This window comes from Lytechinus variegatus, chromosome 3, assembly GCF_018143015.1.
Source record: "Lytechinus variegatus isolate NC3 chromosome 3, Lvar_3.0, whole genome shotgun sequence".
Classification (NCBI taxonomy): Eukaryota; Metazoa; Echinodermata; class Echinoidea; order Temnopleuroida; family Toxopneustidae; genus Lytechinus; species Lytechinus variegatus.
Genome location: NC_054742.1, coordinates 33,168,426 through 33,240,514, shown reverse-complemented (window position 1 = coordinate 33,240,514; position 72,089 = coordinate 33,168,426). Strand labels below are relative to the sequence as shown.

General features: G+C 35.9%; 4 protein-coding genes across 5 annotated transcripts in view; 1 reads left to right on the top strand and 3 right to left on the bottom strand.

Moving 5' to 3' along the window:
- Positions 1–4,719: 4,719 nt before the first annotated feature.
- On the bottom strand, positions 4,720–22,586 carry LOC121410817. Its single transcript, XM_041603129.1, has 7 exons — positions 21,122–22,586; positions 15,223–15,347; positions 13,063–13,309; positions 11,964–12,130; positions 10,758–10,899; positions 10,165–10,238; positions 4,720–8,375 (listed from the first exon to the last, which is right to left on the bottom strand). The coding sequence occupies exons 1-7, from the start codon at positions 21,262–21,264 to the stop codon at positions 6,814–6,816; spliced, it is 2,460 nt and encodes an 819-aa protein (XP_041459063.1). The 5' UTR covers positions 21,265–22,586; the 3' UTR covers positions 4,720–6,813.
- A 14,826-nt stretch (positions 22,587–37,412) lies between these two features.
- Positions 37,413–47,745, bottom strand: LOC121410816. Its single transcript, XM_041603128.1, has 9 exons — positions 45,823–47,745; positions 44,520–44,620; positions 43,957–44,146; positions 41,743–41,816; positions 41,184–41,424; positions 40,708–40,751; positions 40,181–40,331; positions 39,325–39,374; positions 37,413–38,996 (listed from the first exon to the last, which is right to left on the bottom strand). The coding sequence occupies exons 1-9, from the start codon at positions 45,942–45,944 to the stop codon at positions 37,765–37,767; spliced, it is 2,205 nt and encodes a 734-aa protein (XP_041459062.1). The 5' UTR covers positions 45,945–47,745; the 3' UTR covers positions 37,413–37,764.
- A 5,955-nt stretch (positions 47,746–53,700) lies between these two features.
- On the top strand, positions 53,701–65,935 carry LOC121410815. The gene is made up of 6 exons (XM_041603127.1): positions 53,701–54,649; positions 56,468–56,514; positions 57,148–57,351; positions 58,264–58,411; positions 58,929–59,002; positions 64,203–65,935. Exons 1-6 carry the CDS (start codon positions 54,573–54,575, stop codon positions 65,000–65,002), a joined length of 1,350 nt encoding a protein of 449 aa, XP_041459061.1. The 5' UTR covers positions 53,701–54,572; the 3' UTR covers positions 65,003–65,935.
- A 4,548-nt stretch (positions 65,936–70,483) lies between these two features.
- Positions 70,484–72,089, bottom strand: part of LOC121410813 — a 22,173-nt gene continuing 20,567 nt past the window's right edge. For both annotated transcript variants that reach the window (XM_041603125.1, XM_041603126.1), the window contains exon 4: positions 70,484–72,089. This exon is cut by the window's right edge and continues 1,524 nt beyond it. The gene's annotated coding sequence lies outside the window, so the exon portion shown is untranslated.

Below are 72,089 nucleotides of genomic sequence, written 5' to 3'. Positions count from 1 at the left end.
ACACACTGGGGTAACACTGTTTGTTACCCAACTATGTGGACAATTATGTGATTAACTATGTTATCTGAAGTCTCACACTGACATCACTGTGACCACATAGTTTACACATAGTCAACTATGTGAACACACTGTGGTAACACTGTGTTTGTTCTTTAAGGGGTCTGTTGCTATTCGTTGAGTTGATTTGCATTCAGGTTCGGATTATAATATTCACTTGTTTGTAAGTACAGTTACATCATTATTTTCCTTCTTCATAGTCACAGAGGTATTAAAGAGACCTGTTGGACAGTGTGGTCATTCATTTTCATGAATTCAATTTGGCCCGCGCGGTGTAGCTAGCACTTTTAGCAGCTGCATGAGTTCGGCGTGTGAGCGTGTTGCAAGTTGAATTGTCCGACTCATCATCATCGGTGTAATTCCCCCAATTTACCTCCAACTACGTCACTTTGTTGTTCACTTCATTATCATTCTCTTCATCTTCAAAATCATCAATTTGGAAATCCAAATCTAGATAAAATTATGGGTTTTCATTTCGGGATCGAAGTATTCAGTGACAGTAAGGAGAAAACGTACACTCGCAACAGGTTTTGCATGCAAGTAGAGCTTCACGTGGGAGAGCCAATCACGCCTCTCGTACAGACAGTGACGTCAGAAAAAAATCCCCAATTTCGCTGACGTAGTTCTGCGTGTTTGAAGCATTCAGAGAGAGAACTTTATGTTATCAATTAACCCTATCTAGGCCGGGGTGGGGGGGCCTCGGAGGCCCCCCCCCTCAACGAATCGCGCAATATTTTTGCCGCGCGAAATTTTTTGATCGCGCCGCTCTCTGACTTTTTACTTTCAAGTCTTGCGCAACTTTTGAGACCAACTTTGTGTCACCCGGGTACATGGTTCCAAAATTACGCAACATTAGGTAAGTGCATATCAGACCGAAAATTGCTCAAAAACGTGATTTCGTGTACAAAGTCAATGCAAATTGTGTTTTCAACCAAAATTCATAAATGTATGATTATTTTTAGTTTTGCCCATGTGACTCTTGCCTGCAATAAGCTACTCCTTATACTGGCATTGTTTTACTTTATACCACTGAAATGTCACATACATTTTTATTTTATATTCATGAAATTTACATGTGTAAACACTGTACATAAAGAATACATTTTTTTGAACTTCATAAACATGAACAAAGATTAAGTTTAATCGAGGTTAATTGACCAGAACTGACATTCAACCTCAATTTTGTGAATTAGGGTGCATTCTGAACATTGTCTTTTCTTGATATTTCATATTTTCTCAGAGATCAGTATTCAAGTGGATGTCATACCTTTTGTCATTAAAAAAGTGTCGTGTTTTTCTCTTCTCTATTCTCTCAACCCAATGGTAAACAAACCAAGATACACACCCAGCATATGAATATACTGTTGATTGCTATGATTGTTATTCTCCATGTGTTGTATAATGTCTCATTCATATCTTTAGCTATTTTCTGAAGTTAACACATGTGTTTTTACTCAGAACCTGAGTATCAGTTTTGGTGTGTACACATAAATTGTCATTTATGTAGAGTAATGGATACAGCCGGTCTGTATAGTTGCAAATTTGTTTAATAGTATGAAATAAAAATCGATTCACTACATTATGATTTGCACTTTTGTTTGTTTTCTTTTGGCTTCTTAGCACTTCCAGCCTGTAGGGCCAGATGAGATTTTCACAAAAGTGTTTCTTCTTTGTCGGCCGATTCTGATTTTTTCCCCCAATCTGACAGAGATGCAATTCACCAAACTCGTACACAAAGTTTTGAAAGTTAATACTAGAACAATATCTTTTCTAATTCATACAAATGGTATTTAGAATCGACCCCCCCCCAATATCTCTTCTTTATCTGTTGATTGAATTTGAATTGTGTATTTTACATTCTGTAAAACTACATGAAAGTCATCAAACCTCTACACAAACTTTTGAATAGAAAATGATAATTACTTAATGAGCTGTGTGTTCAAGATGGCTTGCTTCCTTCTTTGGGGAACTCTTTAGTTTGTGGAGGAAATATTTTGTGAGAAAAAGAAAGGGACAAAAATGTAAAAGGCGGGCCACGAAAGGTAAAGTAAATGAGAAGGAATGAAATATAATACTCCCTTGACTCTTCATCATTCTGTCTGCTTTTTGTCTCGCCCACCAGAGGTGAATGCGAGACTTGTACCTCGGGCACATTTACTTTACGGCGGCCGTACGGCGAGTCGAAGCGGCCATTTCTATTTATTTTTATTTTTATTTTTTTTTGTACCAGCTACATAAAGGTGGTTTGAATAAAAATGAATAAAAACATAGTGGACGAGACAGAAAATCGCTTATGCCTTGTGTTACTTGCATCAACCATCCCTTCCCCCTTTTACATTCTTAAAAGGGTACTCCAGGTTGAAACTAATGTGATATGAATAGATAAAGTAGAATCAGCCAAACCAAAATTTCAACAGAAGCGGACAAGGAATAATAAAAATGTAGTTTAAAGTTTTGCACTACAGTTCAATGCATGTTTTCATGAATATACAATGGGCATTGCAAGATGATGTCATTTTCTATTTTATTACATTAAATAAAATCCTCCATGAATGACAAATAAAAATAATTGTTATCTGATTCGATGCCTAGAGTAATCATGGGTGCACACATGAAGAGGGAAAATGGGGACATGAATTCATCAGCCCACCTATATTGCACATTCATGAGTCCAAACTTCATGTCTTCTGTTTGCCAAAGTTCAGTACCACTACACTTTTTTTAGAGAACTTGACTGGTTGCCAGGGCGTCAAAGAATTTCATTCGAAATTGCATATAAATGACTTAATCAGTCAAGTCACATACCACATAAAACAATTACTCAAACTTAACACCCAGTTACACAGTCAAAGCCTGCGAAGTTTCACAGATGAATTTATGTTCCAGACCCCCTGTCACAAAACAAGTCACACTGGGTCAACGCGCATTTGCACTTGATACTCCCCCCCCCCCAAAAAAAAAAAGAATATGGAATAGCCTGCCAATTGACAGAGGTTCTCATTCACTTACTCTCTTCAAATCAAAATTTAAAACATGTCTCTTTACTTATACACCATTTTAAATCGGCGAGCAAAGCGCCGTCATTTTTGTTACGCATATATAAAGTCTGATACGCTCTAATACGAATTGGTTGCCGCTTTGGGGGACAAATAATTTCTAGATTCGTTAATACGGTTCCTCACGCTTTGATCCCGTTTTAATGAGGCTTTGTTACGCTTGAAAACAGGTTTTGATAAGCTTTATTACGCTTTGAAACGATTATGACGCCTTAAATGAGGCTCTGATACGATTATCAAGCTCTTCTGTGCATTGTTACGCTCAATTATTACGCACTGAAAAATGTCGAGATCGCCGATTTCATGCCACTTTTGATCCAGAGCCTATATCAAGATGCAGCAGATCCACAAAATCATTGCATCGTTTACTTCAGAACTCGATAGCCGAACAACAAGATCCAGAAGTCTCTCCATGGCTCTTCTTTGCTGCACCTCTATCTCTCTTGGGTACCATCTTTGTATATTTAGTAGTTTTCAGGTTCAGGATACTTCTTCGTTTGGAAACGAAGCAATGAGTGGTACAAGTCGCTGCGCTATATAGGGATAGAGACAGTGCGTGTATCGTAGGGGCGCGTGAAAGAGCGTGAAGAAGCTTGACAAGCGTAACAAAGCGTGTCAATCCTTGATCAAAGTGTATCAATTCGTGGGAAAGCCTGAGAGTCCTTCATGAAAGCGTAACAAAGCCTAGCGTGTCAGATCTTAATGAAGAAGAAAAAAAGAACATGATGATGATGATGTTGGAGAAGATATAGAAAGAGGAAGGAAGGAAAGAAGGAAGAAATAAAGATGTTCATGGATGTTTTTTTAATTCTCATTATGATAATTGGATTTGTTATACATTCCCCACAAAGACCCTGCCCTTCTAAATTATTTCCCCCACCCTCTCCCTTTCTTCCTCTCTTACCTTGTCTTTCTGAATGTTCACACCTCACACTTGACATTCGAATTAAAAAACACACTTTTTTCTTATTTTCCACGGATTTATTAAAAATGCAGACTTAAATAAAATTAGAAGGTAAGTGTGGCAGTCGATGCTATATTTGAATTATAACAAGTTTTCTCATGTTTGATAAAGGTTTTCTACGCAGATTAATATACGTTTTCATGTACAAACAACTGAGTACTGAGTAGCCATAAAGTGCACTTTGAGAAAAAATTATAATTCTGCAAAAAAAAGTAATTTCTTGCTATTTCCTGAATAAATGAAATAAAAAAGAATCAAATGTAGAAAGAAAGAATTCTCCAATACATATATGTTTACTTATTTTATAAAGTATAAATTTCCCTCAATATCCACTGTCAATGTATATCAATAAAATATCAATAAATAGCTTTTTGAAACAATCATCCATTGCACAACAACGCGTTCTGTATTCAACTACCAATATTTTCATTCCCAATGGCCGAATGATCATTAAACTGTAATATTGTGATACGATATGAATGTATTGCAATCCTGTCTCTAGCTGTATATCATACACAATAAAGACATTATGTTATGTAAACCAATATTCATCTTGTACTTGTTACGATATGCATGATACGTAACACTTATGATACACTTCTTACGATACAGGTATGAAGATGTCATTTTTTGTGCTTCCACGGGGTCAGAGCGGAACTCGGGTATACACAAATGGCGTCCGTCCGTCACAAATGTTTAAGTTCACTTTCCAAACTCTCTTATGACGAATAACTTAACAACTGCTGGGGTCCGTTGCAGAAAGATTTGCCTTTAAACGCAGGTAAAAAAATCAATCTCAAGTCTTTCATGCGCGCTGTTGAATTGTTAAAAATCAAGTTGCGCATGATTTTTAGAGTTGCAATTGATTGCAAATCTTTCTGCAATGGGACCCTGGTCAAATTGTAGCCAAACATGGGGGTACCATTCTGTTGCGGTGCTGTCGTGGGTGGGGGGTGGGGGTCACATGGTGAGGTCAATGTCATTATTTTGAAGTCATATATAGAGTCCCTGCATGACTTTCTTGTCATACGTTTTGCTGTGCTTCCAAGACTCGATATGTAACACATAACTTGGTAACTTTTGTTAAAATGTGAACCAAACAGGGGTGATACACTTGGGGTAACATAATGTTGTTATGCTGCCAGAGGTCATTGGAGGTCAAATAATAAAGTTAGTTCTCAATACTCTGTTAGGGAGAATATATTTTCAACAGTTGCTCTCTTTTTTTCAACTAAACTTGGTTGATAGGTGCCGTTGGGATATCTCCTGTCATATAGTTGCATCGGATGTTACATGGTCACATTCCCTTTTATACATCACCTTTGTCCTTCCGTTAGTTTATCTATCCACAAAATGAATAAAAGATTGTTTTGTAAGTTTATGTACATTACATTCCTATTTTTGTACATCGGATATTTCCCATAAAACTCTGCTTTAAACCATCTAACTCCACTAGCTTATTAACCATCTACACATATTTCAACTTTTATTGGAAATTTCCATTTAAGATTTTTATTGTAAGAAAGTGTTAACCGTAGTCACCTCTGCCACATTTTCTGTTGCAAGTAGCAAACAAACAATCAGTCGATATTCATGGTTAATCTTGGGATCTAATATTGACTTGCAATTGATTGAAATTTTCTTGAAACGGTCCATTTGTAAATTAAAGCCAGTGAAAGTGTATTAAATACTAGCATGTTACAATTACAACTGTGCATTGATCATGGTCTGCTTGAACATTGTTTTAATGCAACATTGGAATACCATCCATGAATTAACGTTTTGTTGTCGCATTTAATCCAAATAAATGTTATCATCCACCAGTTCTTATACACAGGATCCTTCTTAACAAAAGGGAGATAGGGTGTGGTAAATATACATTCCATTTTTTTCAAATTAGAAAAATGACGTAAGAAATATGATTAGACACAATGCAAGTGCAGATCCTACAATAAATAAACATGACATATTAATATGCAGGAAAACATTATTTTTTTGTGAAATAACATTTTTTTAAGCATGTTATATATTTTTTTTAATCTAAGATGTACATATAGTTGGTAGTTATTTAGGAAACAACAACAAAGGATGACAAGAACCGATATTTCGAAGACAATATAGCAAGAAGAACCAGCATGATTGTCATATGTCCATGAAAGCACAAGTCAAACTCATAATATTGTTGATGAGTGGCTTCCCCTTATGTTGATGTTAATCTTGTCAACATCTATTCAACAATTTCTCACTTTTACACTTAACGACGATGTGTTAACGAGTTATACCATATTCACAACAAATGAGAACTTCCCATCCAGCTAGCTGCGGCTCCAAATTATTTTGATAGGGAGCAAGATCACATTAAGGTGAGTCAGGTGACGTCATTTTCTCTTGATTCAGCAACTGAGGTTATATTGAGCTTCGCGCCGTATCTATTTTTTTATTTCAAATTTTTCCTCCTTTTTTTTCTTATCTTTTTTTCACTACCCCACCTCTGGAGCTCCATTGTGTAAAATCTAATCTTTCCATTTTCTATGTGCTTTTTTTGCTTTAAAAGGAAAACACGAATGTTAAAAGCCTGGTAAGTAATAACCCAGTTGCTCGGCGACCGTATAAATGTCGACCGAATTGGGGACTTTACCAATAGTCTATATTTCGCTTCAACCGATGAAGGCAAGACAGGGCAAATATATAATTTTTAAATCGCGATAGAGTTTAGTTCGTGTCTTCATTGATTGTTCATTTTTTCTTCACGCTCTTATTTTTGGAAAGTCTCGGAATTTGGTTGTATTCTTCACTTACAGAGATACATGAGTAAGGACCATCGGGTGGTGTAGAGCTACCGGTATTAATCATACTTCTTCGGTTGCTTGAACGACTACTCCTAGCGCTTCGATTGAGTTTGTCATATGCCTGTTCTTCCAAACTGTACGTAGAAGCCCTCTTTCTCCCTCCAGGATAGAATGTCAATGTCCCTTCTGCTCTGGTGTTCCGGTCTTTACCGAATTCATTTTCCGATGAGCTCATGTACTCCTGTGCCATAGATCCAAGGCTTGATCTCTCTCGTGGGGTATCCAACTGAAAATACATTGGTGCCTTCGCATTAACACCATTTAACTGGCACGTATTGGAGTCATTGTCAACGCATAGATCAAAGTGGTTATGTCGAAAACCCGAGCCACTCACTGCACATTTATCATTTTGATAGAGTGTAGCCGTTTTATCATATTGATCATAGAATGCTTTCTGCTCATCACCCTTCTTTTTCTTTTTGGATTCTAACGGCAAACTACTGGGTTTCTCAAGTACGAAGTATTGCTGGTTGGAGGTTTCTTCGTTAAGATTTTCCAGTTCAAAGTAATGTGTCCTTGATGCATTAGGATCTTCCAGTTCAAAATATGGATTAGCAGGGGCGAAAACACTTACGTCATTTCGATCATCTTTGTTTTTTGCTTGATGACCCATTGGTTTGATTTCTTCATAGGTTCGATACCCGGAAAGTGTTGAAACCATCGGTTGACTGTGGCTGCGCTGGCGAGACACTCTTGGCGATTCGTTTGAAAAGAAGGCTTCACTAACCTCTGCATAAGGATTCTCACCTTCGATGTCAAGTGGAGTAGATTCGGACTTCGATACAGGTTTTTTCTTCCTACTAAGCGTTGCTACCAATTCTTGAAATAAAGCTCCATCTTTGGGGGTGTCCGGTGAACTTGGACTTTGTCTGCTGCTTGTTTCCTTGCAAGATGCCGATGTTTCAATCTTCTTCTGTTTGCCTTTCAGCTTCCCCTGCCACATTGGTGAAGTTGTTGCGTTTTCGTCACCCCTTTGCTTAAAGTGTTTCTGTGCCCCTTGATCTGGGGACACCACGCCACTGCCGCCACTTATTTCAGATTCTTTATCTTTATTTTCAGCTTTAGATTTATTTGGTCCATTAAGGTCCACTGGGTCAATATATTCACCTGGTAGTTTAAACGAGCCAAATGAAGAAGATGTACTCATTCTTTTGTCCTCGAACATGCACATGTTAACAGATTTAGGCAAGACAAGATCGGGTTCTTGGTATTCTGCAAATATGTTGAATGGACCTTTTGCAAGTGCGGATTCACTTCCTACTGATTGCAAGCCAGCATAGCTTGGCAATGATCGGTCAGCGTAATATTCTGTATATGGACCTGTCGCTAGGGGTTCGAGCTTCATATCACTTGATGCAATCAATGGCTTCTTGCTCTTTTTCTTCTTCATTTTCCTCTTTGTTCTGGGACTTCCCGAGTCAACCGACGATTGAGGAGATATTGTAAACACTGTTTGAGATATAAGTAAAACAATATTATTAACTTATTACAAGACAGACATTACAAAACAACGGAGGTTATTTTTACATGAGTTTGATAAGGTTTAAGGATGTACCACTATCATGACTATAATGATTCAAACACAAATCCGTAAATCTAAGGTAAGACTTCGGGTCAATGAATATTTTCGTTAATATCGGGTACTGGCAATTAATAATTTGAAAACGAAATCCTCTTTAAAGGATAAGTTCACCCCAACAAAAAGTTGATTTGAATAAAAAGAGAAAAATCCAACAAGCACAAATTTCATAAAAATCCGAAATAAGAAAGTTACATTTTAAAGTTTCGCTTAATTTCACTGGTATAAAAATGAGGAGACTATGACGTCGTACACTGATTATTTTTTTTGTATTGTATTATACGAAATGAAATATGAAATGTTCTAATTTTCTCATCATGCATTGTCAAGTGAAACCGATTAATTCCTCCCTGAGCATGTGGAATTAGCAGTTTTTTAATGTTTTATGGTTTAGTCAAGTTGGTCACTATTGTCAAATCTATAAAAAAATGAAATATTGTTATTGTATGATTCAAGCAATAAAAACAAAAGAAATAGTGAGTGATGGACATCACTGTTTTGTGAAAAATTAGTGAAACTCATAATTTTCCTATTTTACATCCGATTTTGATTATTTTTTTTTAGCTCTATGCTAGTTTGATTTTTTTATTTTTTTTTATTTAAGTCAGCATTTTCCTCGGATGGTCTTGACCTTTAATTAGCCAAAATAATCATTGAATAATTTCATCAAGAACTTGTTTTCTTCATTTAGGTCAATCAAATCCCACCATTTTTTTTGCTCGACATTGCAGTACATCTCTGTTAGCTCAATGCATGGACCAAAACTACCCCATCACCAAGTCACAACGTACTTTGTTTAATTATTATTAAACTGTGGGGGGTCAGTTTCGTCGCTACGCCACTGCGCAAATGTTTTTGACCTCGCCGGGGGTCGAAAATTACGCAATATTTTGTTGGTGCATGTCAGTCCAAAAATTGATCAAAAACGTGATTCCGTGTACAAAGTCAATGCAAACTTTGTTTTTCAACCAAAATCATAGATTAATAAATGTATTATTTTTACTTTTGTTGTTTTAGATGGATTTATTTTACGTAATTCATGATCGCAAAATGGTCCCCGACAGCGTTCATCCAAAAAACAAAGGTTTGAAAAACCAAAGACATACATAAGAATTAAAAAGCAATAAAATACATAGGAAATTAATTATTTTTAAAGCATTTTTTGTAGATTTTTGTAAGAAATGTAGAAATTGATGTTCACCCAAAATTAGCAGTCTTCTATCTATATAAAGTGGGTTGAAGGTAAAAACATACACAAAAAATAAAAATAGCGCAAATTTCATACGCTTATTGGCGTAATTAAATAAAACAAAATATAAGTGATCATTTTTTAAATGTTACTATACAGTCTTGGATTTTACATCTGGCTCTATGCGCGTGCAAATTTTCGCGGCAATCGCGCAGTCAACGGCAGAAATCTCAGAGGGGGGGGGTTAAATTGACCCCCCCCCCCTGTATAAGTTCGTCGGAAATAGCCCAGTTAAGATAGGGCTAATGTCAGTGTGAATCTTTTTATTTTCTGTGCATATACAGTGAGAAAAGATATAAACATGTCTGACCCAAATTCAAATATCACTGATTGCTCAACGTTCAAGAGATAATCATTTAGTGTTTATATTACTAGAAAATATTCTATATGGCGATCGCGTTTGAACTTACTAGCTCTTCCGTTGCCATTGTGGAGAGGTCGCTCAATTGTACTATAATGGTTACTATCCACTTGGTAGCTGGTCCTGAATTTTAAAATTGAAAATAAGAAAAATAAATAGTAAGCATTTCGAGTCACTCCTAAATTTTATTGGTAACCTATATTGCGAACACAACTTTTGAACAAGATTGGGAACCTTGTCTACTATTTACTACAATTACATATATCTTTGTTTTCTTTAAGTAATAATAATATCAAGGTCTTGATATGCTACTCAATGCGCGAGGTTTTAATAGATACTTTGTTCGGCACATTTCTTAACAGAGATGAATTCTAAACAACAACTTGTTGGTTTTCAAATTAGTGGTATGTTATCAGTCGACTATTTAGTTTCACCATAGAGCTATCTCTGTTAGCTCCATGGTTTCACCGTTGTCGCATACACTTACACTTTTAACGGCAATCTCCTGCAACTATTTTATTGCAGGAGTTCATGAAATACTTCAACTATGATCATGTCTAATCATTGTACCTTACTCATTTCCATGGAGCTGAAAAAAATCGAAGCTATATGACAGTTAAAGTGCAAAAGGTCATTTTATACCTGCTTGTTTGTTGATCTTGGTCCCTATTCCTGTTCATCTTCCTGCGGATGTAGATGACTAAGCAGCAAATCAAGATAAAAGATAAAACTGCAACACCGACACCAACTCCAACGCCAATTATAAAAGCTATTCTCAGCTGGTCTGTTGATAAGTACGATAAAAAGTTCTTAATACAATATTACACCAATGAAAAGGAAAGATGAGACAAATAATATGAAATTAAAAAAATAACTGTAAACTGATCTTATAGTTTTCGTGATTCAATTCAGGCATGGAATATGTTGAATCTACATCAGAAATGTAATTTGAATTGCGACCCAGTCATCGTGCCCTCCCAAATTACGAATACAAATACCATTTGGGTCTAATAACAAGATGGGCTATTCCCATACCTTCAACATGTTCAAATATATACTATTCTGCACCATATTGCAAGATTTGTTCCATTGTATATAATGGGGTTAATTGGTGTGGTTTAGATAATAAAATAAAAGACAATAAAATGGCATTGAAATAGGCCACATAAAAATAATAAGCATCAGCACAGGAAGACCGTATTAATCATCAGTTATTTTTGTAACATGACAGCGAGTCTTTAATAGTCAAGTCCACTCCAGAAAAAAATGTTGCTTTTAATCAATAGAGAAAATGAAAGCACAAAGCTGAAAAATTTATTAAAATCGAATTTAAAATAAAGTTATGGCATTTTAAATTTTAGCTTATTTTTCACAAAACAGTTATATGCACATCTCAGTGACGAGCAAATGAGAGAGACAGAGAGTCGACGATGTCCTTCACTCACTATATTTCTTTTGTTTTTTATTGTTTGAATTATACAATATTTTAACTTTTACAGATTTGACATTAAGGAACAATTTGAATGAATTCAAACAATGGTAATACTATGTTCATCCTGATGAAAAAAAAAAACGCATTTATGTGGCGGCTGACCAGAAGGATTATTTTACCTGTTCTTCATTATATTTCAATAAAGGAAAATTATCAATACATGTAAATATGAATAAGTGATAAATATTATAATATTTCTAACTCTCACAAAATTAAAGTTACCCTGTGAATGTGATAAGATGAGCCATTTGTGCGTGATCGGTGTGAAATTCGAATAAAACAATCTTTGGAAGACGAATGTTTCTTCAAAATGTTTTCGATATAATTTATTCATTAAGCAGAACGTAAGCTGCTACCTGGAATTTGTCCGTCTTGCGTATTATGACTTGAGTTCCCCGTGTTTCTAGACTCCGTCTGATCTGGTGTAAGTCCGCTAGGCATGGGTTGATCAGATGTAATCGTGGTCAGAGTTCCTTCGCCCGGCAAGCGAGGCGTAGGGGCATCCGTTACCGAGGTCGTATCCCTGTGTGGAAATTATCATTAAATAAGCATTTAAATTCTTGTTAGCATTGGGTCGGTATTGGTTTATCTACTCCACATTCAGTTTGTCCACTGTTATTCAGTATAATTCAAGATCATTATGAATTAAATTTCATTCCAATTGACAAACTAAAAATCAGCAGAAGACTTTCGACATGCTAACCTAGTTATGCCATGAATGGTCCCCTGGTACTGACCAGTGTAATGCTATAGTTCATGGCAACAAAAATGTTTGGGCAAAGCAACGATTTTTATCCATGAGAAAACGAAGTGGAATATTTATTTCGGAATAACCCTTATTTGCCTTTCCCGTGAGGATACAAAGGTAGAAAAGCCGCGCGCGACCTTCGACAGTGTTAGCAGCACTCCAATGCCCCGTTCTGCTACGAGTCGAGCTACGGACTAGCTACGATATTTGCGATTAAATTATTAGTAGCCTTCAAAAGATTTCTTCTGATAGACTGCAGAGGTTCAAAAGTAACGTCAAACAGAGGCACTACGGAGAAAGTACGATATCCCTGCTCTGATCGTAGGATGTGTAATTTCGATATCCCATGCTCTTTCGCAGATGCCCATTTATTTTACAGCACCCCAGCGCTGATGATCTTATGATGTATATAAGGGCTGCTACGATTCTATTTTCGTTTTAATGTTTAACTCAGGGCTTAAAAACATAAAAGACTCTTCGATGATCGTAAATCCTTACGACATTTGAACGATCGTACAACACCCTAGTAGTAGATCGTGCTGTTAGCAGAATACCTGCATCCTCCAGAGGTCGTATACTAAATTCAATCGAGGCATAATTAGTGATACTGGAATGATAATACAATATACAATGCAGTAACAGTTCAAGGAGCCCCGCGTTTCTGGTTCAAAGACGTGAAACATGGTCAAAGATTACCCCATAGTTACCTGGTGCAAATACTGCAACTATCTTGTGCGGGTAGATCTGAGCATAGATCCGTGACATTTAGGCAATGACTTGCAGTGAGACACACATTCCAGTAAAGACCATTGTCTCCGGTTGTTTTTCGCTCCAGTAGTGCACCCGCCATCGCAATAGGTTGACAACTTCTTCCATCACTGCTTGGGCTTCGACCCGTTGGCCACCACCTAAAATAAGCTTGGTCCATTTGAAGGGCGTCGCAATCAATGTATCCTATATCAGTGTGAGAAATTCGTCGTCATGAACATAGTGAACAAATTAATTGGGGTCAAAGATACATTTACACGTACATAAATGATAATCATAGAGCACACTGTTTTTTTCGGAAGATGGTGCTTCTTATGCAAATAGACTAATGCGTCAGTCACATTCGTCGGCCAGTGGCAGGATGTCGGGGCTAGCCGATGGCGTTAACGATTTTATTAACATCGGTTCGATAATCTTTAACACATCGCTAATACAAATTCTATCGGGCAGAGGCCGTCCATACACCCACCGATGATCATAGGGCTTCTGTTTCCAAAGATATTTTTAGGGGGCAGGAAGGCAGCGATTAACGGCCGGACATGTACTATTCTCCGATTTATCTTCCGGTGCTCGTGCGATAGCCGGACGATAAACTGGACATCGTATGATAATTGGTGTCCAATTATTGGAAATCGTACGATGTATGGGCGATTGTCGGCCGGTATACTGGCCGATGGCAATTTCTTCAGTCAAGAGGTAAATAATGGCCACCCTACCTGGCACGGTCAATTCATTACGATGGCTTTGTCCTGGTCTCTTTTCTCTATTGGCTTCTTTTTGGTTGCGTTTTGTTATTGTGTTATGTAGTGTACAAAATGCGCTGAAAGATGTACGTGCGAAATGACGCCGTTTATAAAGGGCCCCAATGCATCTGTTATCACCGACCGATGTCCGGCCGATGTCAGTCACAATGACCATACATCGATGTATACCAGTAGGGAATCGGTGGTCAGTGACAACCTCAGTTAGGACTGACGTCTGGACAAACGTCGGTCGATAATGGACCGATTGTCCGCTAGTTACTCTCAATGACTTGATCCCCGATGCTAGGGACATCGGACGATACATAAACGATGTGTCAAGGATGGGTGGACGTTTAGAAAGGTCGATGGACTGTGGACACATGGTTGAGACATCGGAAAAGTTGACTCCAAGCTATCTTTGTCCGATGCACCCCCAATGATACCTTAGAACCCCGGCCATGAGAATATGACCACTGGTGTCCGATCGGCAACTAGTTTAAAATGACCCCCAAAATACATTAACCTAATCGGAATGGAATGTAACTGAGGTATTAAATGGAAACTCCGGGCTTATGATATTTGTATCTCAATAAATAGAGTAAAATGCTGAAAATATCATCAAATCGAAAGACAAATAACGAAGTTATTAATTTTAAAGAATTGCATTAAATAGTTATAGGCATGTCTTCATAAATATGCATTAGATGGGCTGATTATGTCACATCCCCACTTTCCTTTGTCTTATGTTATTACATGAAATCATAATTGTTTCATTTTTTTCATGCAGATGTAGATGATGTTTATCCATTATAAGTTGCAGCAAGAAATAACTATAATGTACTTGATCATTCGTCAATCCAATTGTTTCAGTTCTTGGTTGAAACAAATTAAATCAACTTAATTTCATATAATAAAATACAAAACAACTAGTGGGATATGACATCAAGGACATCATTAGCCCAGCTAATGAATATTAATGAAGACAAGCCTAGAATTGTTTCACTGGAATAATGCAAATATTTAAAATTCAATAATGCTATTTGTTACCCGATTTTGATGAAATTTTCAGCATTTTGCTCTGTAAATTTTACTTTATTTATTGAAATATAAATATCGTCAGCCCGGAGCATCCCTATAACCATGTTAACTGTCAAATACCTTATACAAAAAAGGACATACAAACACACGATAGTTAATAACAAATGCTGACTAGTGCCGTTTTCATAAATTTATCTGTGTGTGTATATATATGTGTGTAAGTGTATGTTGGGTGCGTTTATGCATGTATGTGTTTATATGGTTATCTAAAAAGAATTTCGGATGAATTCGGAAACGATTTGTATTTGTAATTCTTACTCTTTAATTTGCCATCCGCTGAAAAACTGGAATTACAGCACATGGGAGATACTTCGATAGTCGAATTGCCGAAAACAAAATTAGATTCCATCTCGCTGCAATCACACCATTCTTCACATGTAAATCTAGATAAGAAACGCAAGAGAAAAAAAAAGAAAAAAAGAGTAAGGGGATGAAAAAAAAATAATGAAAAGAGAACCGGAATAAAAGAAATGGGAGAAGAAACGGCAAAGAAGCGAAGGATTAAACAAAAGATATATCTAATTTATAGCCAATACCTGTATAGTACACATTGAATGGTCTACAATACGTTTCCTTCTTGTTGTGTTATATAAGTTTTATATTGTTTGTTTTAGTGCCTTATTTTGAAAAGGGCTTTTTAATAACAGTGATGAATGTCATGGCTATATCATTTCCCAAATCTGATCCCCCTCTCACCTTTTTTCTATGAGCTTGAGCAAGTTTTGCACTTTCTCTTTCACTTTTATCAGCATTATGATTATTCTCGTCTTTTTTTCATTATTGTCCTATATACTTTCCTTCGTTATTTTCATTTTTGCAATAAAAAAGGGTCCCGTCTATTGCCTTGTAGTTTGCTTTTTTTCTCACTTTTCCTTTCCAGGCCTCCATCAATTTCAAGCTCGTAGCTCAAGATTTTTTATATGCCATTTGGACAAGAATTACGACAAACTTTGTATATACTATAATTATCTTGTTTATATTCATGTATACATCATATTGGTAATAACATCATTATGTGAGAATTGAGATTTTATAGATAGAGCCATTGGCGATAAAAGTCAAATATGACTAATCGCCACTCAAACCAACATAAGAAGAGGAAGGTCTCCTACAATTTTATTGATGATATATTTTACTTAGGATATTGACAACGAAGTAATTATGGTGGAAAATGTTTGCTTATTATTATGTTTTTTTTTACTTGTATACTATTCTTGATGAAATGTGGAAACTGAATCAAATCAAACTATAGACCAACATGTACGTAATATAATATGTGGTTACCATCATCAGTGTTAGTTCATGTGTTTTTATTGCACAAAATATGAATTACAAAATCAATGCTTTTATTAAAAAGTAAAGGGAAGTTGGTTAGCCTGTCGATTAGATACCTACCGATTAAGCAGCTTCACTCAAACGCCGAAATTTAATCAATTTCATCCCTGTTTTCTTTTTTTTTTTCATAATAGGTATAAATGTGCTTGGGATGACTGTTCATTCTTCTTTGGTGTACCTAATCTTCATTATTGCTATGGATAAAGTAAGTTTCATTCACCTAAAAGATTTAAACGTGTTATTAGTATCGGGGGAATCAGTTTTCTTTGTAATTCTGTTAATTCGAATGTGGCTTCAGGTGCAATTGTACATTTAATATGGCATCTGATTTGCTGGAAATGTTTCAGGAAGTAAAATATGAAAGTCGCATTGAAAAACTACCTGCGTATACATAGGACCAATGAATATTCATCTCTTTTAGCATTTTGCACAGTGATCAGCACTTAACTGTAAGCCTAATTATTAGCCACCACATAGTCATGCGTATAGTTATCTTCGGTCAATCGCACACCTAAAATCAGGATGTGCTAGCATAGCAGAAGATAGTGTATGGGGTTTGGAGCTGGATGAAGTACGATGGAACAGATTTTAATTGTAGGGTATTCATTTTCAATGTTTCTTAAACCTAGGAAATTGCATCTTGCCTCCGTTTGGGCAAAACATAAGTCTTGGGAGAATATAGTTCACACCACATATCTCAAGGTCAGGAGGAAATGATGTGAAATATGTAAAATAAAAGGGAAAGTCTGAAAATTTGTGGACAAAAAACATATGAAGGTTGTTCACAAAATCAGCAATTTGTAGCATGTTTGCCAATTTGAGGATACCCAAAGAAAGTGCAACAAAACTTTTTAAACATCCATAAATTGCTTATTTTACAACCGATTTTGATGAAACTTGTTTAAAATTTTTCCTCTTGATTTACTCTTTTTTTGATAAGATTGCTTCTCTTCTTGGGTTTTGGCATCCATGTAGCGTTAGCCTATACTATTACATGTAGGCTAAAGTCAACTGTTAAAGCTCGAGGATAAGTTTTGGTGAAGGATCATAAAATCCAGTAGTCAACTGTGGGATTTACGTTCGAACACATATGTGTTAATGGTTTGAAAAGATATGTAGGCCTATATGTTTAGCATTGAAAAAAAAATATGCAGGTACTCAATATCTAAGCATTTACAAACTTTCATACGAATTTCGATTGAATTAAAAAATAAAAAAAAAATCACGAATGTTTACATGCGTATAGAATCGGGCTTGGGTCATGCCCATTCCCCTCCCTCGAAAACAAAATCAAGACTAAGAAAAAAAAAACTGAAAAATAAAGAAAAAGGAAATGGGAAAATTGAATACTATACTATATTCTGGATATGTCGAAATCTATTTAAATTGGTCAAAACTGTTCAAAACTTTGCTCCATCTGCCATATCCGGTTACGTCAAATGTTTGGTTCATTATGCCATTAACTGTGCAAGTATTTTTCTTTGTATTGATTTCTGTAATAATAAACAACAGGAGCTAACTGGTTGTACACGCCATCCTTTCATAGATGGAAATTCATGTTGTTCCTGGCATATTTGTAATATATTTCATTTGAAATATCTTGTCTAAGAACACACACACAACTAATTATTGCGCCTTGAAAAGAAACGAACAAAGATGAATAAAACAACAAATTCAACACAATTATCAATTTACATGTTTCAACAGTATTCAAAACCAGATCATAAAAAAATGTGGTGATCATATATTAATTTTGTTCACGGAAAGTCTTATAATTCAAATATTTCTTGTGAGTAATCTTATAGCCAAGAAATTGCCATAAATGACGTATGACAGATGCCTCCAATTTTGAATTTGGACTGCAGATGAACTAAACGCTTGAAATGACGAACTCTTCGATGTTTTCAGATCTATTCGTGTGATTGAAAGTGATTTTCCCTGACAAGTGTTATGAACTACTGAAACCCTGCCATGTAATTGGCTAAGGGGGTTTTCATGTGAAAATGACTGACAGACCACTTCAAAGAAAGCTTTCCTCTGAACTATAGACAGTTAACGTCATATTCTCTTTCTCATATGTCCGCAATGTATCACTCTTATAATTATGAGCAGTATATTGCTATAGGTTGGACTATTTGATGACGTACAAAAGACGTGGAAAATGACGCTATTTTGTGCTAATTTTTGGTGCAACCTTTTTGAGAACGTTATCGTGTTATTTTGCGCTCGTCGATCGGTAGACTCTGACAACGACACCGGATGTATTGGTTCACTTAGGAAGTACTTTGTTTGTAGGCATATCGATGTCATATTGGTTCCCATGCCTCAAAGGTCATTTACCAAATTTTAAACAATGATGAGAGGAAGTGGAGGTGATAGGTTTCAAATGAGTAGACTACATGCAGGAACCTAATAATCAATACATACAGTGTATTTTATTCAGCGCTATTTGCTGTAGACACTTTTTATATCTGGGAGTGATGTACAAAATATTTATTGTCATCATTTAAGGTTTATTGTGGTCCCGGGGGGGGGGGGGGGCACATACATTGATGAGTGGATACCATGCGCGACCAAAAAACACGTAAAAGGGATGTCCTTTTCACGATAGGGCACGTTACGTACGTAACGTGATAAGGGTGTCAAAAACACAAAAATAAGGAAAAAGGGTATCTATTTCGCTAGGAAAATTACGTGTTTAGGGTCGAATTTGTGGGGATGATAAAACAAAATTAAAATGTTTTTATAAAGGATGTCCTTTTTGTCCCAAATACTTCGTGTTTAGAGTCCGATTTGCACGAGGTGTAGAAGATGGGGTCGTACTAAACCAAATAAGGTAAAGCCGACGACCGAAGGACCCGTAACAATAAAACATTCCTGTACTTGTTTAGGGGTTCATTTCAGGGAATATTTGCCAAGAGTATCGTTTTGTTTCAAATACTTGTTACGGGTAGGGTTTCAAACGCCAATATTTGTTAAGGGGTGCATTTTCAGAATATGGAAATTACGTGTTTTGGGTGCTTTTCGAGACCCAATGGTCGCGCATGGTATCCACTCGTGAATGGAAGTGCCCCCCCCCCCCGGGATTGTGGTAAATCAATGCAAAAAAAATCTTTTTATATTTTTTTGTACCATAACAAACACCATAACAAAATAGGTCATTAATAAATATTGGAAAACTTGTCGACTTCACTCCTCTCCGTGTTTCCCTCTGTTTTCAATGGATTGATCATGTTTTAAACCAAAGTTGGTCACACCGGCATTGGTATAATCGATACAAGTAATTTGATGAGAACGTATTTAGGCTCTATGTATTTATTAAAATCATCAAATTATAAGGGTCCAACAAAGACACCGAATCCAAGTAGTGTGAAGCCGAAATGATGTGGGTTAATAAGGTGGTTTTGGTTTTAACTTGTGGTTGATTTCGCTGGAAAGCCAACCGAGATGACTATCATACGGGGCTATTCCATAAATATTATAGTGTGTAAAATTACGCAAAATTTTAGAGCGACTGGAACATCGCCGACAAGTCATGTAGCTCCTACGACAAAGTTTCCCCAGTGACAAGTACGTCGGATCTGAATTCTCACTAACCCTAATCGATTTTCGACAAATTGTAATTTTCTATTTAAAAAATGCATTAATACAAAGTCTTAAATTTTATCCACCAATCAAATTTCATTTGTAGCAGAGAAGTATAATGCAAAAACGCATGATCCAAGAACGTGTTCCTCTCATTCGTAAAGTCAGGCGTAGATTTTCGAATATCTCTGTGAAACAGTTGCCAGGACATGAATCACACTAGTGAGGCATATCATAACTGATCAACGAACTCAAACCATATCATCCACAGGATCCGACATTTTCTGTGGTCGCCATGTTACCGGATTTGTTTGGCGAAGGTGAAATAAGGCAATAATCCACCTTTACCTTGACTTTGTTTGTACTTAAGATTTTTGATGGATGGGAAAATAATGGTTATCGTGCACGCAATGTGTTTTAATTTTACCTGTGACTGTAATATAATTCATAATTATATTCAGAATCTAATATTTTTACGATTATTTTTTTGTTACCCAGGGGCATATTTACGTGATTTATTTTTATATTTATATTAATTACTTAATCTGATTATCAATTTTATCAACTTGAAAGTCTTTCTAATGCGGGTCTACTCGTTGCAAGTTATAATGAAAGTCCAGCCCAATAACAAGTTGAGATTTGATAGGAGAGATGTTGAAAATTTCATGAAATCGGATCTTGAATAAGAAAGTCATGACATATTAACGTTCGCTTAATCTCACAAACACTCTGGTCGGTATATGCAAAGGAGGAAGTCGATGAAACCACCCAATCACTTTATCTTTTGTATATTATGAAAAAAATATATATTTCAACTGTCTCATAATAAAACGTGATACAAAGTTTGGTCTCTCCCTGATCTTGCTCAATTGTGATTTGATGGAGAGTCCTCAAATCTGTACACATACACAAATATTGTAATCGATTTATAGTTAGTAAGAGATCTCATCACTCTCTCATTTGCATATATAACTATGAAGTGCATATAACTGTTTGTAGAAGATTAGTGAAAGTATCATTTACATCAGATTAAAAAAAGAAATCAGTATTCTACTATTTGATTTTTTGGTCTCTTTTTTTTACTAGTGATGAATACATTAGTCTTGCAGAATATACAGATAAAAGGAACATGTTCCCTTGATAATAATGAAAATAATTTTTATTCCACTCACACACATTAGGGGGCCTATGCTCTAGAACTGCCTTGTTGGCTTAATATTTTGAATGATATACTTACAATGGACACAGATGTTTAGAGACGATTGCCTGCCACTCTGGGTCGACACCGTTAACTGGAGTCCCACCACCCAATGCTGCGAGTCCATAATTCAAAGTCGACATTATTTGAATGAACAGCATGATATAATAACTGATCGCCATCTTTATTCCCTTGAGTATTGAGCTTCACAAAACTATGAGGGTACTCCAACTCATTTGGTCTTTGATTTTACCGGTAGCATCCCGTTGCGAAGTGCGTTACAATGAACAAACTCTAATCGATTAACTTTGTTAGTATTCATCTAGAACATATCGAGTAAATGTGTAATGTAATCTTCACTTAGCACAAATTTTGAAAAAGCGTCTTGAAAAAGAAACAGAACCATACAAAAATATATTTTCGCTAAATGAAATCTCAGAGAATGATGCCTAATGACTCGCCGAGTCCTGATAACATCAATGATACGTAGCGTCACTGATGGATTCTGACGAATTCTTGGCAAAAGCACTGTGGAATCGAAGTTCGTTTTACAGAAGTCTTAACTGGTATGTCATAACGATGGAAGTATATACCATGTAAATTTCCATATTATTCCAACACAGCTTCCGCGAGCTTCCTGCCAATGAGTTCAATACTTAGATTTCTTTTGATCATTAACTCTGTATTAGCTAGCATCCGCACTATTGACAACATGACACCAAATAGAGAGATAGTTAAACTAGATCCGTCATGATCCTCTGCCAGCCACCGGTATGATTCTTTGTAAATCCCATCAACTCGTTTATACGTCGTTCGTCAATATCCAGTTCATTAAGTTCCGGTAACTCTGAAAATTCCTGCCAGAGTTTGACACCATATCCTTCTTGCCATCATATCCTATATATTTGAATGTGGATTTGTTGATTCAGTAAGAATTCAAAAGAAAATAACACTTAAAAAAATTTTAAAAGAAATTTTCGACCTATTTGTATACGAGTTTCAGTGTCACTTCTTGATTTTCAATTAAAATTGAAAGACTATAGGACTATGTTCCTTTGTCACGAGATCACAATTATGCAGCACACGATTCTAAATGTAGAACGATCTCTGAAGATCCTCTGAAGAATATTCAGTCCATCACGTTCAGTCATTCAAACCATTTTCTTGAAGATTCACTTAAATAAAATTTACGAATCATGTTATAGACAATAGCTTGCTGTCAGGGTACAAGCGCATAACATCCGCGTTGAAAGTTAACGTCCAGGCCACTGAAGTAATTACCGTGACGTCCTTGTTTCTAGGGGCGGAGACCACAGATCACCGAAACATGTATCAAGATTTGAAGGGGATGGGGGTGGGGTAAGTGAAATTACGAGACGCAGCATCAATAGCAGCAAGAGTTGTAGCTGAAGTGTGGTACTGATGGGGGTAGTACTAAAACTAGTAATCGTGGAAGACGAAGAAGGAGGAGGAGAAGAAGAAGAAAAAGAAGGAGAAAGGGAGAAGGAGAAGAAGTAGCACTGACTTAAATACTGGGGCGTGGGTTTCTGAAAGAAGCTTTCAACGACCGTGCAAAAAGTTAAAGAAGAAGAAAATCTTGAATCATCGTAATAATTATTACGATTGTATACTTGGCTGTGATTAGCGTTCGTGATTCTAATAATTTTCTAGTTTGGTTTCACACGTGCTAAATGTACGTCATTATTTTTCACATTAATCATTATTCAATTTATAATTGTGGTACCTTGTAAAAGGGCGGAAAGTCATTAACCTACCCAACCCCCCCCACCTCCCATACCTCTATACCCCTCCCCATACTAGCCATTTTCTCAACGTAATCGAAATTGAATCCTCCCATTGTTCTCATTATTTTGAAATCGAAAAGGCAATGGCCTCTGCGCTCCAAGTTCAAGTTTGGGTACGACCTGCATGTGTTTTGAATTGCAGTATGTTTGGTATGTGATATTATGACTGCAATGAAAGATATATTTTTTACCCAAGTATATCTCTTTAGAAACTCATCTAAAGCTTCAGTGAATGAACTTTCAATAATACTAACATGTCAACCTTACAAAAGATACGTAGATGCCCCCTAGTTCGTTCATGCTTTGTAATTATTTGAAGTGGTTTTTTTTTGCTTTCATGTTCATTATAGTGCCTAGTCTAGTTAGTGTCCTTGCTTTGAACTGTTTTAAAGGGCCATCTGAATACCTATCTTACAAATTTAGTGATTGTTTTGCAAATCATAATGCTACAGGCCATTGAAATCGTAGCCTTTCACATTTTATACCTTAAAAACCCCCACAAAAAACAACAAAAACACCCTTTGAATGTCATATTTGTCCGAGTCCGGCCACAGTACTTTTTAATGTTAAGCGCAGTAGACATCCATCCACTCCATGACAGTCATTAGGCATGCAATGCAGTTTTCAACTTAAAGGTGACCAACACTTTTTGAAATTACCAAAACTTAAAGATACCTTTGAGAAGATGACTTACTTCCTATCTACAAATCTTAGCCATGGTGATCTTATTCCTAAGCTTGTAACGTCTTATATATCACTGAATGTTTCAGTTACATGTACTTGTAAAGGATGTTGCTGTATACATAATATTTTTTTTATTTCGATTTTTCATTCCATTCTAAGATGACCAGTGTATCCTTTAAACCATCATGTTTGCTGACATTTCATTTTAATTATTGGCTTGTGAAATAGTCCTTGAAGCGGGAAAGTTATAAACGACCATTTAAAAAAGAGGGGGGTAATCGTCACTACATTTTAGATTTTCTCGTCGAAATATTTTGACAAGCAATCATTCCTTAACAAAACACACATTTCTATTCTCTTTTCAAACGTGAAAATACCGACCCTGGACCCTCCACAGTTAACAGCCATAATATATTGTAAACAGCAAATTTAAGGGGTTAATTTCTACACCCCTTGTGTAAAATACCCACCCCTTTCGATTGACTTGTCATGTGAAAATGAAGTACCCTGTTGATAGAGGATACCCATTGAGAGGAAGACATCGCCGTGTTGTCTTCCTTCCTTTAGCCTTCTCACCCCATGTAGCTTTCCTAACCGTGATAGCAACCAAGGTTTTATATTGTGTCGACTAAATGAAATAAAATAGCTCACCGAACTTGGATGAAATACAAAAATATAGTGACTAATTGGGTTTATGGGGTTGATAGAGTTATAGAGAAAGAAAATAATAATGAAGAGAATGACAGAGGGGTGGACTGAATACAGGTTATTTGTGAATCTATTTCTTTTCTCAACCGTCTTTTTTCTTCTTTTAGATTTTAAGGCGTTTTCTACAACTTATGTATTTTCCTCGATATCTACTCTAGTATTCTTGATTGGCAGTATCATCTCTCCATGATACTCTCACTAGAAGTACAAGAGCATGAAGAGGAAGAGGAGAATGATTTCAAGTGCTGTTATATTAAATGAAAACATTGCACTGCATAGGCTTGGTACCAGTACAGACATGCTATGCAGTAAAGTTTTGGTTGCAAATAAAATTTGATCAGTTGCATTGAACATTTACTTTGTCACTCCCATGAACAAACGTCCCCTTCCATTCATTGATAAGCAGATACTGTAGTAAATAGTATTCAAGCACATTCTCTTACCCTTCTATTTGTACCTTAACCATTCTACAGCATGTTCTGGTGATTTACTCTTGACAGCATCAACACCAAAGGTGTTCTTTCAAAGAACACATTTGATAGTGGTAAGATGGGAGGAGAGACCTGCGGGTCATAGTGATTAAGTTCACTTTCCGCCTCCCAGGCACAAGTGACGCCAAACAAATAATGATAATAGTACAAGACTTCTAAAAAATAAATATTTTTATGAGAGATTTATTGAAAACTGCTACACAGTCCCATTCCCCACTATTCATCTTATTATTTAAATAATTTTTCATTGAGCATCATGGTGATCATTCACTATCACTATGCTCACAGCTCATCATACCGGATGTGTAGGTTTTGTGATACATCAACCTGGGTGGATTTAAAAAACGAATGAAAAGGACATTTTCTTGGCTTCACGTCGCCCGATCCGGTTATGTTTTTATAATTTTGATCCTGAGAAATTGGCCAGGATACAAGCGAGACAGCCCTGAACTCGGAACATTTGTGTCATCCAACAGGAGAGCTACAACGCCTGATATGTGAGAAGTATAATTAGAAATGATGGAACAGCGTTTTAATATAAATATGCCTGGAAAACAAAGTGCATGACATGGCCAATTTCTAATTCGTTGTCGCGTTTTACCATGGTATGATGATACCTTTATTCGACGGAAAATATTACACGCCCATTTCGATTTCAAATCCCATGCATTTCAAATTCAAATCAGGTCTTCTATTTGTTCTGTTACACTCACCTTTAAGAGACGAGAGATTAGTCAGATCCTTTTTTGAATATCAACCCGTGGCTTCATCTAGGAGGTTACCAGACATGCACATACATGTAACGCTGAATCACGGGCTGAATCGAATAACAAGCTCATTGCAAGGCCACGATATGTTCAAAAGCATACCATTCTTTAAATAGGCCTATATCTTTAGGACTAATTACCGCGCATTGGAGTTTAATATTTATTACCCAAAGTTACATATAATAATAATATATGATCCGTAAGGCGCACGTATCCACATTGCTAGGTGCTCATGGCGCTCCTTTATCGACCAATCCAGAGTGCGTATCAGAGAAAACATGACAGACTACCTAATACGTAGGGGAAGGCGGGGTAAGTTGTGACAGTTTTTGCTTTTTGCATGTTAGAATTGATATGATTAATAATCTTGTCGAAATAAGTACCTTGCCTTGAAATTTAATTCTTCTGAAATATTTTCCACCTATATATAACTTTATATCCCCAAACTGAAAGTCATCGTGACCTTTGAAAAAAACGATGTCAAATGGCTCAACTTGCCCCATATATGGGGTAAGTTTGAGCCACCTTCTGGGGTAAGTTGAGCCACAAAAACTATGTACAAAATGTATGGGGAAGAACCAGCATGTCAATTTTTTGTTTAAAGACTTTTCACTTGCTAATTCTCTATAAATACTAACATCCTGTAAAAGGAAAAGAGCAGTCATGTAAATTTGCTCCTTTCAGCCTACATTTCAATCGATTTTTATGGTTTGTTTGTTTTTTAAGATACATTACCATAGGAATTACCATGGCTCAACTTGCCCCATGCTGTTTGGCTCAACTTACCCCAGTCTGAACTTAGTGCGATAATTTTGTATCCACACATTTATTATGCATCCATCATATAAAAGACTATGACAAGAATGAAGATCCATACCTGGACTAATAATGTTGTTATCATGTCTTTATTATATTTAAAGACGAGTGTGTTTATAAAGCACTTATCTATTTCACACTCTTTTTTACTTTTTTGGCTGAAATTCATATTTTTCCCTCTAAAAAACTACTTATTGTTTCAAAGTTGGAAACAATGTGGTGGGGTTAGGGGTTATGCTATGGGTCATCAATACATGACACCACCACAATGTCCGACTCATTCATTATTGGCCTGGGGCTGGTGGCTCAACTTGCCCCTATGCTCAACTTACCCCGCCTTCCCCTACTCATGAAATATTAAATGTATATTTGAATACTGCTTTGGCATCTTAATCACATTCTGTGTTCAAAATATCGATAAATGTATGCAATTTGATAGTTCCTAGGTCAGTGGGAAGATATTTCGTCGCTTGAACGGGATCATTACCCTTTTTAATCATGTTTTTCTGATAAGTGCTGATTGTTTTCATCCTTTTTGCCACGTCCCCCACCCATTTCTCCCCTCACTCCTACTACTTGATATGAGCCCCTCCCCAGCCCTATTGGTAAAGAAATAACCAAGAATAAAAAAAATAATATGTCTCATCTTTGATTTCAACCTAGTTCGGATGTACCATGTCAGACACAATTTCCGATATTCAGATCCCTTTTCTTTGAGAAGGCAAAACCACTTCCCTCGGTAAGAAGCTGGAACATATGTGAAATGATTTTACTTTTTTATAGTGAATTGTACCAAAGTAACAAGGAATCCAACAATGTCCGTTAGTTCATATGAATAATTGATCAGGCGGGAACAGGGACGAAATCTTTGGCCTTTCCCCATCTCGTTCGAAATTGAACAACCCTCCCGCCCTTTATATAAATATATTATTTATGTATATAATGTGAACAAGGTCATGTATATTAGCGCTAAATGGCTTAGGGGAGATTAAAATAAATTCCAAACGTTAGAATTGTAATAATATTAAGAATCAGGTTGATTCAATATCAGTTTATGGCTAAAACAAACATTATCTTGTTCTACCACTACTCTTTGTGTGCGGTAGAAGATTTTTAGTAAGTCCACATACAATTTTGATTTACTTCGGCCTATATCTAGGTCAAAACTCAAGAGCCTTGGACCCCAAGGGTTATTCACATAATGTATCCGTATACTCCAAATTAATGCTACACGAAATTTTCCCTGACGTACAAAGCTTCTGGTCACCAACACCCCCTCCTGGAAACTGGGAAAATAGTCCAAAAACTTATATTGCGAATCATGAAATTATCCTTCACATTAAATTCCCAATCAGTCGAAAAAAAAAATATAAAAAGTTCGCCATGACTAAGCCCTACATATAGATTAGAGAGAGAGGGGGGATGACTTTGTTTATTTCTTTGGGTAGATAACATTTTTTGTATTGACGGACATATTATGCTATTTTTAAAAAATCGTGTCATTGTTATAGCCCTAACGGAACTGATCGGGATTTTCCACATGGTGTACATAAAAAGGATATGAGATTATAAAATAAAGGCCTATCAGTTAAAAGTAACTCGTAGAAAGTATGATCAAACTATACATCAGACAAAATTATAGCAATATTTAATCAATGAAACGTATCAAGAGAAGTGAAGGAGCCATTCCTCTCCAAGAACGTTTTAAATTTTATCGAATCATTTTGGATACAGGGGTAGCGTCAGGGTAATTCGATAAGGGATAACATGACCTAAAAACCCATTTCTTTTTCCTCTTCTCCTTTTCACTATTTGAAAAATTATAGAGGTGGGAGTCCCCGCGACCCCCTCTAGGCTTTATTGTGCCTCCCAGATAATACTTTGGGGGCCATTTTTTTTCTTTGATTTATTTATTAAAGTTAACGAAACCTAATTATAAACTTATGTAACGGTCGACATGGTCGAAGTGATTCTTTGGTTTCTCACCTAATATCATCCCAGGCTTTTGATCGTGTTTGTGAACTTCCGTTTCTGGCCGTCAGTTTAGTTGGTCCCTATTATAACATAATCTCATCCCATTACCAACGCTGGCGCCGTCCCTGGTTGTCAATATTCGGATTTTTCGCACATTTCTGTTTCTCAATATTCCTCTTCATCATTTTCATTGCCAACACCCCTTTTCCCCATCGTTTCATGCTAACCATCCTCAACATTATTCTCTATAGACATAGCTTTTTGATTTCATCATCTCTCTTATCGTCGTCGACATTTTCATGTTCACAGTTCTTTTCTTATCTTGAATACCGAATAGACAGTAGGGTAATGGTAAATTGCCAATTCGTCTACTGCCATCCCGTCCATTCACCACATTGGTCTACATTCATTTCGTCTAATGCCATTTCGTCCATCAACATTTCATCTACCACCCATTTCGTCCAATCACCATTTCGTCTAATAGCCATTTAGTCTAATAGCCAGTTAGTCTATAGCCAATTCGTCTACAACCATTTCGTCTACCAACCATTGCGTCTAAATCCATTTGGTCTAATGCCAAATCGTCCATTAACCAGTTCGTCCACCGTTCATTTGGTCCAATAGCCATGTCGGCTAATTTCAGTTGGTCCAATATCCACATCGTCTACTTATCAACTCGTCCAATTGCCATTTCGTCTAATAGTCATTTCGTCCATCAACCATTAGGTCCAATAATCAGTTCGTCTACCAACCAAATCGTCTACTAACCATTTCGTCCAATTCCCAAATCGTCCAATAGCCATTTAGTCCAATAGCCATTCGGTCCAATAGCCATTTCGTCTAATACAAATAATTTGCGTTATCCGAGGAGGGGAGCGAAATGACTTTAATACCTTGAAATTATTGATGATATTAGTTTTAAAAAACCCTAAAAACTATGATGATAACTACTATCGCAAGGGTCGATTCAGTGGGTACAGCAATTCAGGCACCCCCACCCCCCCCAAAACGCACACACACACACGCACACACACATATAAAAGGGGGAACTAAGATGGGGAAAATGGAAAAGGGTCCTTTTATTTTAATTTGTCGCTCAATTTTTATTTTAAAAAAAGAAAGGAGAATATTGTATTCCGATATCAAAATACGATAAACAGATGAAAGACAAAGCCTTTTAAAGAAATATTATTGATCAATATTCCCCCACCCCCCAAAAAAGAGCTCTTCCCGATCTGTCCTATCTTCTTTCCCTGTACTATCCTCTCCCTTTTTGTTCGTTTCCCGTCGCTAGAAGCCCGCCTGCGCCTAAAATAAATGTAGGCCTAGTAGTATTGACAATAACGATGAGTATAATGTTTGTGATATACTCATGCTGTAGCAATTCATGGATATAATAATAAGGATAATCATCATAATGATACTAATAAATTATAATAATAATAATAATAAAATTCACAATAATACTACTACTAATAATAATTATGATGATCATATTACTAATATTAACAAAAATGATAATAATAAGGATAATCATAATAGAAATAATATACATAATTAAAATAATTACTACTACGTAGGTAATATAGTATACCATTCCGTTTTTCCTCGCCCGTATCGTGTATGTATAACCTCGATAAGACACACATTGCTTCCCCCTTTGGGTGGAAAACACTTCCATAATGCAAAGTAATCAATGACGAACAACACTAGTCAACAGTGATAAAATAAATCAATAAGTTGAAGAGAATTGGTAATTAATTAGGCCCACAATCGCGAATAGAGTCGACTCGGGTCGTAGAGGGCGCTAGTGCAGCATAGTAGACCAGTATGCGTATTAGACGAAATGAATATTAGACGAAATGGTGATTAGCCAAAATGGCAATTGGACATATTGGTTATTAGACCAAATGGCAATTAGACCAAATGATTGTTAGCCGAAATGAGTTTAGACCAAGTGATAGTAGACCAAATGCAGTTAGACCAAATGGAACATGGACGAAATGAAAGTAGACCAAGTGGTTATTAGACCATTTGCCTTTAGACCATTTGGCTATTAGACCAAATGGGAATAGACGTAATGATAGTGGACAAAGTGGCTATTGGACCAATTGGCAAAAAAATACCATTAGACCAAATGGCTATTAGACCAAATGATAATAAACGAAATGGCTATTAGACGAAATGGCTATTAGACGAAATGGTAATTGGACCATGTGGATAGTGGACCAACTGATGGTAGACGAAATGATATTAGACCATGTGGGTAGTGGACAAAATGGCAGTGGACGAAATGGCAATAAACCAGACAGTAGTATAAGTTAGATGTTGAAACAAATCACTCGTAAGACATGTATGATTTTACCAATTTTTCGATCGGAAAGTGCTATGATAATCCCATAGTGATAGGAAGAATAGCCGATTGGTCCAACTTCATCTGATCCTATGTCCACATCGCCCAACATCTTGTGGTCTATCAGCATGTTAATTGTCTATCAACGAATCGTTATTTTGCTCCAATCATCAATTCGTCCAATATTTATTTTGTCCAATAACCATATGTCTTTTTAGACGACTTAAATCATATAGATTAAACGGTGAGCGAATCGTACAAGCAATTTACTAATTAATATCGGACGAATTGGTAAAGCTAAGGTTACACCGGAGCGAATCAGCTGCGAATCCATCCGAATACACGAATTAAAATACTCCAGAATATGACCACAAACAAAATCATTCGGGCCATACTTGGGATATATTCGGATGACATTCGTTTGGATTAGGGAAAGTATTCAGAGTATTCTGATCAGATTGATGACCTATTTCTTATCATTCTGGGCTTAATGGTCCGAGCTTGGTGCATTCGCACATATTCGTTCCGATTCGGGTCAACAATCAGGGGTGGTATTCTGAGGTCCTTTTATCTTTAAAATATTTTATTTTATCTCTTAAAATGAAATTGGTATTCTGAGATGAGATTTTATCTCTCAGATAAAATTTTAGATTTTATCTTGCGTATAAATTTTATCTTGCGTATCTACAGATGATACGCAACAACAATGCCTGCGTACACATACCCATCGCGTATCTGGCCATTGCAACGCAGATGATGTGCTTGCGCCCATGTTACTTTGAAAAAATAAAATAAACTTAAAAGAGGGTAAAGGCTATTTCATCTCTGCGACGTTGATTTCACCAATATTTCTAGGAGAAGTAACCCCAAATGGTGACATGAAAATGAAGAAAAATTATATATTTATTGAGAATAACACCTTTACGTTGTTCCTGTACATTCAGAGAGTATTTCATAAGACTTTTCTTGACTAATATTGTCTTTGAAATGATGCTTGAAAAGATGGGATAAAGTCTTCGAAAAAAGATGAGAGTATTGTCCTTTTTGTTAAAAAGAAATCTCCGTAAAGACGCGTAAGCGTATAGTGCAAGCGTATTTGAAGTCAATAAATTGACGCAATCTCACCCCTTTGCCACACCTCCTGGTGGAAAGGATTTTAATTGGTTAAGTGACATGAGAGAGCTATAAAAGCGCGTTTCTAATTGGATATTGGTGTGTCTTACAGAGATAAATGAAGATAAAATGGTTCTCAGAATACCAATTCGGAGAGATTTTAAGGGTATTTTATCTCACTGATTTTAACGGAGATAAAATATATTTTATCTGAGATAAAATGGATCTCAGAATACCACCCCAAGTCATCATTCGGCTGTAATCGTGGTAATAGCCCCCTCACACGTGACCAAATGTAGGCGGACGAAGGCTGACGAATGGGAAAAATGGACGAAATGCACGCGAATTCAAATAAAATTTCCGTCAAATCATGCGATCAGTAACTATTGAAAAATGTTATCAACGAACGGCAAGCGAAGGATAAATATGACATGCGATGGATATCGATTTTTCGGTTCACCTCTTTGGGTAAATCGGGCGTTCTTGTACGTTTGTTTGCACTCCTGTAAAAAGAGACCAGAGGCGGTATTCTGAACATTGTCTTATCTCTGTATTTTATCTTATCTCAGAGATATGACAAAATCGGTATTCTGGTGGATGTCATAACTTTTGTCACAAAAATTGTCATAAATTTCGTCTCTTCTCTTTAGCGGGCACCAAAATTACGCGGCTTTCAATGCGCGTAATCCTTTTATTCAAGCAAAAGATTTTGTCATATCTTTTAGTACCAAATATTCCGATACCCTGCCGACTGAATGTCAAGCATATAATGATATTATTTAGATTAGATTGTGGTAGTAGTTTCACTCATCATCCGTGACAATTTTCAAAATTATTTTTTCATGCTACAATTAGTTAGGCCCTTCATATTAATTCCACCTCTTTTTCTCTGTTTTTCCTTCTTTTTCTACTACTCCTCTAAAATCCTTCACAGCTCCCTGTCTCTTTGTAATTACGCGCATCAATATTCGCGTAGTGGCGCGATGCCAGCAACTGCAGTGGGGATACGCCCTACCTGTAACGGGGCCTTCCTATTGGCTAGAAGGGCTCCCACTGGGAACTAACGATGATTTTGATTGGATTGCTTCCGAAAAGATGGGCGGGAACTTGGAGAGATATGACAGGGAAAAGACAATGTTCAGAATACCGATTTTTGACAATCATAGCGATGTCACATCTCGGAGAGATATGACAAAATTTATGACAAAAGTTATGACAGAGTTCCAGAATACCACCCCTAAATGAACTGACCAATCAAGGTCAATGATCCACGCGCATTTGTCGCAAAATACTGACTAGGAACCAATCAGAAGTGTTCTTTCATATTTTCGATTCATCGCAAACCTTTGTGTTACGGAGCCCTGGTCCGTCCGGATTTCAGTACGGCCAAAGAAGTCATCCACGCAACATGACAAATTATTCGTCTGGTCATTCGCACGCATTCGCAATCCATAGTTTCTCTTGTTATACCGAGGTCTTTTACCTGACTGCTAATAAAGCACACGTGCCTGTGAGCAAGCAACCAGGGGACCAACGACTTAAGGTCCTCTCTGAGGGACCTGATAATGAGGATAAATGCCTCATACCAAAGGGCACTAGCGCACCACTTGGGAATCGAACCCGGGTGACCGGAATCCGAAACCCCCACTATCGCGCGTCTTCGTGTATGTATCGGTTATAAAATTTAGTAAATGTTAGTATTGGTTTCCCTTCGCATAGGATATTGCAAGCGAAAAACCCGGGTGACCGGAATCCGAAACCCCCACTCTACCGACTGAACTATCGCGCGCCTTCGTGTATGTATCGGTTATAAAATTTAGTAAATGTTAGTATTGGTTTCCCTTCGCATAGGATATTGCAAGCGAAAATCCGTTTGTCTATAGTATCCTCGTTTCCATGCGCAACTCATATTTTGTCATCGTGTTGCTTCGTTAAAGGTTCTCTCGAGATCTTTGATGAGGGGCTATGCGCGACAATAACACACGAACGATGGACTAACGACTACCGCAGACTAAATAAGAGATGCGAATTCATGTTCATGAATTTGAATAATCGCAGCTGCTTCTTCAGAAGGTGTGCGAACCCAAACACGAAGGGTAAATATGATTTACTATCATTTACCATTGAAAACGATTTTTTAAGAAAATGCCTTTCGCCAGCCATCGCAAGGCATATTTCAGGCAATTCGGTTAGGTGTGAGGGGGCCTTTATCAGAGCAACTGGGCCACATTCGGCTCGATTCTGCATAGGGCACATTTGGCTCGATTCTTGCCACTTTTCGGGTGGCATTTGGCTTCATTCGGGATGGTCAATATTGATTCGGGTCAATTCTTGGCGATTCTGCTTTTAATCGGGACTGATTCGGACACATTCTTTTCTATTCCGGGAGCTCGCGGAATCAGCGACGAATAAGTTCCGAAATCACTGAAACCATCCGAATCAGGCCGTATTCGGGCAGAATTGGTCCGAAATTATTCGGGAGAAATCGGTTTTGGTGTCACCCTCCTAAATTGTCTCGCATTCGCGGATGGAGAACAAAATACTTGTTTTCGGGTGGATTCGCAGCTGATTTAGTTTCGGTGTAACCCCAGCTAAAGCCAGGCTTACACCGAAATCGAATTCTCCAGAATAAATTCGGTCTGATTCTAGCCGAATTCGGCCTAATTCGGATGGTTTCGGTGGACTCGAACGTTCCCGAATCCTTCCTGAATTTTCTCGGATTCGCGGAGGGAGAACAGAATATTCCCAAAACCACCGGAATACATGTATTCGGATGGACTCGCAGCTGATTCGGTTCCGGAGTGAACGGCATTGGACTGGAACAAGACGGAAATGAATCAGTGATAGTCATAATTTGTGTGAGTACAAATGTCTTCATTTGACCAAATTCACGGTGTCATGTTCTAACTACATACGTGTATTACATAAAGACTCGTTTACTTGTTTGTCAGTATCTATTATCGAGATAACGCCCTTTTAGCGTTTCCATGCAGATAAACCCATTTCCTTATTTACCAAAGAAGAGCTCAACCTTTTCGATAAAATGAATAACATACCTCCACATACATGTACAATGCTGACGGACAGATGAGGGTATTGGGGGCAATGGATCCCCCCCCCAAAAAAAAAATAATAATAATAATAATGATAATAATAAATGAAATGGAAAAATAATTTAATAATTAATTAGATAATTGATTAGATAGTAAAATAGAAAAAACATATTTATGATTGTGAATATTAATAGTGATAAATAAAATTTAGAAATAAAAATAATATGAATTAAAAACAAAAACAATAAAATTCAAGGGGAATAGAAAAAAGAAAGGAAAAGGGTGAAATGTTAGATTTTTCTGAACATCATGTAAAAATCGATCACCAATCGGAGACGTTTAGAAATATTGCTTCATATCCTATATCTCTTCCCTCAATTGTTTCGGCTTATTATACGCCTCTGATGTGTAACAAAATCCATGCACTGCAACAAAATTTGTTTCCTTACATTAATGCAGGCAAGAGAAACCAGCCTTTGCATATGTTAACTTCCGAGTCCTTCAAATCAGGTAGGAATTGGTATTTATCAATCAGAAGGTAATTAAACGTGGACTCTGCCAACCAAGTTGAGGTATAAAAAAACATTGCAAGTAACTAATTTTGATATTTGATAATGTTAGAATAAACACATGAGTAACTGCTGTGGTCGGAAAATACCCATCTTGTTTCGTAATGTCCATGGGAAGTATTTTCAAATCGATCTACATCTGAACCAACATGAGTGATATATTTAAAACATCCGGTTCCTGTAACGGCCGTTTCAAGCACTCGTTGGAGTTGTTTATATGATTACCCCATAAATTGTTTAGCATACAGTATGTGAGTTATGTAGTTTAGAAACATCAATCTCAATGTTTTCGATTGTAAAAGCAATTTAAGTATTTTGAGTAATGAAAATCGGTACAATTTTTTTGAGACTATCTTCGTTTTGTTTCTTTTGGTGGGAACCTATTGTTTAAATTTCTCAAATGTTTCAAACTTTCTTTTGTTGGTTGCAGGGGAGGGCAAGGGTCAGAAAAGGGATACCAGAATACCAATGCGATATTGTTTTAGATTCATTTTATTTATTTTCACAACGTTTTCTATTATCATAGTTCTTGCCAAACTAATGGCATATAAGAAAACATAACAAAGCAAACAAATACAAGTATGATTTTAGTAAAATATTTTACTCTAACTGCTAAAACCATAAGTATATTCAACAGTGTCAGAATACCTGTGTTTGATATGATGATTCCATTACAGTTGTGTGAACTTAAAGACATGTAACTATTGATGTTCCTTGGCCAAATTCAAATACACTCTAAGAACAAATCAGTCAAAAATGACTGCTTAATAGGGTCAGCTGGTAGCAACTGTTATTCTAGTCAAATTTGACTGTTTTCTAGTCGTATTTACTAGAACATGGTTATTTCTGACTAGAATATATGTCAGAAATGTGATTATCAATGATTTCCATATCAGTTGCTCTCAGCTGACTACTTGTCTAGTCAATTTGACTGATTAGTTTTGACTGAGTGTGTATTCACCTTTTTTTTTCTAACTTCAATATCAATGTCCATTTATACATGTTACATATGATTTAAATAAAATTGATGTCTAAGTATAGTGTAATATCAATCAGAAGTGATTTTTATCCGAATACTTATAACCCTGTCATAAATAACTAAAAATGCCAATGCATATAGGAGGTTTTACCTGTTACACACAGCAATTTTTGTCGAGAGAAGCTAATCCAGGATTATGTAAATTACGGATGACAATGGTTTTAGATTTTGTCATAATTTCTGATGAGCAATATGTTTTTTGTCTAAAAGAAATGACACAATTGGTCTCACTTAAAAAGTTCTACTTACAATCCTAAATCAGTCGAGAAGAAATGGTTTTTCAAAACAAAGAGGATCCAACAAGCCAATATTTACCACAAATCTTACAAAGAAGAAAAAATATGTTGTTTTCGTTGACAGAGGTAAAAACGTGTTTGTATCTTTAAGACGCCGATATTTTGTGATACCCATGTACTATGCCCTATACATGTATACACACTTAAAAGTAGGTCTATGTTATTATTGTTACTCTAATCATGAAGTAAATGGTAAATGGTGGTGATATTTTACCTGACTGCTAAGAAAGCATGAACGCTTATAAACAAGCAACCATATTAGCCACGGCTTAAGGTCCTCTCCGAGGGACCTGGTATTGAGGACGAATGCCTTACCAAAGGGCACTATCGCATCAAGTGGGAATTGAACCCGAGTCACCGGGATTCAAATCCTCCAACTGATATATCGCGCCTACTAACTAAAAGACACAATATGTTGGAATAATTTGCCCCATATCCATTTCGCCCGAGAACAGTGCAGGAAAAAAATAGATTATTTATAAATGAATGTGCTATATTGACCGCAGTTACTCTACGTATGGAAAATTATAACCAACAAATATGGTGGAAGCAATACACACACGCACACACCCTCAAACCCATATATATATATATATATATATATATATATATGTGTGTGTGTGTGTGTGTGTGTGTGTGTATTGCTTCCACCATATTTGTTGGTTATAATTTATATATATATATTGAATAACAAAAATCAACTAGACATCCGTTGGAACAATCGAGGAAAGATATATATATATATACATATATAGAATAACAAAATCAACTAGACATCCGTTGGAACAATCGAGGAAAGAAATCGGTCAAAGAGCTAAAAAAAAAAACAGACTGCCAAATTGATCTCGTGAAAATGGTTCCATGAAAACTGAGTAGGAAACTCAACAAATTATTAAAGAAAGAAAACTGAGGTTTTTTTATTTTGCACATTTGCATAGATATCTATATACACTGTTTTATCAAATGCTCCTCATCAATTTCCGCTGTTGCTTCCTTTCCATAAGATTTTTTTATTTAAAGAATACCATATACTTCTTCACTACTCGGGGGCATATCATCTGGCGTTCTCGTTCGATTTGGATCTAATGAAATCGATTGAGGAGTAGCATTAGATGGCGCTGTCTGTTGTTCCACTTCTGTCATATCAAGTCGTCCATATTCTGTACCACTATCCCCCTGCAAGTTCTCAGCTAGTGCCTTCACAACCGGGCCCCTTTCAAGAGCCTGGTATGTCTCTGTAGGTTGGCAACTTGTGGTATCTTCTGAAGTGCCTTTGATAGGTTCTAAGTGCCCATACTCGTCATCTGTTGTAGGATGAGTGCCGTATTTCAGATGTCCTGACTTGTTGGGACTACGGTCAAGTTTTCCATACTGACAATCTTCTTTGGCCATGTCTACATTTGGACTAACCTGGCACCGTGGTTGCTCTGTAGACTGCACTGCCTCTGCAGGGGGACAATCTTCTGTATCTCTTCCAGCGCCTTTGACAGGTTGTAAGTGTGCATACTCGTCATCTACTGGGGGATGAGTGCTGTATTTCAAGTGCCCTGACTTGTTTGGGCTACGGTCAAGTTTTCCGTATTCAGTGTCTTGTTGAATGATGTCCCCATTTGGACTTGCATGACTCCCAGGGTTTTCTGTAGATTTTATTGTCTCTGCACAGGAATAGCATGTGTTATCTCCCGCGGCACCTTTGACAGGTTCTAAGTGTCCATACTCGTCTTCTTCTGTGAAATGAGTTTTGCTTTTCAAGTGTCCAGATTTATCGGGACTACGGTCGAGTTTTCCATACCGACAGTCCTCTTGGGAAATTATTGCATTTGGACTAGCATGACTGGCTGCTTGCTCTTTGGAATGCACTGTATGATCCTGACCTTTAGGTTCTTCTTTTGTTGCTGCCATCTTGTCTTCCACATCGAACTCGAGATACTCGGGTGTTGTATCGGTGACTTGTTTGTCACCTGGCGTTTCCTTAGTTTCTTCTAGTTCATAATATACGAGGCCGTCTCCGGGATCTTTTTTATTCTGATCTAGATTTGATGACAGTTTTCTTGAGGATTCCTCTCCTCGATACCATAAGTATCCGTTTGTGTCTTCCCGTGCGTTTGTCAGTGGTCCATCCTGATTAGATCTGTCGGTACTACCTATGTTATGAACACCTGCGTAGAAGTGTGGTTCCTCATTTGGTTCAATTTCGTAAGGGTTTTCGTGATCTGGGCCACTGGGTGATCGCTTCACTGGTAGTTCTAATTTCATATAGGAAACCAAAGAAATGTGGAAGATTTTAATAAAGATATCCATTAGCATTGTCCGATAGCAATGAATAGCGTATCTAGGCATAAAAAGTTGTCGTATAATTTGTCGATGTAAAAATTCGATGTAAAAATCGAATTTCTCAAAATATTTATATCCTCCAAGGATGACAATAGCCTTTCTGCAAATTTGGTTCTGTTTTATACCTGTATTGTATGTAAAGCAGGGTCGAAAGTCTTATCAATGAAGAGCTATCATTAGTATTTTCACGATTTTACTTATTTGTGAATATGTCTGCTAGAAACTAGAAACTTTACTAACCTGTCATGGAACCCGTTTCTTCGCAGGTACATACACATCTTCGCTTCATGCTGTAATCATTTAAAGAGAATTTACGATAAATATGTAGTATGCAACTCCTATACGAAAAAGCTTTATTTTTATCACCAATTACTACATTATTTCCCAAGGGTTTCTTTGGTGTTATTTAAAGCGAAATTCATTATTTTAACTGGTACACGGAACAGCACAAATGTGAATTTCCAGGCCCTAAAACCCCGTTTCTTCAGAAATTCAAACCATTGTGAATTTTAGGGTCATTCATGTGTTTGAATTTAATCTAAAAAACGGAAAATTGTTACCAACTGGCAGCAGTATTCCTCGCATATTCTCTTGTTTGTTTTGCAGTCTTGCATTATTTTGAAATGGAAGTTTGGTCTCATCGTGCTTGTTGTATAATCTATGATTTCAGACGCAGTTTATTAATCATTTAGGAGGAAATTTTTCTGTCAAAGAAGTAAAATATAACAGCAAAGAATGGGAACCCATTGTGAAATGATATTGGACAAGCCACACTCTACGATCTGACCGTTCTCTTACCACTCTGCGACTTCAACACAGACTCAACAACGTCCGCGGATTGCGAAGGCCGAAAATCTGGCTCGAAACGCGATTGAGCCAGCTGCATTGATTTTATGTATCTTGTCATTTCTTTCTTGTTTTCAGCGCTTGTCTTTCATGTCTTTAATTCGTTTGTTACTCACAGATGCGTCACATCTATCGAGAGCGTGTGTCATAATTAAGTGTCACTTATAGAGGGAAACCGAACAAAGATCAGTCGGATCATAGGTGTGCGATGGCCGTTCTCGGTTATCAGTATTTCATGTATTTCTCTTACCACTTTGGAATCCCTCCAGTCCGCCAGACGACTATCATGCCGACAACAAGAAACACAATGATGGCGACGATTGGTACGACTACGCCTGCGATCTTCATGGGATCCTGATGCGATTCCTCAAACCCGCCTACATCACCACCTCCCTCGGCTCCTTATGTAGGAAAGAAGCGTATATAGGCATGATATTTCAAACTAGTTTATACCAACATTACGAAATGCTTATTATAATCGAGGCTGTGTGAAAAATAAACTGCCATTCAGATAAGGCAGATGTGGACAATATTGATGTTGTCTATAGGTCTGTTCATTATTATGTTTATAGTTGTTATTTGGTTGATGCTATCAGTTTGAAATATTAATTCGCCTGAAACTTTGCGTTCCAAAATAAATTGTGAAATGATAGGAATTACAGACATCATGTACAAGAAACACCTTCAATATACCATCGTAATAAGTATTACTGATAATGTTCAACATTCAAGAATATAATCCGTAAGCTAGGATAATCTTATTGTGTTCAATCTTACCTCTATTGTTTGTGCCTGAAACACTATTCTTGTCGTCTGAAGGACTGTAGGAAGAAAATTTTAGCGATGCTGTCATTATGCCATTTGGATTAAGATAAATAGGTTTCATTTCATATCTCATTATCTCAATCATCTAAACATATTTAATGTGAAATTTACGATATTCGGATATGAAAATTCAATTGAGTTGGTTATTTTTTGTATTAAGTCGGAAATCCGAATATACATTTAGTAAATGTATATTAGGATCTCCGACTTGATACTAAAATATAACAAACTCAATTGAGTTTTCATATCCGAATATCGTAAATTTCATTTTTATGCAATTAGAAGTATAAAGAAAGCACTTGTAGAAAAGGAGATACACCTTTTCCCTTTGAACTTGCTATGCACGACTTTTGGTAGTATAATAAACCATCTCTGCCAATGGAAATTACGTTACAGATTTCGGGATGGGGAAAGAGAATCGCTTTCACCTGTCATCATCTCCACCGTCATCGTCGCATTCGCCACATGCTCCACAAACTGGTGATCCTCTGTATGCATCACACTCGCAGGATCCCCACAGGCCATTGGCTACAGACTTCTGCAAACAGATATCCGAACTGGGAGCAAAGATGTTGGAAAGACAACTGCATTCCCGTGCACTCTCACAGCAAACTCTTGAATTATCCGGGCAAGATGGCGCGAGCGGGTAACAGCCATCAGAAATAACTTCTAATAATCATAATGAATAGCAATAGAAAAACAGCATCATTTGCTTTTCGATTTCCACGTTTAAAAGAAAACTTTCCAGCATGAATTTATCAAAAATTAATGAAATGTAATGAAATATCAAAATAATACTGCTATATTTTTTTATACTTAAAAGGGAACCATATATGGAGTAAATATTGTGTTGGATGTTCTTACTCAGACTAATTAATGTACAAATGAAGTAAGTGGATCAAGCCCGGGTTGAGCCAGTAATGAAATTCCATCTTGAACTGTTGAATAATATGAATCATTAAACCGGTAAATTTCGTGATAACTTACTGGTTGGTGCTCTAAATGTGCAGATGGATTCCTCATTTCCTCTTTCATACTGGCATTCAATGTAACGATTATCTCTGCAGAAAATAACAATAATAAGAACAAAAACAGAACTACATCTATCGAATAGTTTTCAGACCATATGAGGCGGCTTTTCGAAATTCAATTCGTAGTCATGATAATCCACGAAGAACGCCATCACTTAAATATTGCAGTTTAATGACCATTGCAAGAGCAAAGATTTTGAAAGTTTACTCGTCCACTCATCACATGGTCTACTTTCATTTCATTTAGTTTACTTTCCGTCCATCAGTATTTTGTCTAACAACCATTTGGTCCAATAACCGTTTGGTCCTATAATCACTTTATCTAACCACCAGTTCGTCTATGACTATTTCCTATTTCGTCTCTTAACCAGTTGGTCTAACTCCCATTTTTTTCATTAATTTCGCCCAATTAACACTTAATCCAATTAGACCAAATGGTAGATGGACTAAATGGCTATGAGACTAACCGGTAATTAGACGAAATGATGAGAGGACGAAATGGCATTAGACCAATTGAAAACAAACCGTAGAAAGCATATTAGTCAGAATCATTATTTTATAACAGTGATGATGATTTGTGTAATTTCATGCAAAACCCTGTGGTGGTTGCATATTTTGAGCTGAGCCTGCCAATTTAGGTCGTGAATGTTTATTTATAAGCCCCATCATTTATACAGCTTATTATCCAAAGCAATTACACCAAGTCCCGCTGGATGGAAGTAACTAGTATAGTAAATTTAAGTAAAATGGTATTTACTGCAGTATTGTCGCTCAGTTTAACACTCCAATTGATCCGATTCATCAACGCAAATATAACCATAACATGGATCCCAAATTAATATTCCAAGAGCCCTTGGACGATAGAAGTGGATTCTAGTGGAAGTATGGTAGGTTGATGCAGTATGTGTCAATTAGGTCTTAGCTTAACGGGCTTTAGTTTATGACCTCAGTTTTACAAATCTATTTTTTATGACCTATAACCTTTTAAACAATGGACTTAGGTAGGTCAATGTTTGAACAGACTTGTCAAAGAGCTGCAATGGTATTATTCCATTGTTATCTATAAAAGTTTATTGTGAGGATTTTTTTTCAAGTGTCAGTCCAAGGTTTCGAGAAATTGACTAAGCACTATACAGTCCGTATAAAAAAAATCCTGAAAAATTATAAATTTGTAATATCCTGAAGGTTTTTCCACATTTTAACATTGGTACAGATCCATTTAAGCAAATGACGATATAACTGTCGAAAAATATTTTCGCTTGAGTGAGCACCACTTTTGAAAAGTTAGTGAAAAACGATTTGCGCAGAACTTTGAAATAGTTCTGCGAATACAAGTAGACCTTAATCATGAAAAAATGTGGAATTTAGCTAAAAATTTTATTTGAAGATATATTTTTATCTCTTTAAACTTGTTTCCTTGCCCAAAACACTTCGAAGAGTGAATTGCGCCCTATCCCACTCCCCCTCACACCGAGGCCATCGTGACGATATTTGCTTTACACTAAGCTGTGATTTACATGAAATGGCTTAGGCTTGATTTTAATTTTGATAATCATTGTCAAGCTTGGGAAAAGTGTGGAGAAACAAGTTTTAAATGAAAAATGAAATGTAAACCCATTTTAAATGATAAAATCTTAGTGAAAAAATGCTGGAGATGTCTGATATAAATTTTTGTTCAGATTCAGTTATGTCCTCAGATCCAGCTGGCACAAAAGGGTAAAGGTTGTGCTTACTAAGTGTTCAAATTTCAATGTGGTTGGCAAAAATTGTTACAAAATGCTTGAATGTATCTGTTTTATTTCAATTTACTAAAAGTGAAGGGAAATGTATGAGAAATTTTTCGCAGGGTAAGGTTGATTTCGACCTTTCCCCTTGACACAGCGTGAAAACGAGCATTTCTGCGCAAAAAGATTTCTGCGAGCTTTAAAACATGGACAGTGCTCACTCAAGCGTAACATTCTGTCAAAACTTTTACTTTCATTGGAAAGATGAGACCTAAACTCAAGAATATATGAAAAAAAATACCTACATATTGTTTATTTTTAATTCCCAGGGCTTTTTCAAAGTGTAAACTTTTTTGATACGCGCTGTACTACTGTAGTTTGATATATCCACTTGTGCAATCATCATGTTGAAAAAAGATAGGATACATTCATCAACATCAACTTACGTCTTTTCGCATATAAAGTAAGGTATCTGAAGACTATAAAGACACATGGCTCTTGATTGTTGTTGGTCAGTTAGACAGACGTACAATCCATAATCTTGGCTTCCTTCGTTGTCAGTGAAAGCGGAAACACATACATCATAATTAGTAGGAGCACACTTGATGCATTCAGATGAATGACATGGAAAAAATCCTGGAAAAATAAAATTTGATGCATATATACATGTATATAACATATGCAGTATTTGTGTTATTGTTATAGGCTACGGTTAATTGTAACATTGAACACTTTTTTTTCATTAATTCTCTAACACTATGATTTCAACTACATCTACTTTGTCCAAAATGATAAATCCTTCGAAAGGTACGAATTGCTTGAATGGCTTCAGGAAGTACCTAGCCTAGAGAATCGCCTAAAATTTCCACTATATCGTGTATTAATAAGGAGTGACAATTTCCGTTTAATATTTGTTCAGATATTACAATCGATTTTTCCCAATTCTGAAAGATATGCTTCATTCTCAACACGTTATATTAAAGTATTAATTTGTGAAGTGTATAATTACCAATATTCGATAGAGCATCATTATTGTTTGACGTGCAGTTGCAATGACATCCACTTACAAGAGCTGATGATCGTTTTATAGCCCCTGGAAATAGGTGCAAGCTGGATAACAAAACATTAGATAGTTGATAAGTTCATATCAACTGTTTACAATAAATTAAAACTTTTCTATAGTCTAGTGGGTCATCATATTTCTTCTTGAATTTTGAAATTCCTCTGTATGAAGAAAGTGGATTTAAATCATTTTTTTGCATTGGGGACCTTGTTTTTTCATTATGAAATCAAAATTGATGACAAAAGAGAACAAATGTAGTCTTTTTGTTGTTTTCAAACTGATCACGATAAATATCTTTTTGAATAAGCAAGCTTTTAGCTTAAAAGAGAAATAAAGATTGAAAAAAAATTGGGAGTATATATTTTAAGAGGGCTAGACACATTACGGGGTTTGACAAATCATTAACAGATATGTCCTGTTATCTTTTTACAAAATGAAGATACACAAGCCTCTGCCCTGAAGTTAATGCACATTCAAATTTCCTTGGCAGTAACCGCCTTTTCACACGGGAAAAAATGTAATTTGAATGATATTTCCAGTGAAAAATAAGGCTAGTGACGAATATTTAGCACGTGTGAAATCAAACTAGAGTATGATTAGAACCACTAACGCTAATCACATACACGATTACAATCATGTGGAAAGACCCTATATAAGAAAGATCGATTTTTTTTTTAGGTTATAATTTTTTGTATTGATTCCTGAAGTTGGGTGTAACAATAAAAACAACATGAACCGTACTTTTTTAATTGGGGTATAAAAACTCGAAAGGAATACCACAAGATTCCTATGTACACTTCAAACCAAGTGTTATTTTCCCCTTGCAAGTTCTGTATCAGTTGAGCCAGTATGCCTGTATATCCATGAACTATGAAGAAGTGGAATGCAACATACGGCTCCCCCTACTTCCCCAAAACAAAAAAAAAAAAAATCAGTATAATATATATAAGGTTTTTATGATTATTCAATTTCTCAAGTGTTTTTTATTCCTTTAAATATTATCGGTCGAACGCTGAAACAGTGCATGTATACGCATTCAAACTACAATTTATTTGGCATGTATTGATTTTCATCTACCATTTTACACTATTTATTCTTATTATATGTACGATAGACTTTTCAAATTGGTATTTTTTTTTTCGGAAAGTTGATAGTTCTTCGATGTGCCAAGCCTGGTTCCGTCTATCTGTCATTAGCAATTAGAAAAATCCGGCGAAGAGTCAATGTTTGAGAATAAGGATGTACTTACGCTGCACTTTCGTGTTCATTCGAATCAGCCAAGATAATATTGAACACACTCGAAGAAAGAATGAATAAATAAAGAATCATTTTGACCCGATAATGAGCAGACAATAATACAATCAGTCTCATCCTGAGTATTTCAATGACGAAAGACAATTCTTAACACTCGGTCCAAATCCTCGATATTTCCTGTTCCTAGTCAAACGACGACGAGTTCAAGATAATTATCCAGACTAGATCCATTTCACTGTTCAATTGTCTTAATAAGCATGATAAATGGAACTGGATTGGTTAGAACCATGTCGGACTTCGAGATAAATGGAAAGAAATTGTATCCAAATGAAAGTTATCATTTGTCCAAGCACATAGATTTGAAATAGAATGAGAATAGCACGACAGGATCTAGATGGAGACTGTACTAATGCTTAAGTCTCATGTTGTCAAGATACATTAAGAGCGAGGTTCCGTTGACATTTTGATGTTTACCCATCATATTCCCACATTCTCTCATATTTTCTCTACCTCTCCATACAAGCTCCAGATGTAATATCTTCCTCATTCCTAGTACCATCAGATCATGAACTCTTAACGCGAACCGCGTGTGCTCTATTTATTCCCCTTTCTTAATTATACGGAAATACAGGTCGGTAATTGTACATTTTATGTTTGGCGGTATACAGGTCACTTATTTCCGCATTCCAGAGTACCATCATTACCTTAACACTCAAATCACCCAAAAAGAGAGAAGAAAAAAAATCCCAGGGATGTATCACTTTGTAAGGTTGAAAAAAACAATACTGATCAACATTGTGACTCTTCAGTCTTATCAGGCAATCGAGATGCAAGACCTATATTGGGTGTGATTTTCAGTTTATAATCTACGGGATTACACAAGAATGATATTAGTTGAGATAACCTAATCTATTAAACCATTATGAGTCCTTTATCGCTCAACGAGTACACAGTCATGACTGCAAAACGGAGCATCCTTCCCTCTTCTCCTGTACGATGATGCATGGAGAGGGAATTTCCAGTCGCGGTAAACTTTGAAGAACAAATAAGATTGTGATTAAGAACGAATTGTACCTATGCCTCTTCCTCAAACGTTTTTAAGGTGTGTTTGGGTATTGGCATTGTCTTGTCACGCGGTGTCCTGTGATATAAATTGCTTTCTCAGTAACTAAGCCTCTATGCAAATATAACATTAAAGTATAGGAGTGATGGTTGATATCATGAAATAATTTGAGATCTGTATTCAAAATTTCATTTTTGCCGTGATTTCACAACATTTGTTTTAGGACTCATTAGAAATCCATGACACCAATTGACACCAGTGAAGAAAATTACTGTCAAAATTGAACAGCATACTGATATGACTGGCAACCTCAAACGTTGATATATGAAATTGAGTGATTCTAGTTAACCTCTTTTTTATGTTTTCTTTCCTGAATTATCAAAAATACTCAAATAATATCCGAAAATAAAGATAATGACTGAACTAGACACAATTACTTCATAAGCTCTTTTCCAATATAACCCCAATGCTATTCATAGAAGAAAGTATTCAGAATATTAAAACATGTGAAAATGATGTATTTCCTGATGTCTTGTATATTATACTTGAGAATGAAAATAATTCCAGAATAGAGGAACAACATTTCCGAGTAGAAATCAGCCGCTTTCACAAAACAACAACTAATCTGTAACTAATGGGGATGAATGGTGAGATGGATGGGATATGGTTTATTGATGAATGGAAAGTTAGATTGATACAGTATAATGGAAAATTACATTCCATTATGAAAATACACCCACCTCACAGGTGATGGGTATCGCCGTTTCTCTGCGTTTCAAGTTTAAAGAACATCATGGTCACATTCTCTGGAGAATGCACAATCAGTGTGCATTCAAAGTCTTGCAATGTGTAGGGGAAGGCGGGGTATAGGGGCAAGTTGAGCCACCACCCCCAGGCTAATAATGCTAATAATGAATGAGTCAGGCATTGTGGTGGTGTCATGTATTGATGACCCATTGCATAACCCTTAACCGAACCACTTTATTTCCAACTTTGAACAAAAAGTACTTTTTTAGAGGGAAAAATACAAATTTCAGCAAAAAAAGTAAAAAAAGGTGTGAAATAGATAAGTGCTTTTGACCAACACACGTCTTTAAATATATTATAGAAATACGAACAATATTGTTAGTCCAGACATGGATTGTCATTCTTGTCATAGTTTTTTACATGATGAATGCATAAAAAATGTGTGGATGTGCAAATATCGCAATAAGTTAGTTCGAACTGGGGTAATTTAAGCCATGTTAATTCTTATGAATAATAAAAAATAATGATGATAAAACATTATGATGAATAATAAAAAATAATAAAAATCAGTGTGGGGGTAGAAAGTTATATATAGGTGAAAAACATTTCCCAAGAATCAAATTTAAAGGCAAGGTACTTATTTCTACATTATTACTAGTCATATCAATTCTAACAATGTTAGAATTGATATGACTAGTAGTAATATCATGCAAAATGCAAAAAGTGTCACAACTTACGTTCCCCTACTGATGCTTTACAAGCTAGACAAGAGCGATCAACGCGAACATCGTGCACAATGCTACATGTAGATAGATTAGCATTATTTTAAGTGTTGCTTGAATTTTACCATTTCAGCAATTTTAAGACAAATATGCTACTGTTTTCCTTTAACATGTTTAATGAAATAGTGACCATGTGGAATGTGATAATTAGTTATATCATCGCTGCCTCGAATATATCGCTTCGGAAAGACATCAAAATCGCCCTGATTGGTTTGGCCCATCATTTGCATCAAATGGGGGATATATATTTGTATTGTACATTGGTTGACAGATATATGATATACAGAAGGGAAAGGACAGATATAATATTATAAAATGAATTCTCAGTTCATGTCTTCGAATTGCATTCTTTTATTACTCTGTATGTTTAACTTATTATGCATTGTAGCCAATTAAGACAATCATGACAATGGACCTGGAATATGTTGTAAAATTATGCGATAAAGCATAAATCGCAAATTGCTCTAATAAATCATAGCGATTTATTTATATATTATTTTTTTTTATTTACCCAGGGTGATCTCTTTAGTACAAAACTGCTTTAAAAGAGAGCCCTGTTAAAAAAAAACATATTACAATGATATACAATGTAAAAAGAGTAAAACATTACATACAGCATACAGAGAAAGTAACTATTGAATTAGGTACAATCACTTAACCCCCCCCCCCCCCATGAGGGGACGGATGCCAAATTGAGAAGTAAAGCACCATCGTACATAAGACCTTTGATGACAGTACACTTCATAGTTCATACAGCTTACATTCAAAATTTTAGAACGTTATTGATTAATCCTCGCTATCATATTGCATATTGAAATATTCTGTTCAAGTGAGCTAAGAACTATTTTAAAGATGTTTATATTGTTTTTCTCTCAAATCAAATAAATACAATAGAGTTCACAAAGTAATAATGTTAAAATCATTCGAACCAATTCCACGCAAAGAGATTTAAGCATTTACCTCAAATATCATTGACATTTTTTGTGCGTGTAAACCCATGCACCGGCTCGCTAGTCAGACACTCCAATTTTTCTCCGCGAAGTTAAAGGACAAGTCCACCCCAACAAAACGTTGATTTGGATAAAAAAAATCCAGCAAACGTAACACTGAAAATTTCATCAAAATCGGATGTAGAATAAGAAAGTTATGATATTTTAAAGTTTCGCTTAATTTCACAAAATAGTTATTCCCACATCCTAGTCGATATGCATATGAGGAGACTGATGACGTCATCCACTCACTATTTTGTATTATATTATGTGAAATATAAAATATTCTTATTTTCTCCCCATTGTCAAGTGAAACAAAGAACTCTCTGAACGTTTGGAATTAGCATTGTTTTATATGGATCAGTCAAGTTGGTCCTTATTGTCAAATCTGTAAATAAATGAAATATTGTATAATTCAAACAATAAAAAAACAAAAGAAATAGTGAGTGACATCATCGACTGTCTCATTTGCATGTCACTGAGTTGTGCATATCACTGTTTTGTGAAAAATAAACGAAACTTTAAAATGTCATAACTTTCTTATTTTACATCCGATTTTGATGAAATTTTCAGCGTGATGCTAGTTTGATTTTTCTCTATTTATTCAAATCTACATTTTTTCTGTGATGGATTGACCTTTAAGTCCGTCCTGGCAATTAGTGTGCATTTAATGACTTCAATTTTATCCACTGATCGTTGTTTTGCCTCGCGAGCTGGGGCAGCGTGTAAGCGCGACGCAGGATAATCCGCGAGCCGAGTCTGCACCGGCTCTTACCACGGTGATAGTGGTAGTATAGATATTGCTTTGAACGTGTTACTGGAATTAAACCATCTTTCTGCTTTCCCTTTATTTGCTAGGCATCATTAATGTGATTTATCCGCTTTTTTCCTTTTACAGTTTCTTTTATATCCATACATCATCCTTTCTTCTTATTTTATTATTTTGTTCTTTAAACCCATTCCTCGGCTCTACTGTGACATCGATTACACTCCTAAAACTTTGTTTAAAAAGATGCTTACCGTTGCAAGTTTAGCTTTAAGTAGCCTCTTATTTTCATATTTTCAGCTTTGCTTCCACCGCACATTTTGTCCATTTAACAAATCAGATCACCGTTTGATTCTGTCAGCATTTAGTGTTGATAATACGAATATATTATTATTTTTATTATTATTATCATTATTGTTTTTGCTATTATTATAATTATTATCAACATCATCATCATTATTATACATTTTTAACAGTTCTAAGGACAACGCTACATAGGCCTGTATTCTGAACTCAGGTATAAATTAAACCCTGGTTTAAAGTTGTGGTTTATAAAGTATGGAGAGCCAAATGGAGCACAAATCACTAACAGTACACATCCAATTCATTAACTTATTGGACACTCAAATTGTTCATAATTGTCTGGGAATGATAACTGAAGTATTTTTATTCATTATGAAAGCAGAAGAAAAAAACATAAGAAATATACAATATAAACAGAATTTTTGAAATTTTGGCTTCCATAATTTTAGCACAGAGTTAGACCGTGGTCTATAAAGTTAAATCTGACTTCAGAGTACGGGCCTTGGTGCTTAAAAATAATTAGCAATTTGACGTCATTGGTTTATAAATAGGCTGTAGTGATGACGTGCACAAAGTATTGGCTTCGCTATCACGTGACCATTCTCCCAATTTCCTCTTTGCCTTAATTAGATTGTGACTGTTTTTCGTCATCAAAGAATTTAAGTGTATTACCCCTATCCCTTTCAAAATAAGGATTATGATACCTTGGTTACCATAATATTCAACTTACGATAAAAATATATGTGATCATATATTTTCACACAAAACTTTGAAGGTTTGGGGAAATAACCATAATGATAAATAATAACCTCACATTATTTTAATCGACTAGGTATACTACTATATCTCGCCTTGACATCATCGCCTATCAAATAGATTACATCACGTTGAACCGTTCATTTCACATCACCTTCATAAAAAAGTATAGTGTAAACATACGTGGCATCTTAACACGATACTGCTAACCTACTCTTAATCTTTCTTCTTTTTTTGCCAATTTTTAAGGCAGAAAACTGAACAAGCCTGGGTTCCCATTCTTTTGCATTTTTTTAGAAATCAAAAGTTATCTTATTTTGGTTTTGTATTCAGTGGTTTTTATTTTTCTTTGACATTTATGCAAAATGAGATACACATCGTATAGCAGGCACATTTCACAACTTATGAAGTAAATATAACTATCTTGTTTTATTTTCTGTCTTTCTGTAAGCACTGAAATGATAATATGTCACTTTATTTTATTTTGGTATCATCTCTTATTAAGTAATATACATGTATCACTAACGGTGTATTAAGGTGAACTGCGTTTCACATAATCTTATAAATAATGAAATTGATATCGATAACAGTAAGAAGAATGAATTCAACACAAAATAGTTATCGAATCGAAGCCGTGAAACGTCATGAGAATGCAAGTTTTAATCGATCATTTTCACTCCGCCTTTGCTATTTGATTATTATATTCTTTTCAGCCCGCTCTTTTATTTTGCGTAATTATTTTATCACTATTCAGTGATTTTTTTTAATTAATTTCTTTTCCTTAATTTGACAAGATTAATAGATACAAAAAGATAGAGACACAAAAGTATAGTGAAGGCTTGTGAGAGAGGAGGATGACAAAATGTAAAAGGAATATGACATTGGTAGATAATGAAAAATATATACATGTATATTGAGGTAGGGCTATAATGTCAAAACCTACAGTGCTGCGCACTCGCCTTAAATTTATTTAAAACCAAGAGTAAATCGAATAATAGAGGAGTTCGAATTCAAGAGGTCGAGCTATTCTAGGGCAATCCCCTAAGGACAATTACGATTAATAATTACAAACTTTACAGTCATATCTTGAGCTTTATTTTTCTTGGCAATTTCGATTCTCCAATTTCTTTTTATAATTTTGACTTCCTTTATTCATTTTGTATTTTGGGGTACAGGAAACTGAATCGTTCGGCTTCTCAAAATTTTGATGCGTTGTTGTCTTCGGATGAGATATACATTCACAGTTACAATTGGATGGAAAACGTGATTTAAACTAAGTGACAAAGAAAGAAGATCATGATCGACACCCCCCCCCCCCCCGCCGGTCGCGAAATTATTTTTCCCACCGCAGTTTCATGCGCGTGGACTTCAAAACAAAATTATTTGTTAACGATGCCATGAATGAATCAGCACACTAAAATTGCCGGGTCCCTTACATCATGTACTTAGGCCTCAGGCTTAGATCTATATCTAGATCCATTTCTTAAACACTTATCTAATTGTCTTAAATGACAAGACAAAATGCTAGGCTAGCTAGAGCATTAACTTTATTTCAAATCTGGACCTGTCTAATGTCATGGACCATGATTAACTTAGAACTGGTTAAAATTCCGAACTATACGTCAGACCAATGTGCTTAGTAGCATTGGTTTAAGTGATACCCGCGGGGTTTATCCATATATAGAACTAGTCGTAGATCTAAATAAATTTAGTTTAGATCTAGTCTATAGATCTTGATAGACTCTGATCTAGCCTCCACTGTATCGGCATTGAAGGTATTAAACCCAGGCATAAATTAACGCCACGTCAGTGCACAGAAAGTTCTTAAACTGCTTCTAATCACGCGGCCAGCATTTTTAATCACAGAGTAACTCTAAACTCCAAAATTAAACTCCAAATTTTTATTGTTCGAAATGGATATGAAATGAAATATTCCGAAAATTTGTTTTGCCCATTTAATCGTGGGTCGGGCAGCCGCTATGTAGCGCCAGATCGACAAGGCTCTATCTCTTTAATCAACTTCCATCTTTTAACGTCCTTGGTCTGACGCGGCCGGGGTTTGAACTCCCGACCTCCCGGTTGTGAGACGGACGCTCTACCAACAGAGCAAACACACCGGTTTTCTCTTGATTAACAAAATTTGGATTGATGTGCATTTTCTTTACCAATCAAGTTATTGCATTTCCCGTACTCAAAATCGGCAATTGTTTGTGTTACTAGTTCTTTATACGGACTAGAAATATTAAACCAAGCCATGCTACCAAGGTCATTGGTCTAACGTAAGTAGACGTAAAGTTCGTAATTTTAACCAGTTCTAACCGTGGCATTAGACAGGTCCAGATTTGAGATAAAGTTAATGGGTAGCCTAGGCTAGCCCTATAGTCTAGCCTAGCACTAATTTTCTTGTCATTAATTGCAATTTGATAAGTGTTTACGAATTGGATCTAGATATAGATCTAAGCCTTAGGCTTATGTACATGGTGTAAGGGTACCGGAAATTTGAGGATGTTTATTCATTCGTCGCAACGTTAACGTGAAGAGCGGCCACAAATAATTTTACTTTGTCTACGCGCATGCGAACTCTTATTCCGAAGACGCAATCTGTGAATATTCATATTGGCTTCCGGAACTGTGGTGGGGAAAAAAATGTCCCCGGTCGTTGCCCATGATTCAGTCTGCATACGTCACTAGAGAAAAATCAGTAATCACATCACGAAAAGAACAGAAGATATTTCATGGATGAAATGAGTTAAAAGAACTTCATGTTGACAAACCCATAAATGATTCAAATGATTTGTATTCGTTTGTATATATTGGGCATGGGTTTTCGACAAGACCACAGCCATTACAGCAGGGGAGGGTGATAGAATGGGAGGGGTGATATGGAAAGGGGTAATAGAAGGGGGGTCCTGAATTATCTTTGCATACGGGCATGCATGGCGGGTGCGTGAGACGGGGGCAGGAAGATTAACGTTTTACGTGCTTCCGCTATTTTGTTACGTTCTGCCACTGCTGACACTGGCTGGCTCAACCCATTCCAGATCATAGACGAGTATTCTTACATCGTTTCCTATTACATCGACTTATCTCCGCTGGCTTCAACTAATAACGGGACAGTGCCCCTGTTTCATCTGTAGACAAGTGGATGCAAGCTCTTTCAACTTATTTCAGATATTTTATGGGAAAATATTCACACCTGCCATTGCTGTTATCACTAACCTACAAAGAAAGTGGATGTGTATAAGGTGACTTCTATCATGCAAAATTTCAGACCTAATCTCTTTTGAAGATTAATATTGCTTTAACTGTTCCTTTAGTCATTTGAAGTGAATTGGGACGATGAGGATTGTTTTACTCGTGTGTTTTCTATCTGGACTATCTGTGCGAGATGTAACGAGCAATCCTGTCAATTGTGCGTAAGTATATAAACTTGATAACTTTTCCAAGTAACATGTTTGTAATATTATGAAAATTCGCTTCATACTTATTGCTCATACGACACGTGACTAAGCATTTTGTAATCCGCATTATATATTGCTTGCTTTACTATTTGCAACTGTCGTGGAATTAGTCATTCTTTTTTATGACATTTGATTACCAATATGTATCTTTAGTAGATTCCCGAAGGTGAAACGATTAGCACAACTGCAAATTTTACTGGGAGAAATTTGACTTTTTTCGTAATGAATGTGATTCTCCATGTACATGATGGGTATCACTAAACATGCAGTTTATGTCATTATGTGACTGATTTTTTTTATCCATGGATGAGTAGCAAAAATGGGAGTGATGATCAATTCAAGATTTGAAATAGTTATTTTCCTGATTTAAATGTACAGAAACGTATTCATGTCTTATAAGCTACAATTGCTCAAACTTTATATATGTATGTACAGGATGTATGTATATATATTCGGAAAGACGAACAAATACAGGAAGGGGATACGTTCATGTTATTGTGGTTATTTTACGAACAATCGAAAAAAAAACCGGCATTAATTAAAAATGGTCAAATCTTTGAAGGGAAATTTCTAAATATCAAACATTGAAGTTGCCACTTATATCTTTTATTGATAAGTTGGTGTTATTTGAAAATGGGTCGTTTGTAACTTGTTTTTTTTTTCACTTAAAGTTGAAAGACACACACACTCAGAAATACTAGTAATCTATTACGATCGAACCCTAATATATTATGGGTTTATTAATGTGAACTTGATTCGCATCTTGTGAATCGCAGCTGATAGTTTCACTATAAATTACAGTTAAATGTCAAGAACTATTATTAAGAACTTAGGAAGGTCTTCGATTTGCTTTATACCCCGTTGTGCCTCATCACGTGACCACGGCTTCATCATCTAGGGCTAATTGAATCCCGGAAACACAGTTGTGTCAGAAACGTTTCCCCGTCATCATGGTGAGGGGAGCATGGGACAAGAAATATTTGACTTTTTAGTTATCCGGTTTACAATTACACATTCTTAGCCAACTTTTGATCCCTTAATCCTTTTTCCGCGCCCCTATTTAATTTCCATGCCCGTTGTATTCATATCGGGGTCGAGGGATAAAGTGCTTGCGCATGTGTTTATATTTGGCTAGTCCTTTCACGGCATGATCTTATATCCGAGAGACTTAGATATATTCTGAGGATCATATTTTGGTGGAATTATTATTGAAATATCATATGTACAAATCAGCGGTTGATATTTCGGGAATTTAAGGGAACAAGTGCTTAACGTTTTCATATCAAATAAAATTTCCGTATTAAAGATAATGTGATTTGATTATCTAAACATTTATGGATATCTAAGTATTCGATTCTGTACCACACAATTGATAACGTTAATTACTACTGAAGAATAAAACACTACCAATGGTTTGTCGTACCCTGGAGCTATCAGAGCTCCTAATTTGTCGTAATATATAAAGTTTTTATTCCTATTTCCCCACGATGAATCCGTAGTTATTGCTTTCCTTGGGAATAATGTTTAATTATGGGAGAACATGATTTTCTTGCCATTTTAAGCTGGCTTTGTATAGTTCTACTTCGTTTACCTGCATTGAATAGCTCCAGTGATTTGACCAATAAAAATGTTTAAAAAAAAGTTCAAGAATCTAAAGCTTGTAAGAGGATTCTTTACATATTCTTGTGATAATCGTAAAAATTTCCATTCAACAGTCCGCGATATATTACGAATCACCTTGACGATCATTTTGTATCATATTTTATCTTGCAGCAATCATGGACAATGGTTAGGCACGAATATCAACTGTCTACAAATAGGTAAATAACTTTTAAATTCAATAAATGGAGTTCCAGTTAAAGCGTTAACGTTAACCGTAACACAATCGTAATAATAATCTTTCGAAATTCAACGACAATTCCACTGACGTTAACTTTTATAAACGTTGAAATGTAGAAATAATTTCCTGGGAATGTGAAATTATATCAATATGTGGAAGGTCGTCGGGGAAGTGTAACAATGTATGAATGAAACATTTAATTAATGTTGAAGATTATGATAGGCATAAATTTGCGGAAATGTAAACGTGATATCTGTTAGTGACACAATCATTATTTTGATCTTCATAGAAATAGAGATCTCCATGACCATACGTAATGTGTATCCATGTATTTGTTTCTATCCATATAACAGCGAGGGCATGATGGATAACAGATTATTGTTGTGAATGGGTGATTTAATCATTATAGACAACATAACGGGGTACAGTTTTGACAAATTTGAAATCAAACATTTTTAGAAAATGGAGGTTTCATTCAATCAATAATAGCGTTAGGGAACATTATAATAGATTAAGTTTCTTAGTTTCGTTTCTTTATCCATTCCAGGAAATATCTCTACAATTAAATATTAAAGACAAATAAAGCATATTTTTAAATCTGTTCGTCTTCAAGGTCCACAACAAAAGAGAGAGAAACCCGAACTCCCTGAAAAACCCGAGAGACCGGAAAGACCGGAGAGACCGGAATTCCCCGAGTCGGAGTTGTACGAGCCGGAAGAACCGGACGTCGAAGAACCCGAATACCGAGGACTGGGATGGGGTACTCCCAGACCGTGTCCGCCAGGGAACAAGAATTGCAATCGAGGTGGAAATGGGGGTAATTAACGAATCTATGATGGTGGTGATGCTGGTGGTGGTGAAGGCATAAGACAGTGTCGATGATGGTGGTAAGAATAGTGATCGAGGCGGTAGTAAAGGTGGATGTGGACTGGAGGTGTTGCCAGATGGTGACGATAGTGGTAATATGATGATTTAAAGTGGTGGATAATTTTGTGAAAATACGCAAAAAATATGATATATAGGCCTACTTACACATCAGTTTGCATCTTTGATAAAAATGATGTAGGCCTACAGAGTTCATGATTATGATTTTTTTTTTATAATGGCTATGACGATGGCGATGCTGCTGATGATGATATTGTTGCTGATGATGTAGATAGTGTTTATGATGACAACGACGTACATAATATGAGAGAGTACGGCAATGGTCAGCACAAAATCGTGTGCCCTCTTTAGATCTCTATTTTAAAGCTTTTGAACATCATAGCCCTCTTTAGATCTCTATTTTAAAGCTTTTGAACATCATAGCCCTTTAACCAGCATCACTACGTGATACGACAGAATGAATCCATGACACGTTTTGCTGCTTAGATTGGTAGTAAGTGGTGGCGTTTGAATGTAGGCTAAGAACTCAGAGATAATAACATTAAAAGAGAAGTGTGATACCATAATAAGAAACATTAGCGAAGGGCTGCGGTTTGGGGGGAAATATTCAGTTTCATGAAAATAATAAAAATGGGAATTTCAAACTAAGATAGGAATTAAGATACCAATCCTAGGCAACGTTTAACCGATTTCAATTAAGTGGGTCTCTTGGTGGATTATCAGCACTCCCAAAGATGTAAGTTCGAATTTATACAGAAAACGGTTAGTAGTGGACAGTTGTTATATACAAAATGGTGATTTTCGAGACGTTTGGTAACAATTTTCTTTTATTTGATTTTTGCAGGTTCTAATGGAGTTATGGGAGTTTACAAGGCAGCAGCGTTCATTGGCGTTGCTATCCTCATTGCAATATTGGTTACCATTCTCAGCCTCGTGATATATTGTGTATGGAAACGAAGACGAGATATACGTCCTACTCATATCAATAATGGGTTAGTAATTACGAAGTTGGATAGTCAAAAATATGTGATTATTGATATTCATGATATATCCTTGATTAATGATAAAGGAATACACTGCCAATAATTACATTCGTTTTTCCTTCTCTTGGAACTGATTCGTAATCGTAAACATACCCTTTTTGATAGAGAAGTTGAAATGAGATGATTACTAATCGCAGGTTGACGCCTGTGGAATACATGATATAAGTGTTTATGATAACTATAAACTTATTCTGTATTTGTCTAATACGTATATTTGCTTTCTGCGCCATTATGGTATAGCAGGCTAATCCTATCGCTATGCTTTTTATTTTGTTGCTTCTTTATGATTTGCTATCACACTAATTATAGGAATGGAACCGTTGAATACGTCAATCATGTAAAGGTAACTCCTCTCTACATGTTATACCCCGCTTAACATCCCCATATTAAAAAGTATGTTTTGGCTAATTACAGCACTAGAGTAAAGCTAAGATTGGTGTTTGGTTGAAAATTTTCTCCCTGACAGTATAAAGATATCGAATGCGAGCAATGGATACGCCACACCCGGTGGAAAGTGCTCCTTGGGAGTAGGTGGGTCTGGTAAGAATAACAACTTTTTAACCCTCTCTGTGATTAAACCCTTTTTTAAATCTTTTTTGATGTTGCATGATGAACACAGCTGACTCTATGATATAAGTTGTGCGCCTGCATGTCCCATGGTTTTTCTCAGTATTTCCATTCCCTTTGCTTTTTCTTCTCCCTTTTTTATTTATATTATATTATTTATTTGTATTGCTTGCTAGCTGACGTTCGGGGGGGGGGGTATTCACAAATGGTAGGCCAATTAGTGTGACTATTTCTTAAAAAATTCAACAATCAATAAATATAATATTGATTGATACATTGGTAGCTATGAATCGCAGACCATAATCCTTTGAATAACGAATTATAGTGCAATGTACATGTACCTTTCATTTTCTCATTTCGATTCACAGTAATTATATGTTTCTTGTGGCTAATAAAGTAAAGTTGCAAATGTGGCATACTAACGGACCCCATTCCATGCAGACATAATAAAATTGGTGTACCAGCTTCTGTCAAGTTTTCTTAATTTTATAGAACGATTTTATATAAAACAATTCTCCACGACTTACGAATCAGACAATAGTGAACATTATTTCCGAATATAAAAATAAGTTAAGATAACCTTTTAATAACTTGGAATGAAGGGTGAAGTTCAACACCAGCACATGACCGGTGTTCGTGTGAGTCAATGATCAGTAATCAAATTAAGAATAACAGGCCATGTGTGTCACTTATCAACATAGGTTAGCCTCCTACGTCAATCCACCTAACAACTCATAAATATCTCAAATAATAATCCTACCTGCGTGAAAGTCAGTCACTAACTCATGGACCCTGTCAGATTGCCCCAAATGAGGATTTAAGCGATCAACCATGATATACAATACCTTTATTTAGTTGCGTTTGAATATTTGTGAGGTAGTATGGCATCATTGATAACCATTCAGCCAATAGTTATCGTTTACTAGGTCTGACATCAAGCATGAGGAAACAGTCAAAAAGTAGATAGACAGTTGGCAAATTTATTTACCCATTTACTTAGAAAAATTTGCTGACTCCAAAAGTTGAAAGGGGGGGGGTATAAGAAGGAAATATTGAAGTGACAACACCCACACACAAATACCCCTCACGTGTATTTTTATACTAGGCATCACTAATATCTCGTATGATAAGGGGCGGTGTGTTGTTGCGGGTATTGAACCCACGATCCGCATATTTAGGAAGACTGCCTTTAACCATCGCCTTTGTTTCGACCACTGCCTTTCCTCAACTCTCCAAGCCCATACATACAGATCATCTCGTCCACAACTCCATGCATACTTGCGTTCACCCCACACCCTCACCCACGCTTGCACACACACACACACACATTCCCCACGCACACTTCCTTGCATAGATCATGTAGATATGCAACAACAAAAAACCAGCCCTGTCAACCATGCACATTCGCAAGCATTTTATCACACCATCTCCTCTCCATAATATACGGTAAAAATGCTGGTAACTCCTTGGCAATATTGTATCTTTCAAACATACCCACAGACTTTAACGCACGAATCTGTCCACACACTCCCGCAAAGGCGTAAACACACACAAACACTTACCCACATACGCAACCACACCGACCTCATACGCATTTATAAACACACCCGCATTTTCTTCACCACAAATGCCTTCCCGAATGCACACACGCATGAATAAACGATTTGCTTTCACTGCTACATTTACTTTAAAAGTTTGACAAGAAAGACAGCTACCAGTAGCATGTCACTTGACATCAGGTATCGTGGTCGCAAACATGAAAGACCCCTTGTGGATTGACTTTCGAGAAAGTACATTTATTCGTCACCGCCTATATTAATGGTGTAGCTTGGATTGGCCTTTCCCCTCAAAAGAGGGTAATTGCTACCGGAGGTGTTACAGCTCCTGAACTTCTTTTTTTTAGAGGATAGGTCACATGGTAAATTGCCAATTCGTCTACTGCCATCCCGTCCACTCACCACATGGTCTACATTCATTTCGTCTAATGCCATTTCGTCCATCAACATTTCGTCTACCACCCATTTCGTCCAATCACCATTTCGTCTAATAGCCATTTAGTCTAATAGCCAGTTAGTCTATACCCAATTCGTCTACAACCATTTCGTCTACCAACCATTTCGTCTAAATCCATTTGTTCTAATGCCAAATCGTCCATTAACCAGTTCGTCCACCGTTCATTTGGTCCAATAGCCATGTCGGCTAATTTCAGTTGGTCCAATATCCACATCGTCTACTTATCAACTCGTCCAATTGCCATTTCGTCTAATAGTCATTTCGTCCATCAACCATTAGGTCCAATAATCAGTTCGTCTACCAACCAAATCGTCTACTAACCATTTCGCCCAATTCCCAAATCGTCCAATAGCCATTTAGTCTAATAGCCATAAACCGGTCACATCGATATTCGATAAGAATTATTGTATGTGTTCTTCCGTCCTTCTTATCTAGTAGTACCCTCAACTACATGTACTTTTCTACTCCATAATCGACCATCATGACCAGTGACCACTATTCTACAATCTGTTCATGATGATCTAAAGTTAAAGTGACCAGGTTACGTCAGAAATAAAAGTATTGCAAGAGCTCGAGGAAAAGTAATTCACCTGAAACAGAATGGGAGTTTCATTCTCCTTTATTCAACTTAAATCTGCAAACCATCATGATGATAATTCCAATCAATTCCTATTGGATAAACTTGTAATTACAGCCAATTCCCTGTTAGTTTGCTTTTTTATAAAGAAAAGAAAGGATTTTTGATTAAATCGTAAAATGTATACAATAAAAAAATATTTTTCATACAATTCAACAATTTTATATCATAAAACTAGCTTAAAGGGGAATGAAACCTTTGGAACAAATAGGCTTGTGTAGAAACAGAAAAATCAAAGAATAAGAATAAAGAAAGTTTGAGCAAAATCGGACAAATAGTGAGAAAGTTATGAGCATTTGAATATTGCAATCACTAATGCTATGGAGATCCTCACATTGGCAATGCGACAAGGATGTGTGATGTCACTGATGAACAACTTTCCCTTTGGTGGACTATAAAATACCCTCAAAATGTCTCTTTGCTTTTTCTTATGATGATACAAACTCTTTATCCATGATGTATTCTAAAAAAATATGTATTACATGCCCTCATGTAGACAGAATACATGATTTATAGATAGATGTGATAAAAGAGGCAATTCTAGTGAAATATATACTAAAGTAATGGGGAAAGTTGTTCACAAGTGACATCACACATCTTTGTCGCATTGCCAATTTGCTATCTCCATAGCATTAGTGATCGCAATATTCAAATGCTCATAACTTTCTCATTATTTGTCCGATTTTTCTCAAACTTTCGTTGATCTGTTTGTTTGATTTTTCTGTTTTCACACAAGCTATCTTGTTCCAATGGTTTCATTCTCCTTTCAGGCATATCACTAATATTTGCTTTTGGCTTTAAGGTGATTTACCCAAAACTTGAAACAGGTTTCAAGCAATAGAAAATGTTATCCAACTTTTAACAGGTAAGCTGCCTCATTTCAAGTACCGGGTATACATACAATTATACACGATTGTACAGCGTGTTACATCAAACTTCCCCCTTTATTTTTTTCAGTCGGTACGGTGGCGTTCTCAAGTGAGAGTCATAAAAATTATAGGATTCATAATATTAGTCATTTAATCTTCTTCCCTGTGGTTTGGAATATGAAGTCAAGTAGTTATGTTTAAGATTATCACCTATTTCCAGTGCCCTTGGATGAGAGAGGAAATCCCCTACCTATATAGATTCTTATCTTAATGTATTGACGTTTACTGCGTTTATTTGGGAATGACGTAAGAGTGATGTTGCAATGATCCACTTTAAATAGTCGTGTTATAATAAACGTATACGTCAAACACGTGATGTATGTGTCACAATATGACAAAAGGTAAAAGGTGACGAGTTGTATGCACTCTACATGCAATTCGAGAGTTCAGGCCACAAACTCTTTATTCATATAACATCATTATCTTGAATATCTAAATTAATGTTAGGGTATTGTTTCATTGCAATTAAATTCATAAATAGATAAATAAATGTCTAAATAAATCATATTTACAACAATCACAACCATGTTTCATGTCGACAGTTACACATACATGTAACGGTTGTGTTTGTATTTCACACGTATAAAGTGCAGCTAATGATATCAGAATAGAATTGGAAAATACATTTTTCGCTGAGCTTGGTGACCGTACAAAATGTTCGAATTTGCAAGGAAATCGTAGTAATAGAACGGTTCCGGAAATGAGAGCGTTCTATTTCTAGTCGCCTTAGTTGGGGATCATGGCCAACGCGCCGTGTATTTGGACGATGATAGCATTAATGCTTAATTAACGTTTCCTGGGTTGTAGTTTCTGGTATAATTGAACTTGATTTTTCTTTGTAGTTTCCGATCTTTATCAGGGCAACTTGACTATAGGAAAGAGATTAGCGAAACGAACACTCCCTGTATTCTGTATTACTCAATGGTTAGGCATCATTGACCCCCCCCCTCGCTCTCTCCCTCTTATTTTTGAATAATTATTTTCTGTAATAATGATTCAATATTTGTTTCATTAGAATGATGATATCCAAGACGGTAGTTAAGAAATGCTGGATAATGTATATGAAGAATGCTTCGTTGTAAATGCTGATTAATCTAAGAAGTTATCACACTGTATTTAACAAGGAGTAATACCTTTCTGTTTTATGTGACGTTAACATTCTAATGCGTTGTGGTAATAATCATTAAAAAATATCCTTTTTGTATTTACAGACATTGTGTATGATTTATGATAATCATAATGAATAGTTGTGTTTTGTTTATTCAGGGTATTGATATGTGTTACATTTGTATAAGTCAAATTCATCAAAACAAATATGCCTCTATTAAAAAGACAATTAAGCCTACGATAAAAATTTGAAATACATTTATGTTGGCCTACAACGGAAATAGATCATTATGTTGTACAAATGGCTATTTTTCCATTTTCTTTGAATACAATTTTCAGTTTGATACAATGAATCACGATTCTTTCAAATTTTCACATTAATATATTTCCGATATATTAGCGTTTACAATCCAATTCACCTACTCGTACTGAGGTATTATTTTCCTTCCAACTATCCTCTGCTTTTTCTCTTGATTTTGCGTTACAGGTGCTATATGCACATGCACGAACACCGGCCACCAGTGTTGCGAACAAACTAAGGTATCACGACAAAATCAGCATGACAACACACACCACTACGCCGGTCCGTCACACAACACGGCACAATCTTCCACTCCAGTAAGCAGAAAACCGCAAGTCATTCCATATGCGCAGTCAGAGGCATATCCAAGCAGAAGTGACAAGACTGCTGATAACGACGACAACCTCAGAGGATACATGGGCCTGATAAAAAGTCGTCCTGAAGGCGATCCAAAACACCCAACCCCACCTAACCATCCTCGAACTGGTATAACACAGGCAGTAAATCACGAATACCACTTGCCACACCATGGTTCAGCCATTGTAGGAACGCCACGAATCAATCATCCAAGAGAGCCGCAGCAGACACACGCCCTCTCCGGTAGCCGCGATCGCCAGTCACCCGATGCAGATCCTTATTATTTTAAGTTGGATGATAGCCCGAACACGGTCCAACCAAGATCGATGATGCCAGATGGTAATGTTCCTGACCTCATTGCGAACCGGCCTCTGCCATCCAAAGAGTTGATACAGGAGAGATCCCCACTCGCCTCTGACGAACGAATGATGCAGAAAGGTCTTTCAACGCAAAGGGGAGGATATGATGCCATTTTTGTACAGGATGGCTCGGGCTCTGAGGTTTCTCCGCATAATATCCATGCAGCTGAAGAAAGTTACGATAAATTAGACCGGTCGAGAAAATCGTTCAGACCCAGAGATAATAATGGAGATTATAACACGATATCCCTCGACGTACTCAAGATGTAACATTGTCACTAATAAGACTGCAGTCTGTGTAAATGCAATTGAGAAACAACAAGTTGATTTCCAAATAATCAAATGAAAGTTGATATACAAATTGAAATTATGAAAAATCCGTCTTTACTGACTTAATATCAAAAGAAATTGATACCCTGCATTTCTTTTCCCATGGAATTCCATATTACATCCATTCCTGTTGAATCTTATTATTCAAAAGCTTTTTTGCTGAAGTTTGTTTTGAAAAACTAAAATCTACTGCAAATGAGAAGCACTCACTAAATGCCATGTACTCACAAGCAATAAGGAAAAATCATACAAGCTCGAGCATTACACCTATATTCTCATTCCAATCGAATGGACAAATAAGAAAAATTTCGACATCTTAAAGTTTCGTTATTTTCAGTTTATATTGGCACATCCTGTTCTCTATTTAAATGTGAATGCTAATGATGTTATACATTCATTATTCAGTTTTTATTTTCTTATATCATCATATATTATATATTTCTATTCATATTTATAATTCAATTATTTATTAATGGTAAAGAATCACTCTAGGGGAAAATGATAAAATATAGTAACAACCGATGTTTCATAAGGAATTAAACGAAGCTCAATCTTATTTGAGGAAAAACTGTAATTATTTGATATATAAAAAAACTGAACACGAAAAGAACTGAGTGCACTCAGTGGCGTTCTCATTTGTATACATCGCGATGTCCATATATGTTTTGTGAATATATGCAAAAAATGAAATTCCAACCTTTTTTTCTTCATTTTTTATTACATCAGATTTTAATTATATCTTCCAGAGTTTTCTTTTTTCTCTATAAGTTTCATTCAACTTCCCGTTTACGATGATCTTGAATTGATTTGATTTTATTTTATTGTTTACTTCTGCAATTACATCATTCGTATATAAAACATTTTCCATAACTTAACATAGTATATTGAGAACTTTTTTGGCATGAATCATAACTAAGTGTATTAAAATTATCATTACAAACAAAACTGATCTCATACCAAATTAGTTAACATTTACAATTTGCAGTAGAAGGATTGTCATCATAAGCAGATTGCTTGAAAAAATGACAACCCCAGTCAATCTTCAGTTGTCATTTAGATTTACATACCCGTTTAAAAGATATATGAAGAGAGAATTATATAAAGCATAATTTTGAATAGTCATTCTACTGCGATAGTTTCATCAGGTGCCATATTTTGTCAGCATTTGGAAGATATCAGTTAGAGTACTAAAGTAAAAGCTCAGTTAGTCACTCCCGATCATACCTTTTTCAGTTTCAGATTTGTAGCATCGTGTCATTGTCGATTGTCGTTTTATAGAATTCTAGACAAAGTCTAGAATGACCATTTATCAGCAAAGCTTAATTGAGAAAATCACCTTTATATATATATATATATATGTATATATGTATATATATACATATATATATATATATATATATATATATATATATATATATATATATATATATATACATGCTTACAAAATCACTAAATTCTGTGATATGGTCATATCTACAATATTGTGGCCCGTTACATAAAACCTGTTATAATAGTAACTTTGTGACTTTGAACAGCTATTGCAATCATTCAATTTGATTGGCTGATCATAAACTTGTTATAGAAACTGTGCATTTATTATTATAAGAAATGTGTTACGATACTGCAACAAATAACAAGTGTTTAATTTCTTCTTTGTGTTTAATTTCCTCTTTTTTTTATTACAGGAAATAATTATACATAAATAAAACAAATAATGATCTTACATAAATCTCTTGAAGTGTCCGATGTAAAATCCCGAAGTGATGATGCTATATCCAAGTAATAGTCCAAATGATAAAATCTCAGTTGACTGGCGAAAATTCACAATGATGGCGATGATGAAACTGATGTTGAAGTCCGATGAATAATAAGAGTCACTGCAACGAGTTGAAATGTCCGTGAAGACGATGTTGATGATGATTAACAGTCAATTTCAGCAATCCATGGGTTGAAGCGTGTTCATTGAACAGGTTGATGATGTTGATGATCTCGATGAGAACTGATAATTTCTCAAAATAACTGCAAACAGTTCATTGATGCATAAACTACTCTGATCTGATCTGGTGAAGTGATCTCATATGATGTGATGTGATCTCCTGCTCTCATATGATGTGATGGTGTGATCTAATATGATGTGATGATCATCTTGAAAAATCTGCAGCTTTATACTAATTACAAGTGTTCTAGATCATTCTCAAATTTCGACTAATCTACAAGCTTCTAGAATTGTCTTCCAAAAGAACTTTCTCCTTTCAGGAGCAGTCAAAATCCAGAACACTCTTGAATGACCTCATTGAAATCAACAGTGTAAACAAAATACCTAAGCCTATTCATTTCCACTACCAATACAATTCTATTGTTTGGCTTTTCCTTATTCAACAATAAAACTCCTTGGCCTTTAAAAATAGGCAAGGCCTGCATAATAAAAAGACATCCTGGAATGTTCTCTACAATTCTTGGCTATCCTTAAAGGGAAATAACTAATAGATAAATGTAATTGCTTTTAAAATTCTTTTACAATTATTCTTATATGTAACAAATGATGGACCCCAGATGATTTAGGATTGACCCATAATAATAATAACATAATTTCGTTCTGTATAATCATTTTTTTTTACTTGAAATAAGACGAAATCCACGTGAAAAAATACCGTTTGAGCAAAACGGAAAACCATTAGACATCGATTTATTGACATTCCAATTTGAACGAATTTCCTCTTGTTGGTTGGATATTGCTGAGTTGCATGATTATGTGATACGTTATAGAGAAACGTAACAGAATTAATCGTGTAACCCGACTTCTTATGCCCCCCCCCCCTTATATGTACGTTATGCTTAGATACTTCCTCTGATAATGAGAGGCAACAATTAATTCAGAATAGTTGTTTAGTTTTGTATACCGTATTTTTTTTTATAAATACAAATGGTATATTTTAATTAATAAATGTAATAACATGTCCATTTGTTGCGAATTTCACAATGCTGATTGTATTCCATACTTTGTATATAAGTGCTATATAATTATTACGGTGTTTTACATAATAAAAAGCTTGCTTGTAGATCGCAATTTCAGCGAATTCAGAAGTACTTATTGTGGGGTGAATTCGAAGAAGTATTTTCAAAGGAATGGTTTGGTGTCACAGACTGTCTTTTTTTTCTTTGTAGAGTGATTGTTGACATTAAAATCGTTTTACGGCACCTAAATTGTATGCCTCCAATGTAAATATACATTGCGAAATGTGTTCATTATTCATAATCATGATTTCCAAACATTTTTGTATTGGCCTGAAATTATGCAAAATAAGTAATTATTAATTTGAACCACACAGAGGCAATGTTGACCCCGGTCATTCCCATAATGTTATCATACATACGATCGTCAAATCACTGATTTAATGTAGCATTAAATGGTGTGGGGGTTTTTTTCTTCAAATTTTTGTGTCACAGCTTAATGTGCATTCATAAGAATATTAAATCATATTGATTATTTTATTGTGCAAAGCATTTCACTCATTCCGTTTTTCTGTTGTCTCTCTTCTTTGTTCTTCCCATTGGAGCCCCTTTTTTATCTCTTTTTTTCCTCAATCAATCCTTTCTACTACGGGTCCGTCTCTCAATGATAAGGTGCCAATCTGAAACCAAAATTGCTATTAGCTAAAACATACGTTGTTTCTACTCATTATTTAGTATCGAATAAAATTCATCTTGATAACTTAATATATATTCATACAACAGTAAGCAGATGCAAAACTTTGAAAGGAGATGGTACAATAGTCGGGTTAATATCTGTTTTGATAATAACAATTTGTCTTTTGTAATGGGTTGGCCTTGGCCTTGTAGTCCAAATAGCGCTTGTTATTTGAACGCAATCTGACAAACTTGGTGATTTGTTGTGTGATATATAAAGTGAATAAATTACATATATGTTTAGATGTTTTCTGTTTGAGGCACAGCTTTAATAACAACTTGCCTTTTAATAAAAATCATTGTATGTGTCGGAAATTGTGTTCCCATGGTAATTGCATAGTATGGATAAAATAAGGTGAAAATATTGCGCATCGAACTACTTCCACAGTTTTTAACTAATTCTCATGAAACTTGGCACACATATTGGTGTTGGGGTAAAGATGTTCAAGACACATTTTTCGTATGTGTCAGAAGTTGTGGCGCCATATTATATGGTTAAAATAAGGTATAAATCTTGAAGTTCGAACTACTTCCTCAGTTTGTAAAAATTCTGATGAAATTTGGCGCACGCATTGGTCTAGAGGTAAAGAAGTGCAATAATGTGTGTGTCAGGAATCATGTTTCCGTGGAAACAAGATATTGTATGGTGAAAATTGGGTGAAAATCTTGCTGTTTGAATTACTTCATCTGTTTTTAACCAATTCTCATGATATTTATATCACACACTGGTCTTGAGGTAATACTCGGCAAGACATATTTTGTCCATGTGTTGGAAACTGTTATCATGGTAACGAAATACGGCGGGTGTATTACTCATGTTCAGTGATAGTTCTAGTTTTATTTTATCTAAATCTGCTTCTAGTCTTGAAATTGGCGTGTCGTTTAAATCAGTATCATACACCTTGGTTAACTTTGACCATAACAGAGGAATATGCATAAATATTGTAACTGATATAGGGGAAGGCGGGGTAAGTTGAGCATAGGGGCAAGTTGAGCCACCAGCCCCAGGCCAATAATGAATGAGTCAGACATTGTGGTGGTGTCATGTGTCGATGACCCATAGCATAACCCCTAACCCCACCACATTGTTTTCAACTTTGAAACAAAAAGTAGTTTTTTTAGAGGGAAAAACATGAATTTCAGCCAAAAAAGTAAAAAAGAGTGTGAAATAGATAAGTGCTCTATAAACACACACGTCTTTGAATATAATGAAGACATGATAACAACATTATTAGTATAGGTATGGATCTTCATTCTTGTCATAGTCTTTTATATGATGGATGCATAATAAATGTGTGGATACAAAATTATCGCACGAAGTTCGGACTGGGGTAAGTTGAGCCAAACAGCATGGGGCAAGTTGAGCCATGGTAATTCCTATGGTAATGTATCTTAAAAAACAAACAAACCATAAAAATCGATTGAAATGCTGGCTGAAAGGAGCAAATTTACATGACTGCACTTTTCCTTTTAAAGGATGTTAGTATTTATAGAGAATTAGCAAGTGAAAGGACTTTAAACAAAAAAAATGACATGCTGGTTCTCCCCTCATACATTTTGTACATAGTTTTTGTGGCTCAACTTACCCATATATGGGGCAAGTTGAGCCATTTGACATCGTTTTTTTCAAAGGTCACGATGACTTTCAGTGTGGGGATAGAAAGTTATATATAGGTGGAAAATATTTCAGAAGAATTAAATTTCAAGGCAAGGTACTTATTTCGACAAGATTATTAATCATATCAATTCTAACATGCAAAAAGCAAAAACTGTCACAACTTACCCCGCCTTCCCCTGCATGTTACACTTATTAACAAGTAAATATAATGTGCTTACAGGAATGGTTTAGTTTATATTATAATGGATAGTTTTAATCAAAGCGTAGTACAAGATGAAAATTTACATATTCAATTGTGGAGAAAAAAATTCCAGGAGTGCAAAGCAATAACACGAAAAGTGATAAGATAGCTCCATATTAGAATACAATTTCCTGCTATTTACATAAATTATCGCGCGAGAAAGTACTGTTTAACATTTCAACATAAAATTCATCATATATTTTTCATCAGTTGTAAACAAGAGTCAAGTGAATATAACCACGGTAACATTGTCCTGGTATAAGTGTGAAGGTTGATAGCGTGAAAAAAAATATTTCGTTTACTAACATATTCAAACAAGAGTTAACGCACCTCGGAACGGTTTTAAAAGGGTGTGGATGAGGGGAGGGGCTTGCCTGACAATGCTCATTTGAGGCACAATCCGATGGTCATTTTTACGATTCTGTACATGTTTGAAAAAAGCGTGGGGTTGGGAGGTCCATACCAAAGTGCTGTGAGGTCTGATGACACCATACATTCGGCTGAAAAGGGGGTATTCTATATCTGTTTCTTTCCCAAAAGCAATTGCACAAATCACAAACAAATTGTAAAGACAGATAAAAGTTTATGTATTCTTTGTGTTACATTTTAAAGAAATTAATGATTTGTATTGCATGATTTTAGTGTGCTTGGGTGATCGAGCGTATGTAAGTATGTAATTTTGTTTTGTTCTTTCAAAACTGAAAACAATTGAAATAAGACGTATGGTTACAAAAGTTTTGACTCTAATTTTGTCCTGGAGGACTTGGTGAAATAATATGATGAGATAGAAGTTCCGAGGCAGAAGAAGAGGTTTTAAGGACAATGATTTTATGCATGTTATGAGAAAGTGTTGCAAAGTCACATAAATAGATTGCACATTGTCATTGGTTACATACTCTCTTAGAATTAAAAAAAAAGAAATAGTAGGTCAGATTGATGTAAGTGTTGCCTTACTTCTTCTTGAGGTTTTTTCTGCTCTTATTCAATGGGTACATGAAGATAGGACTAGACATGAGTTACATACTTCCAGTTTCTTAAAAATATCTTTTAGTTTTCGACACAGGACAAAGGTACTTGCTTTCATTTGATTGCACCGTTATGATCATAATTCGATATGATACAAATTAAAAACTTTACTACCAATCGACAATTATTACCATTGATGCTCTAATGATTTGATGCATATGATACAGGTATTACATGACATTGAAAACGTGCTGTTGATTGTACAAATCAACCGATTTATTTTCTAAGAGTATAACTAAGGTTAATTAAGGAACAGCAGAGAATGTTTACTTTTTTACATTTATGAGGAATAAATTAAGTATTTGCGCGCAAACTGTAATTAAAATGTCCTTTGTTACTCCTTCAACTAGGCTTAAATTCATGAAATTATTGGCGTAATCACCTACGTTGTCAGGATTCCAGCGATCTGCCAATGTCATACGACGGCCCACCATTTCATACTTGACTTTGCTGCA

Excerpts from the sequence above, each read along its gene's own strand:
- LOC121410817 (XM_041603129.1), bottom strand. The coding sequence starts at position 21,264 with ATGGCGATCAGTTATTATATCATGCTGTTCATTCAAATAATGTCGACT. Across the intron at positions 15,348-21,121 it reads TCTAAACATCTGTGTCCATT|ATTTACATGTGAAGAATGGT; the intron begins GTAAGTATATCA and ends TTTCTTATCTAG. Across the intron at positions 10,900-11,963 it reads GCAAGACGGACAAATTCCAG|ACCAGCTGAGAATAGCTTTT; the intron begins GTAGCAGCTTAC and ends ACTTATCAACAG.
- LOC121410815 (XM_041603127.1), top strand. The coding sequence starts at position 54,573 with ATGAGGATTGTTTTACTCGTGTGTTTTCTATCTGGACTATCTGTGCGA. Across the intron at positions 54,650-56,467 it reads AGCAATCCTGTCAATTGTGC|CAATCATGGACAATGGTTAG; the intron begins GTAAGTATATAA and ends TTTATCTTGCAG. Across the intron at positions 59,003-64,202 it reads CTTGGGAGTAGGTGGGTCTG|GTGCTATATGCACATGCACG; the intron begins GTAAGAATAACA and ends TTTGCGTTACAG.
- LOC121410816 (XM_041603128.1), bottom strand. The coding sequence starts at position 45,944 with ATGAGACTGATTGTATTATTGTCTGCTCATTATCGGGTCAAAATGATT. Across the intron at positions 40,332-40,707 it reads TTCAGGCACAAACAATAGAG|GAGCCGAGGGAGGTGGTGAT; the intron begins GTAAGATTGAAC and ends TTCCTACATAAG. Across the intron at positions 39,375-40,180 it reads ACTGGAGGGATTCCAAAGTG|CATGAAGCGAAGATGTGTAT; the intron begins GTAAGAGAAATA and ends AAATGATTACAG.